This window comes from Meleagris gallopavo, chromosome 9 (assembly GCF_905368555.1).
Source record: "Meleagris gallopavo chromosome 9, MGAL_WU_HG_1.1, whole genome shotgun sequence".
NCBI classification, from domain to species: Eukaryota; Metazoa; Chordata; class Aves; order Galliformes; family Phasianidae; genus Meleagris; species Meleagris gallopavo.
Genome location: NC_139412.1, coordinates 4358265 through 4430353, shown reverse-complemented (window position 1 = coordinate 4430353; position 72089 = coordinate 4358265). Strand labels below are relative to the sequence as shown.

General features: G+C 41.2%; 2 protein-coding genes and 1 non-coding gene across 4 annotated transcripts; 2 read left to right on the top strand and 1 right to left on the bottom strand.

The window, feature by feature from the left end:
- Window positions 1–23673: 23673 nt before the first annotated feature.
- Window positions 23674–51595, bottom strand: LOC100547331 (transmembrane 9 superfamily member 2-like). The gene is made up of 17 exons (XM_003208327.5): window positions 51356–51595; window positions 50845–50912; window positions 49562–49655; window positions 47752–47879; window positions 47409–47538; window positions 45056–45183; window positions 43804–43915; window positions 41656–41735; window positions 40649–40757; window positions 37905–38037; window positions 36268–36387; window positions 36033–36090; window positions 33542–33701; window positions 32828–32979; window positions 32257–32368; window positions 31427–31598; window positions 23674–24294 (listed from the first exon to the last, which is right to left on the bottom strand). Exons 1-17 carry the CDS (start codon window positions 51470–51472, stop codon window positions 24227–24229), a joined length of 1941 nt encoding a protein of 646 aa, XP_003208375.1. The 5' UTR covers window positions 51473–51595; the 3' UTR covers window positions 23674–24226.
- A 3732-nt stretch (window positions 51596–55327) lies between these two features.
- Window positions 55328–70357, top strand: RBMX (RNA binding motif protein X-linked). 2 transcript variants are annotated; one of them, XM_031554650.2, is made up of 11 exons: window positions 55328–55445; window positions 56741–56867; window positions 57055–57161; window positions 62391–62562; window positions 63654–63770; window positions 64109–64223; window positions 64324–64449; window positions 64541–64629; window positions 65126–66395; window positions 67287–67375; window positions 69324–70357. In XM_031554650.2, the coding sequence occupies exons 2-9, from the start codon at window positions 56759–56761 to the stop codon at window positions 65431–65433; spliced, it is 1143 nt and encodes a 380-aa protein (XP_031410510.1). In that variant the 5' UTR covers window positions 55328–55445; window positions 56741–56758; the 3' UTR covers window positions 65434–66395; window positions 67287–67375; window positions 69324–70357. The 2 variants fall into 2 exon arrangements, with proteins under 2 accessions (XP_031410510.1, XP_031410509.1); XM_031554649.2 differs by having other exon boundaries at window positions 64526–64629.
- Window positions 56918–56982, top strand: LOC116216954 (small nucleolar RNA SNORD61). The gene has a single exon (XR_004160700.1). It is a non-coding gene; the product is annotated as a small nucleolar RNA SNORD61 (small nucleolar RNA).
- Window positions 70358–72089: the final 1732 nt, after the last annotated feature.

Below are 72089 nucleotides of genomic sequence, written 5' to 3'. Positions count from 1 at the left end.
AAGGAGATGAAGAAAGAACCAGATCTTTGGAAATTGCACTCTGTGGAAGCGGTACAGCTGAGAGAGGCTGATGGGGCTGCAACACGCTGGGAAGGGACGTGGGGCAGCTGCTGCGGGAGGAGCTGAAGGAAAAACACGAATGCAGCCTTGCTTGGGAGGCACGTTTTATCCTCTTGGTTCATTTGGAGTCACAGCACTCGCACACGCACCCGTCGGGTGCTTTGGCTGCTACAAGGGTCGCTGGTGCCAGAATGACCCGGCCCTTTCCAACTCAAAAGAATAGACTTTGCAAGACCATAGCCAGCTCAGAAATACAGAACCATCAAGTAAAGCAGTAAGAAGGGATTTTTTCCTCCAAATTTGCTTCTGCCCACACAGAGGCTGTGGGAGGGAAGGTCTCTCGCCCGCTGTCTCCTCCCAGCCAGGCAGTGGCTCATTCCCATGCTGTGCTCCCACCACCCACTCCCACCAGTGTCACCTCTGCACTTCACAGGGCTGCTGCCAGCCAGCACTGCCTGTGCACAGCCAGCACTGGGCCCTGGGGTGAAACACCCACCTGGGGATGGCCAGGGCACATGCAAGGCAGCACAGCTCCCCGCCTGCCCAGTACAAATGGTGGGAGCCACTGCAGCCAGGGCGCAGCACTGCTTGGGCTCAGGAGGGCGGGGGGAATTCATGGGAAGGCTGGGGGAAAACCAGGAGCAAAGGCAGTTTTCTTCCCCTTTGCTTCCCTGAGTTAAAGCCAAATAAGTGAAAAGCACTGGTAAAAATGAAGATTAAAGACTGATAAGCAGAGGCTGATGAACAGCAGCAAAGGATGAGGCTGAAAGAGGGATTTGTTGTCGCCGCCGGGAGGAGGGAAGAGGGGAAGAAGGGAGCAGGGCTTGCACTGCACACCGACAACTTTCAGTTTTAGACATCATTTTCTATTTTTCAGCAGTTTATTCCTCTCACCTGCGTGCTCCATGGGGAAACACTGATTGCTTTAATTCTAACATTTGGAGTGGAACCCATTCACGAAACTTTCTGGCTGTGTGATTCAAACGAGCCTTCTCTTTCCTCTTTTTGTTCTCACAAGAAAATCAATTCACTTGAAGAGCCTCTTAATCCCATTTTTGCAATCAACAATTGCCACTTGTATATCGCTCTAATAGATTAAGAAGTGGGATGATGCGGTTGTCTGGTCTAATTCAACCCTATTCAGGTAACTGCAGCCCGAGGCACTTTGTAGTGCCAAGTGTAGAGCTCTACAGGAAGACTTTTGCTATCATAATTTCCTGTGGAGCTATGCACTGCCCCCACTGAGTAGCCTGAATTACTTTGAATTAGGCCCGACAACCACAGAGAGCAGAAATCCAACAAGCAACAATAACCAAGTCTTTGAGCATGACTTGCATGGGTTATTTTTTTCTTTGCATTAGAACAGAAAGGAGGAATTTCAAAACGCGCATCTATTTAAATGACAGCGACCTGCCATAAATCAAGTGTGAAACAAAAGGGAAAACAGTTTAAGTGAGGGAGAAGTTGAAGCGGAGGAAAAATTAATCAAAACAGTTTTCAAAAACTTCATCGTAAGAGCCTGTGAAAAAATTTCAGGCCTACTGCATCTCCATGGCAACAGAGAACAAGCACATGTTGGATACCAAAATCATAAAAGGTTTGTTTTGAGGGGATGAAACAGAAACAGATGGATCAGCGCTTACTTTTAGTTTAATTTGTTATAACGTTTCGGGCCATTTATTATCTGGAATGCCAAATCAGTAAAGAAATACTGAAAAAAATAAGAATGTCTGCACCAACGGTGGTGTGACGTGCACCCCAAGGAGATAGAAGGGGAAAGAGTGGATTTAAGGGCACAAACACACGGCTGAGAGCACAGATCTGAGCTGAAAACCAGGCTGGCTTATAGCAGGTGAAACAACCCAACGCTGCTCCTTGGGTGTGCATTTGGATCTCAGTACATCTACAAAAGGATGATTCCCTGTGCTGGAAAAGATAAAAACGTGGCACACGTTAAACTGTTTGTAGTTCAGAGAGGGAATAAACTGAGAAATGTGTGTAAAGATGCAGCATCTCAAGGAGTATGAGTTTAAAATGTTCTGAGCAGCCAAACTCTAACCTTGGAAGGAGGGGTGAGAAGAGGTTTATTTCCTTTTCCCTTTTCTTTTTTTTTTTCCTCTCTTTTTTTTTTTCTTTAATTTGTCACCATCCCTTAATTATTACCAACATGGCAAAAAAAAGTGAATTAAATCTAAATAAATATCGAAGGTTTCTCTTCTTAAGAGTTTCAATCACTATTCCTACTCTTTTACCTTTCTGTGTTCAGAAAATAAAGAGAACAAAGCGGGAGCCCTACTGGTTCAAAACTAGCAGAACAGACAAACAACAGAGCACAACTGTTCCCTCATGCATGCCTGGGATTAGGATAAAAGCAGAAAAGACTTCTGAGAAAAAGAAAACAACAAAAGAAACAGGAGTGCTGACAAAACTTTTTTTCTTTCTATTGAGGCAAAAGAGAGAGAAAAAAGGAGCTCTGCTAATAAAAAAGAAAGAAAGAAAGAAAGAGAAAGAAAAAAAAAGAAAAAGAAAGAAAGAAAAAAGAAAGAAAGATAGAAGAAGAAAGATTAACAAACAGAAGTAAGAGTTTTCACCTCCTGTTTTACTTTTTACTTTTAGCCCAGTCTGGGCAGAGGAACAAGGCCAGCACTGCGTGGTGCTGCCTGCAGCCCCTGTCCTGGCCCAGCAGCGGGATGGGATGCTGAGCAAAGCCAAGGGTGCAGCTCAGCACTTGGATGCCCTGGCGCCTTTATAATCAACTCACCCCAAAGTGTTTGCATTGGGCCAAGGAAGAACAGTGGATTTTTTTCCCCACGTGCAGCTTCAGAGCCTTACATTTCAGCAGAATTTGCTCACGGAGGCCCACAGCTGCTTCAGGCGTTTCAGAAGCATCATTGATGCCTATGGAGCACAAGAAGGGTTGATCCACTTGGGCTGTGCCAGCTTGCAAGGGGCTCATCTCGGTCCCAGATTCTCAACATTGGTTCAAATCTTTTGTACATCGAGCTTTTCATACCCTTGCTTAGGAAGACACATGCTCCTGTGCACAACTTGTACCACCAATCTGTTATAGACTGTATAGACTGTATAGATCCATGTGCAGCAAGATCAGCCTTTGTCAAATATAGAGGGGAGAAGCCCAGGCTGCTTGTCCCACGTGCTCCAGGAAAGCACCGAAGCCTGCCCCAAACAGTCTGCAAACACAGAACACAAGGACATGTAACCTCCTGCACAGCCCTAAATCTCTCTTGGAAGAGACAGGCGGTGTGAGCTCACATGCTGAACACTGCACTGAGCCCTCCAGGATCCTGCAAGCAGAGCACAGCAGAGCCTAGGTGGAGGCAGGCGCTGGGATTTCTGCTTTTGTTGGGATAAAAGCATCTGTGCCATGACACAGCCCACCACAAAGAGCCAGGCGAGTACCTGGGAGTCTGAAAGACATCTGTGAGGTGGGGAGGAGGGAAAACAAAACATGCAAACACAGAGTGAGCCAAGTCTGTGAGTTAAAACACCTAGAAATGGCAATTCTGCTCTGGGGTGTCCCAGTCCAAAAGCTCTCATGGCCAGGTCACTCAAGACAACCCATACACCTGTGGGATGCAGATCTCCTGGGGGCCCGGCTGAGCTGCTGAAAGACAGACCTCTGGGGGATGGGCACTGATTGCTTCCAGTCCTGCTTACATGAAATGCCTTACGAGAGGCATTCAAGCACGTGCCATTCGTGCTGTGTTCGAGGTCGCACGCAATAAGAAAATAAAGGCTTTGGAGACCAGCAGTTCCATGCAGTAGGTGCAAAAAGGCTCTGGATTAAGCCTCTGAAGGTGCCATTCTCCTGCCATTTACACCAAACGCTGTCCTCAAACCACTGTCACAGCCATGTGGCTGCAGACACCCGGCCCAAAGCCACTGTGCTGGCATCTCCCTGACCTCGCAGCGCAAGATACTGGAGGCTGCCACCCACGGGAGGCTCTGGCTGGGCATCCCCTGCTGCTGGGGCAGATCTCTGCCAGTATGACCCCAAGGTGCTCAGCCTTGGCCTGCAGAGATGGCACTCATCTCAGATTAGCCCAGCTGGCCACTGGTTGTCACTGTTGCACCATTAAAATCAAGCTATGTCCAGTTTATCCTGGCTGTATGTAACGTAATCCTTAATGGCAGGAGCTCAAAAGTATTTCTAGGAACACTTATGCTCTTTGGTTGTGATGCAGCATTAGATGACTGTGTCTTGATCTAACCTTGCTGGGCAATGCCATTGCCACCAACAGGCATGTCCTCCACAGCAGTGCCCATCTCACTGTGGATCTCAAGTTTCCTTGCACCAGAAGGAAGTAATAAGGGTGTTACTGGAATGAAAATCAGCCTGCAAAGTAAGGTTTCCATGATTTGTTTTTTTAAATTTGTCTATTAGCAGAAGTTACTTTTCCATATAGCATTCTTTGCCTTCAAAACACAACAGCATGCATTTCAAGGAGAACTGCATGCAACATAGCAAAACTACAGCAATTTTGTTGAAAAATATGTAAGAGCCAAACACAGACCTCCCCTCCACTTAAACTAGTCCATATTAAAAAAAATCATCAGGAAATTAAGAGGAGGAGTAAAAAAGAAAGGTATCAGATGTCAAACGCACCACTGAAATGCAACCTAATGGCTCTTCAAGACGTCTGGGACCCAGCATTGCAGATACTCAACCCGTTGGGTTCATCAGATGCTCCCTCTGCCCCAAGTAACACAAAATAGAGAGAAGTGTTCAAGTCATGCAAAGCTCTAATGATAGAGAAAAAGACAACCAGACACAAGTTAAACCACAAAAAAAAAGAGAAAACAAGATGGCAGAGCAATGGCTGCTCACAGGAGGATAAGTCCCGTTACTTGGTGACACAAGTGAAGAAAACGTGTTGATGCTGTAGTGCTGGCAGCCATTAGTGTGTCATTAAAACCATTCCTGCTTGTCTAAAGCACAAGCACACGCTTCACAGTAACAAGGGACTCCATTCCCACTTGGGGACCAGGATGCTTGAGCACACGCCGAATTGCTTTGCTGCTTGTGGAATCTGATGGGCAGCTCTGTTTGGGGTTTCTGCAGGAACAGCCCCTTCACTGCCTGCGCAGGACAAAATCCTGCACTTACCCTGGAAAGTGCAAAATCCTGCCTGGATTTCCCAAGGAACCCACTCATCTCACCGACTCATCTCCTGGCTTTTAATCCCACATTCAAATCACACGCACAAAAAATTGTGTATAACTATCGAGATTAATAATGTAATCAAACCTCATTTGGGCAAGATATCATCTTGCTTGTGCTAATATTTGATTTATATTACAAAATCCTCATGCTGTTAAAACCTTCCCCCTCCAGACTAGTTTGTAACTTGCTGCTGAGGTTGGAAAACCCCCACAAAGAGGTAAACCTCAGATAATTATTTTGTGCGTTTACATGGAGATATCTCCAGTTCTTACAGTATACCGAAACACTCGACTGCAAGCAAAATTAATCTGGCATAATTAAGACAGTTTCCTAGGCTTCTATATCTCACATCTCTCTTACAGGCAGATGCCAAGGACCAGAAAGGTTTTCAGATGGCAGCGTTGCTGCTTGGCAGGCAGCTCATTAGCAACAGAGCACTCGTTTACTACAATGCTGATGCAGTTACAAGTGTTGCATAAACTCCTATTAGATGATCTGGGCTCGATGCCACACACTTCTTTAGCAGCAGGATGTTTTTTTTGGGGCAAACAGATTTTACTCCTTTCATGTTCAAATATGAAACACTTTCACACCATGTAAAATTATGTTAAAATGCCCAAACTTAAACACTGAAGTTTATTTTCACCAGAGAGGCATCAGACACATATAGATAAAATGGAAGGATATTTCAGAGTTGTGTGTTATAAACATCCATTGAAGTCAAGCAGAGTGGCTTTCACTGACTTCAGCAGACATTGGATGAGATCTTTGAAGATCAAAGGGTGCAATTATATCTTACTTGCTGCTGTGAATCTGAATCTTAAGCAAATTATTATGTTGGTCTCTTTTTGGAGAAAAACTTGTTCTGAAAAGAGAGAAGGGACAGCTTTGGGACTGAAGCCTGCAAGAAAGCTACAAAGGAATCGCTACGCCCCCAAAAAACATCTGAGCTATCTGTCAGCCTCCTTCAGGGTGGGAAAACTTACATTTAGAGCCACGTTCTGTTTGAATTCCAGGGGTAATCAGCAGGAGGGGCACTCACCAAGGGAGAGGGCAGGTGACAACTGAGAGCTGCTGGGTGTCCTGGGGGTGACACTGATGGTCTGAGTCAGGCAGGGGTCACACCAAGTCCCAGGGGCTCCTCTGCAGCAGGTACACTGGGCCCATGGTTTCTGCTCATTACCTGAATCGTGCACTCATTACGTTTACATGAAGGGAGAATGGCAGCACGCAATTATATAGTTCACCAACTAATCACTTCCCATCAAAGTTTCCACTTGGCCTCTTTTATTGTGAGACTTCCCGACGCAGCTCACACATGGCTGAGCATCTCTCCTGGTGAGGACGCGGCTCACAGCTGGGCTGGGGCACAGCTCAGCACCTGCAGAGCCTCTGCAGAGAGCAGTCACACAGCTGAGGTGTGAGGGTATGGGAAAGATGTGGACTTGTGCACATATCTTGCGTTGTCACAGCAGCGTTGGCCTGAACTTTGGCTAGATTCGGCCAGCTAGTGCCTGGATGTGAAGCTGACGCAGAGTGGAACCTCATGCATGTCTTCCTTTCTTCCCATCTGTTTCCTCTCATCCCTGCCCGACCTCCCCTCCCACCCCACAGCCCGTGCCCCTGCCCTTGTGTCCGTCTGTCGGACACAGCTGCAGCCTCGTGAGCTGCTGTGGCTTTTTGCTCAGACAACACTGTCACCAGCAGAGCTGAACAAGAACTGCAGCTTCAGCTATGCGCTCAGACAAAGCCTGAGACTTTAAGGAGCTTTTGGTGCTCAAACAAGAACGTTCGCCCAGCACAGAGTCCTGAGATGGATGCTGCTGGGGGGAATCGGTGCCACACTCAGCAAGCCAGTGACAGTGTGTGACAGAAACCTCATCCTGGTGAAGATGGGTGGCAGAAACCCTATATTGCAATCAAACAATATTTCCCCCCCCCCCAGAAAAAAACCCAAGGAGTGCTATCAGACACCCCCCAGGACCATCACTCAAATGCAACAACAGCTCAGTGCGGCTGAGGTTGAGCAAATGCAAGTCATCGATAAACAGATCAAACCAGGCAGGATTAATTAATTAACATCTGTAAAGGACTTTGGAAAGGACAAGGACCTAAAGCTGCTCTACGTTGGAGGGCAGTGGGTCCTGGAGCTGATGGCTATTTGGAAAGCCAGCATGCCAGCCCTGTCCTTCTTCATGGGTAAGTGTGCTGCTGCTGGGAGAGCACTGGGGCACAGCGCTGTCCCTGAGAACAGCCTTTGCACAGCCACTGCCAGGGCTATTGCAGAGCCCTAAAGGTGCAGTTTTACTCATCCCTAAGAAATTCTGCAATTCACCTGCACCAGTAGACAGAACTGAATGAAATTTGCATTTCTATAGCATACTCCAGCCAGCCAGAAGCTCAAAAAAAGCTGAAAACCCACTCGTGAAAGGCATTATCAGCCTTCCCAGCCCCTCACAGAGCCCTTCCCTGTCCCTCTGCCCTGCAGCCAGGCACACTTACACTGGAAGTGCAGCCCAGAGAGAGAGCCCCAAGTCTCTCTGCACAGCCTCCAAGCCCTTTGACTACCAAACCTTCTGGGAGGACAAAATCTCTCCCAGTAATCAAGGCAATAGTAAATTAACAGTAAATTATTGCAACGGCGCACACCAATCAGAATGCAACCCCACTGACTGCAGGGGCAGCCACGGGCAGAGCAGGGCCAAATGACAGCCAGAGTTCAAGCAGATAACGCAGCAAAGATCAGTGTAATTAGCCCCAAAGTAAGGAGTTCCTGTTTCAGTGTGTGTTATTGCCATGTGCCTGAACACTTTTCTAGATCAAGCTTGCAAACCTCCCCCGCAATGGGAAACCCCCCTACCCCATTCATGTGTATTCATTAAAATCCTGTCCTAATTGCTCCCTCATCAGCTATGAATCTTAAGAAGCTTAGCTGTTAAGTGCTTAAACTGTGTTTGCTGACAGAAAATAGAATATTCACCAAAGATTAGATAAATGGTGAGGACTGAGGCTCATGTGAACAAGGCAGCGTTTGTGCTGAAGGCCCAGAGATGGGATGCAGTGGCCAACACAGCCCTACAGTGCTGATGGGAACAGCCCATTCCCTGCATATCTGGAGGATGCACCCACAGTGTTTTAAGGCTTAACCCAAAAGAAACTCACTCTGGTAGGAACACAAATATTAGCTTCATGTTTTAAAGCCAATATCCCCTGGCTTCCGCTCAGCTGCTGCCGTGGGGCAGCCCTGCATTGAGTAGTTGATGTATTTATGAAGTCCTAACTTTCAGAAATACTGCCAGCAGCAGGCCGTAATTCTCTGACGTGTGACCTATGGTTTTTAAATACTGACCTGAACAAACCGGCTACTGGAAATAGATGTGTTTTTTTTCCTTCCCAAGTTCTCCTCTGAGACATATTTACTGAAATACTTTATTACCTCATCACCGAGCATAATTTAAAACTGCAGTTAAGCACTCAGCATTTAAGTAAAAGCATGCATCATTCTGACAGCATTTGGTTGGGAGGGGAGAACGTTTTCCACAAACTATTAGCTCCAAAATTTCTGAAGATTCTCAGCTATCAGCTTTGCAGAAACGTTCCGACTTCGGCACGTTCGCTGAAATGCATCTCGGAGCTTTAGCTTCAGTCTGTGCTCTAAGGTAACTGTTGTGGGTTGGCAAAATGTGTGAATTTAATTAGTGTAATCTAAACAAAAGAATCATTTCAGGCCTGCTTTAATCCATATGAGACCAATATGTTGATTTGTCAATGTGAATTTAATTAGTGTCTTCGAGTCTAAACTCCAACTCCCCTTTCTTTTATCTAATTATCACATTTATAAAAAACATTATCACATATTTGTTGGCCTAACTGTTTTGCCATGCAGTCAGACTGAAGTCCCAGAGTCAACATACACTTCTAATAAGCTCAGTGTGCTTCGAGAGCACCGTGCAGAGCTAAATAGCATCCCGCCCAATGCCTGCATGCCTCCTCTCAAGAGGCCAAGGGCAACTCAGCAGCCATTGTATCCTTCTCCTCTCCCTTGCCATGCAAAGAGAGCGAGATCCTTCTGGTGGAGCTGTCGATGAAGTGCATTAATCGTGCACCACTCGAGGGATGGCCACCATGAGGCATTCACTTACAGATGACTAATTGAGCAGAGAACAATTGCTATTCATTTCACAAGTGGTTCCCAAGGGCTGGAAGGGAATGGGGAGACTGCATCAGTTTGCTGTTCATCAAGTAAACATCCAAGTCATGTAAGCATGACCTACATCCCTTCAGAGTGGTTAAAGATGTTCTCATTTCTCCGCACAGCCCACATTTGTTAAAGGCAGCAGGAGGTTCCTAAGGCTGGAGCACAGCTGCTGGCAGGGTGCTGGCCCTGGGGATGCCATCAGTGGCCAGGGACCTGAAGGAAGACCTGATGCAAGCTGCTGAATGTCCACACATCCACGCCAGGGAAACAACTCCCATGCAGAGGGACAAGCAAGGGAGATTGCCATCTGGCCACTAAAGAGCACTGCACCCGCCCTTGGAGCCTCTGCTGTGCCAATGCTCCCAATCTCCCCAGAACCTCACCTGCCACAAGTCCCCAGCCTGAGTGAAATCACCTGCTGGAGGCATGTAAGTAGGCTGTTGAATCATAGAATGGCTTAGAATCAGAGAATCATTAAAGTTGGAAAAGATCTCTAAGGTCATCTAATCCAGCCATGCACATACCACTAATTGTTGCCCACTGAACCATGTCCCTAAGTATCATATCTACACATTCCTTGAACACCTGCAGGCACAGTGAACCCACCATCTCCCTGGGCAGCTTGTTCCACTATCCGATCACTCTTTTGGAGAAGTTTTTCCTAATATCCAACCTGAAACTTCCCTGGAGCATCTCGAGGCCATTCCCTACACTTCAGTGCAGGTATTGCTACACACCTGCACAAGAAACAAGAAACTCACTCGCTCCTGGCTACAATTGCACTGCCACCTACCTTTCCCTACAGGGAGAAGCCCTTTTGTACATTATTTGTCAAGGAGCACAGCAACACAGCTCAAGGGGGTTGAAAGTTAAGATGCAGATTTATCTTATAACTTAGGTAAATTACTCCCAAGTTCAACCCACTGTAGATACTTCAAGATAGATCTGATAGGAGTGATCACAGGTCATTTTTTTGTTTGTAGCCCCTACTCACATTCAAAACCACCCACTGCCTTCATCCTTTTCCTACCACAAGCTGAAATCCAGTGCCAAAGACAAAGGCTGGATGGGTTTTAAGAGGCAGAACGGAGCATTTCTCTATCACAGCCACACCCCATCCTCAGCTCATTCTGCAACCCACTCTCCTTCAGCATGGCAGCAAAACATGGTACAGCAACATTGCAATACCTTCTGCCATCATACAGCATTTCCCTCCGTGTATAATCACTGCATTTCAGTGATTATTTCACCTACCTTCTCACTCTATTGTGATTATCAGGCAGAGAGAGAGATACTCTCAAGGAACTTCACCACTGTAGCAAATAGCACAGGGCTCTACAAGGGTGCTCAGATCAGGTTTCTACTCAGAAAGGCAGACAAGCTGTGCTTGAAGAGCTCAATCCTTCCAATTGCACTTTAAAAACCAAACTACTGTCGTAGTCGGTGTCTGTGCGAGCAGTTCGGCTACGTTAACCACACTGACAGCTCAGCTCCTGCAGCCTGTGCCAGGCAAGGAGAGGAGCTGAGCTAACACGGGGGAATTGCACACCCACTTTAGAAATCAGGTGCCTGAAACTGTGGAAAGAAAAAATAAAAACCTTTAGAAAATTGATCTAGAGAAGTTATTTAGGTAAAAATTCCCTGGAAGTCTTGGCCCGTGGAGGAGTGAGGAGCTGTTGCCCTATAGAGATCTTGCCTTGTGTGTGTGGTCCTTGCAAATCTGGTCTCCTTGAAGCCAGCAGGGCAGCAGATAGGATGGAGATGGAGCAGGAGATTTGGGGGAGTTCACTCACACAGCTGGTACAGAGAGCAAAAGCCTAGTCTCACACTGGCTGGAGAGAAAGGGTTGCAGAAGGGTCAAAACCAAGCCAGATCCAACCGCTAAGCAGCCAAACCACTACAAAGCTTTTCAGAAACAAAGGAACTCCAGGGTGAGGCCAGTGCTGGGAGTTGCACAGCCAGCCATCTCCTCCAGCAGCTGAGTACAAGCAGCAGCCCGAGGTCTACACAAGCGACAGGAATGGAGCTGGACCAGATGCCCTGCTCCATTCCCCTCCCCCAATATCATGCTAGTCTGCATCTCTACAAACACACTTATCATGCTGTTCTAAAACCTGCCAGTGCTGGAGATGCTGTGGGCCATCCAACCTCAGGGACTCCTTGCATCTCAGAAGGGCTTTCCAGCATGAAGCCCACCCATTCCTGCTGCAGCTCAAACTCCTGACTCCTTGCCTTAGCCCTAACAGATATAGGGCACAGATCACTAATTTTTCCCACAGCATTTCGGGTATTTCAATGCCCTGGGTTTTCTCCTCTGTGTGTGCGAGGCAGGGTGGCAGGAGAGAGGGAATCTCCATCAGTGAGAGCCACTCTTTGTCATGCAAAAAGATGAAATTCTTCTTTTTGGCAAGAATGAATTTTCATCAATTCCCCCAGCTGGAGGTTCACCATTTTCCAGAGGAATTTGGCCATTTTCCCAGTGTGCAAAGCCTCTGTGGGTTAGCACCAGCAGGGTTTCATTTTCACAAGATCAGCCTCCAAATACGCAATACAGCCTATTGTCTAAATACAGTACGAGCGCAGCCAATGCCACCTGATCAGGGCCTGGTTTCCTGGCATTTTACTTCCCCCATCTGTTGGCTTTTAGCGTAAATTGGAGCGAGAGTGCCTGCTAATACTAGTCTCTCATTTGAACGTGCTCATGAAGCCATATTCAAACACGCAGCGCATGTTGGACCGCGTTCAGTTTATGCAAAGCACAAGGCACATCCCCAAGACAGAACTGAAATTGCTTTGAGGGCGTATTCTTTGCCCAGACCACTTTCTGCTTCATATGCACATGCTGGAGCCCTTTTTTTTTTTTTAAGAAAGAGAGAAATGCATGTAAATGGGAGCTTCCCCCAGGCTAGCTCTGATCACGTTCCATTTCTCATCTGACATCCCCAGACATCCCAAACGAGCTGGGAGGAATCAAGATATTACATGAAAGACACAGAGCTTCGAGTGCTGATCTCCCAGATTTCCTTGCATGTTAACAGCAAGATGGAGTGACACATGGCTCTGTACCTGCACTCAGCCATTGCCTTCGTTCTGCCCCGTGTCACATCCTGGTGGAGTGGGGCCACTCACGTGTCACCAGGGATTGCCAGGCTCACCCCAGACCCAGGTTTCTGAAGGTCAGTTTCCCCACAGCCCGGGCAAGGAGGGATCACGCTGATTAGGTGCCGATTTTGGTAAGCTTCTTAGACCCAACCCATGAGGCTTTTCTGGATTTGTGTGCCCGTAATTTCAATAAATGAGCTTCTTCCATATGGGCACCTTCTCAGCATCTCCATTTGCCTTTATCTTTGATTCATCCTTAAAAACAACCACAAAAGGTGCACTTCACATTTCATCCCCAGTTTCTCAGAAGCACCTTCCAAGGACAGAGGAGCACCCAACTCCTTTCCCAGGGACCTGCATGTGCCTGCACTGATGGCATTCACACACCCACATGCATTGACTTGACGATACATCCAATATTCCACCTAGGGCACCTCCTGGGCCCTGCCCTTTGAACATCCTTCAGCACATCCCTCTTATGTGGGCATGTTATCTTCTATTTTATATTCCTCACTAAGTTGCCAAGACCCTATCTGCATCCCTACAAGTGTCGGACAGACAGAACTCCTTCTGAGCCCAAATCCCCTCTCCTTCCCCACAGTGCCACACCTGGGTTGGTCTCTATCCTTACCACCAGGCTGCATCACTGCCTTCATGAGCCCTGAGTCCTTCCAGAGAAAGGAGAAAAGGATGCAGACTTTAACTGTGGCACAGACATCTCCGTATATAGCCCTGTGCTATTCTTATCCCCATGCAGTTCTGCCCAGGGAAGCCACTGAGTGAGAGGCATAGTCAGAGCATGTCCCATCACTCCACGGCTCAATTGGAGAGACTGAAAGAACAATTTTTGAGGCAAGTGCTACTTCCTATGCCTATAGGAGATGCCTGGTGATGCCAGCCCTGCTTGCTTCAGGAGCAGCGCAAGCATTCAAACCATGCAGCATCCCAAGTGAACCTCCAATCTGACACTGCTTCTCCTTAAGGTGGGGTCTGACTTGCCCAAAAACATCACCCACCATTTTTATTAATTAGCTTTACTCTTCAGTCACAGAGCAAGACACTCTTTTACCTCTCTATGCCCAGGGGCGTGGTTTCGGCCCAAAGGGCCTCTCTCCATTTGATGCAGTTTTTGACAGCAAACCAGAAAATACATTTACAGCTGCTCAACAGCATTCTAGTTCTGAAGCTATAAACTCGCCCCACAGCCTGTAACCAAGTCTCCTGTGCATCCCTCTGTGCTGCAGGGCTGCCCCAAAGCAGAGCTCTACCAGGAGATGCTGTGCTCTGGGCTCCCCATACCCCACACCAGTGGGGTCAACCAGCCATGGCAGGGACACATCTGCTGATGTAAGAAGGAAAAGTGTTCCATAATGCATCACTCCAGACCTCCTCAAAAATCGCTCCCAATGAGGCTTTGGCTATCCAGAGCTGTTGGATTGGATTACAGTCACCTCCAAGCATCATCCGCTGCTTTTATCAATTATTTTTACTAGCCATTATTTCATCTAGACAGACCCATGAATGTTACAGCCTGCTACCTTCAGCTCAGTTAGGAAAATAACAGCTCCACAGCAGTGGATCCGAGTATTTACACGGCAGCACCCAGCATAAATCACATAAACCTTCCATTTCTCAGTAAGCACCCTCTGCCAAAAAGAAAATGTTTGCGCTCAGCTGTTTCTCCCTACCCCAGCAGGCAGCTCTGGGTTTTTCTGGCTATCAGGTTATAAGAAGCCTTGCACGAAGATGGAGTGGGAACACAGCCAGAGCTGGCCAGCAGCTCAGCACCACAGCAGCATCAGGCCTCAGGGAGCCAGCAGTCTCATATTTGGAAGCAACTCCAGCACCCACTGGATGCAGTCTCCATCCTGGTTGAGCTTTGCATGGGGAGAAACGGAGCAAGACAAACCTTACATCAGCATCAGTCCATGCAAGACACTCTGCCTCTGAGGTTCCCAAGCACTGGTCCAGCCCCAAGGAAAGCTGCTTTGAGTTTAGGACAAGGACACAACTCCTACAGACAACATTTCCAGCAAGGCACCTGTCTTCCTTCTAGCACAGCTAAGAACACATGCTTTTTAAACACAAAGCGTGGCACGTTGGGTTAAAGTTTTAGAAATGCTACAGTGCCAATATGCATTTTGAATGTGTTATTAAATAATCAGAGCTAAGCAATAAAGTCTCCTTGAGTCAAAAACACTTCCACACATCAGTTTTGTCATGGCAGCATCTTTCTGTAACGGTGCAGCAAGAGGCATCCGGCAGGCATGGGGCTGAATACCTCACACACTTGAGAAAGTGCATTTACACACATAGCGTGCGGAGAGCCCAGGCTCCTGGAAAAGCCTGCTCCCGTCAGATCAGATCAGGCTTATAAACGGGCTGCTTTGGGGGAGGGGAGGGCAGGGAGGAGGCTAATGGCTGCTTTATTGCATTAGACAGTATCTTCATTAAGGCAGAGGAGTAACCGAGGGGAATGTGCACGTAGCGTGACTTCTTTGCTAGAACCCCACAAACCGCCAACTGGCAGCTCCTTGGCTCCTGGCCACCCAAATCCAAGGGACCATCTGGCAGCTGGTTCGGTTATCCCTCCCTGGTTAACAGATGAGCGCGAGATGGTGCGGGAACAGCATTTTGCAGAAGCAATTAGTTTAATCCTCAGCTAAACAGTTTAAATTCCAAGCTATTTGGAAAAGAAAAGAAAAAAAAAAAACCAAACAAACGCAACAACAACATAAAACACACCAGCTCGCTTCCAATGTCAGCAAGAATAACCAACGAGCAGCCAGTTCTGGTGGTGTCACCACAGACCACGTGTCCATGGGGCTGGTGGCAGCTGCACCTGCACTTTGCTGCTCTTTGCTCCACGCGCCGGACAGCAGAAAGCCACCAGATTGATTCCAAGGCTGCAGCCAACATCCCACCACCACGTGGTGCCACAGCGCACCCAAAATCCGGCTGGGTGGAGGTGGTCTGCAAAACACCAGAGCTGAAGGTCAGCTCCCAACCCTGGGAGAATCGTTTGCTCCATGCCCAGCTCGCCGCCTCCAGGAAAGGGGGCTGCTGGTGGGATCCTGCACCAGGGAAGGCGGAATCAATGGGGGTCCTCAAAGCACTTGGGGAGTCTTGAATGGGAGGAATCATAGAAAATGTTATTATTAATTACACTAACTGATTAATTGTTATTGAATTAGAATAATTTTGTTGTCTCAAGAGAAGAAAGATTTGTTTTCCAGACTCTTCTGCTCGCTTCCTTAAAAGAGTGACTTTCTAACTGGAGAAGACTAAATGAGGAGCTTAACCCAAATAAAATAAATTGCCAGTAATTTCTGGTGTCCCCTATGCCATTATTGAACAATTTGCATTTGAATCAGGGCTTTTTCCATCACAATCCAGCTTCACCTGATCCTGCTCTATAATCACCATCCCCATTTATGAAATCTCAGCATGTTGCCACAGAAATTATGTCACAAATTCATCATTATGACTTCCCCAGCAGGAGCAATTGGAGCTGAAGATTGGCCGTAAAAGTTGCCTTTTTACCAGTCCTGCTTTAAAGATATTTTAATATTTTTAAGGTACAGAAGTGAGATTAGCTACCATGGGGAATTAGGCGAACATGCCATAAATATCCTAAGGATATGAGATTACACTCGTGTGTCACAGGAACCATAAAATATGATCAAGAGACTTTATGGAGGATGATCTTTGAAATCAACTCCTAATCTCTGAGAGATTTACATAAAATAGGTTTAAAAAAAAAAGTAATACAAAATTCAAAAGAGAACCAAGTTGATAATGGTGAAGTTACACTTATTTCTATCAGAAAGGATGGAAGCCCATCCATCTTCTTCCATCTATTAGACCCCTCCAAATGCCGAGGCTCACAGGTTTGGTAACACGATAATTAGCCAGCTACCATGGCAAGAAACAGAGACTGAACTTTTGAGGAACATCATTCATATTTAAATAATATTTCACACCCTTCCCACTAGCTCCTCTTAATGCCATTTTTCAAAGACTGTCACATGCTGTATTTCCCAACGAGAACCATCGAGGAACTTGGACGCTTGGGAAAACCTCAAAACAAAGAATATTTACACTGTTAACAATGTACTTTGCCAGTAATTGTCTTATTATCCCCCTTAATTATTGAAAATAAGCCACATTGGAATAAAAAGCTCTTCGTATTGCAGCTAGAGCTGAGAAAATCATCCAAGAGAGAATTAAGTTTGCCTTATGGAGAGCAGAGCACCCAGTTTGGGGAGCACATGCAGCCCTCAGGCTGCCCTGGCTTTGAGGATGCTCTGCCCATGCACTTCATTAGTGCTCTGTTAATCACCCTTCCATTGCTGCTGTACGACCCCACACCCACAGGGTGGGCACTGCCATCACCCCAGCTCCCATCCTGCTCCAGCTTTGCTAGGATAACATTCCTGCTCTACCTTCTGCATTCTCGTAGAGAGAACGTGGAAGGACCCAAATATCCCTTAGCAGTTAGCAAGACAGAAAAGTAGAGACGTTTCCTTTTTTTTTTTTTTTTTTTTTAAATCCTGTTCCAACCCTCTGAGTCCAGCAGGCCCAACATCACCATGATGCTTGGCAACTCATCCCACCAGCTCTTGGAAAACATGTCCCATCCTTCACTGTTCCACCAGTGCTTCGAGGAGCAGCTAACAGCACAGACAGCGTGTGGGATGCCCTGCACAGCAGAGGAGCAAGGCTTTGGAGTAAGAAAGAAGGAGCAAAGGAAGAAATCCAAGTTTCCTCCCAGCCATCTCAGGCTCTTTTCAAGGGCTTGTCTCACCTTGTCCAGGTGGCCACAGAGCCAGAGCCCACCAACTCCTTCTGGGTGGCTGGAGAGGTGACTGCTCTCATAGCAGAGATGAAAGCCACCTCTCCAGCCCCACTCCACGCAGTCTGTTAATTCAAACCACTGCCAGTTCTCATTTGAGCTAACACAAACTGTGGTAGCTGGAAAATTACCCTGCTGTAAATCATGGCCATTTGGTTGTCAGCCATCCGTCTGCCAGTTGGATGCACAGGTTCCTCCCCTTATCCCCAGCAGCTTTCCACCTTTTCTAAATTAAGAAGCAAGGAAGCCAGTTGGCAGGTAAGTCCTGTATTTAATAATAAGAAGTCTTTTTGTGATGTTAAGTAGTCTGGCAGGTTAATTAGTTCTTTGATAGTTCCTGGTGTGCACTGTTTGATGGGTGAGGGAGACACCAGCCATTTTTAACCAGCTAGAAAGTGCAAAACACTGCCAAAAAGGTGCAAAACAGGGCAGAGTGGGGGGTTTATTTCAAGAGATCTGCATGACACACCACCAGTAACCATCAGCATGTAGGTCCTCCAGCTATAAACAGGAGTTATTTAGCACTGTTAAGTTTGTAACATGGCAACCCTTCCACTTCTGAGCAGCCACAAACAATAATTAATTAGCAGCAAGCACTAAAGGCAATTTCATTCCTATTCCAGCAATTACACTCTTTCAGCCAAGAGGTCCGTGCCCGTGTGTTCCCTGCTCAGCCCCACAGAGCACAGCTCATTAAGGGAGAGCAGGAGGAAACTTGGAGCCTGAAGAAGGGAGAAATACAGGGGCTGGGCCTTGTGGCTCGATCCCAAGGAGCAGCTAATGAGATCCCCACCATCAAGCTACTTCAGAGACAGTGAGGACATTGCTGAAACCCAGACACCAGATTACCTGCAAAGAACACCCACACACACAGAGGAGGTCTGGCCAGAAGGCCACGGACCCACTACGTGCCTTCACAGAACCCTCTGCCAGGACATTCTGGAGTAGAGCCCAAAGTGCAGGAGGTCAGGGCACCATGCCTGCACCCCCAGCACTGCAGAGCTCCATACACAGCTACCTCAGCCTGCTTATCCACAGAGTGGGAGCCCTGAATGTATTATAGATGCAACTGAGCGTACCACAGGCTGCAGGATGAGAGCTAGATGTGACCCTATAGCCTCTCCTGGACAGAGAGAAGCTAGCGTCAGATGCAACAGGAACACAACCCCACTGCCACCTCTGAGGGCAGGATCCTCTCACTGCCACCACAGGGCAGTCAGGCCCAGGACGCTCCTTCCCCCACCCAGGGCCCTGCACTTGCTGCAGCAGTGACTCTGCAGCCTGGGCACACTCTGCCAGGACCATGGTGGCACAGCCAGCCTGCTTGCTCAGAGACAGCCTCAGCTCCCACCTCACCACACAGCCCACTCCTGCTCCAGCATCTCCCATACCACATCACAGCCCCCGGAATCACTGATGCAATCACCCCCCCCCCTTCCCAAGCACCCCTTTCAGAAAGAAAAGATGAACTCACATCTTCTCCTGCTGCTTGGGACCACAGGACTAGCAGAAGTGCCCAACGCATACCAGCTCCTCTCCTCCTACAGCTGGAAGCATTCACATTGAGGCCCTATGGGCTTTGCTGCTTAACCACCCACAGCTGCACTACTAGCACCAATTTGCTGCTTTTCCCTTTTTTGGTGCTGTTCACAGCCCATGCAGACCCATGATGGGCCATATCACCTGCTTCCGTACTCCCTCAGCTTCCCTCATTCTTCCTTCCATAGCGCTCGTTCTTTCTGCAGTGCACAAAGGGTAACAGGCAGTTGGTTCAGCACAATTTCACTACTACAGCAGGCAGGAGGAACGTCAGGACAGCAGAAAGCCCACAGAGAAGAGGCAGGGCTGTTGGGCTCAGGACAACAGGGAGCAAAGCTTCTCAGGCAGAGGGAGAATTCAGCCAGCTGATTTCCTACACAGCCCTTTGCTTGGAAAAGTTGTAGTTTGCTTACGTGTGTCCCTCCTCTGTTAATGGTAGTTCAAGAGGGAGATGCAAATCCTCTGGATTTACAAATATAATCTTCGTCCTGTAGAGTCCAAATATTTTTTGGTGCCTCCTCACATTTTGCAGTGCCTGTCAAGGAGCAGCACAGGAGCAAAACTGCAGCAGAAAATATGGGAGGCACATGTGCACATCTGATTAACCTGACTTTTTATGATAAACAAAGCAGCTCAAGGGCCCTGTTATCACTGGCCCTGTAATAAATTTCCCTGTTTTACTGTTTTATAATGTCAAACATCTAAGAGGTTTTCCTTTAGTTGCAGATAGAACATAAATTACCTTGGGTAAACTCCTCAGAGGCTAATGTTATCTATAAAATCCTGGCCCTAATAACTTCATGGAATGTCTAATGGCTCCCCACTATTGTATGGGCAATGCTAATTAGCGTGTGCAGCCTGTAACTAAGAGGCATCAAGATTGGGAAGATAAAGTGCTGTGCTGCGAATACCATAACTGTAGCTATCAAAATAGACCGTGACCCCGACCTGAGGTTTTGGATATAGGCTTGCAGCATCTCAATAGAACATGAAAGACATCCGTCCTCCTTTTATCCCATCAAAGTCAAAGACGCCCCACCTGGGTGCAAAGGAGACGTACTAAGAGCGATCCTCCATATCTCTGGGAAAGTTGTAGGGCTGGTTGTAATCCCACTGAAAGCTCTATGTGATTGTTAAGCCCTTTCCTACCTGCTCTCTGCCACTTTTCCCACTTCTCGGATAGGAGGAGCTCTGCTGAAGGCAAAAGGGCAGCCCCAGATGCAACAAAGTAAAGGAAAACTAAGTTGCAGCTGCTAGGGGAGAACGCAGCTACAGAGGCACAGGATCTAGTTTTCCAAGAGATTTTAACAGACAACACATGAATGCCACGTACAAATTGGAATCTGACTTGCACCCTCATTGTAAATCAGCACAGCCTGGTTCTGACGTTTACATTCTGAATCAGGAGTGAAGGTGAAGCTGCGTATCCGTTCAGAACTATTCAAGCAAGTGGAATTAATGTAAAACATCTGCAGTGAACATCCTTCTTCCTGTGAGGCTGTTATAACTTGTCAAAGTTTACTTAAAATGTGACAAATACGACATTCTACAGAGATTGCTGGATTTGGATAGTTATTACAAGAAGAGCCTTACAAGGGAGCTGCTTTCCTTCATCTTCTGAGTCCATTACTGGGAGCACTGCAAAAAAAGATAAGTAGGTGTCTATACTTCTACATCAGAAAAGCTAAACCTTAGCTTGATTTTTTATTTATTTTTTTAAATATAGGGCAGAAATGCTGGAGTACCTGCAACAGGAGAGAGAATGCTTTATTAAGTCCATTGTTTGAATTACAGTAGATGAGTTAACTGTTAGTTCCACGTCACGGCTGTTATTCACAAGTTAATACAAAGTGGGTTAAGGATCACACTCCAGTTACTGGTAACTTAAATACTTACAGCATCCAAATCCCCATGCTGACCACTTCATCTTCAGGGCACGTGGCTGATTCAATACACAGTGAATGAGATCTTCATCCACACCACTTAAACTCCCAAAGAGCACTGAGACTTACTGGAAAATCACAGTTACTGGAGCCCATTCTGTGTCCAATAACGTTTAAACCAAGTAGTTTGTCTACAGCTTTCTGGCTAGGGCTTATACCGCCTTTAAATTGATATATGCTTTTAACAATTTGTATTTAACTTGCAGCCTAGTGGCTTCCTCTAGGGAAAGCAGGAAGCCAAAAGGCAGCTTCCAGCTTTTCCTCAGCCAAAATTGATGCCAGAAAATTCTTACCAAAGGCTAACATCCAGATTCTCTCCAAACTGCCAATCTCAAACCTGGAGCCAGCAAAAACATTTAGATGTAGAGAACTCTGGTGATGAGAAGGGCAGCTGTCTCTTAGGCAAGCAGAGTGCAACCAGTGAATCTGGGAGATGCAGATGGGAAAACAACCATGGACAAATCGTCTTAGAAACACACATTGGTGACTGTGGTTCCAGGTGCCACCTCACCTCTGGATTTTTCTAACAGCCACTGTTTGGGTATTAGTCAGTCATGTTAGTGCCTGCCCCAGATCATCCCTGTAAAAACTCACTTTAAATAGATGCATGCATACAGCTCATGATAGACTATTACAAAGGAATAATTGCCTTGGCAGTGAAAACATATTAAAAAAAAAAAAAAAAAGTGACCAAAACTAAAGCATTTTTCTGATTATTTTAGATAGACATTAAAATTCTGCAACACATTGTCTCCACCACAAAAGCTGCTGAATTATGCAATTTCAGATTTGCAAGAGCGGAGCCAAAAACGTTCTCTGATGATTGCATGAGAATGACTGGCTTTACTTTTACAGCTGTGGCTCCAGCCTACTTGCAGGCTTCAGAGACCTCCTTAACCCAGCCTTACTGTTAGCTCGCTAGTATTCACATTAAAGCACAGAAAGCTCTGTGAATGTAATTTTACAACTCAGTTTATTTTGCCTCTTGTGAAATACATATTTATTAATCTGGCAAAATTTCCTGCTGGGATTTTATGCCAATTGTAGCTCCAAGTTTTCTCATGAATTCATTTCCCTTTGAACTTGTAAAATTGCAAAGGAGCTTCAGCCAACAATTCTCATAAAAAAAAAAAATTAAGTACCCAATAAAATAAAAAACTTTAATAGAAAGGACCTTTCCAAACAAAGCAGTACCAATTTCAATACGAACACGAAGCCTTTAGCAGAGGGAACAGCGCTTTTGGACCAGCAGATAACTGCAAGTTGATCTCTCTAATGGCAGCTCCATAGTTTTCTGCCTTTGGGAGAAGCAGAAGGGAAGCAGAGATCTTAGTGGTACAAGGGAAAATATTTGGGAGGCCAAGCTGTGATCAAAGCCACACCTGAGTCTCACTTGAAACCATCTCCATAGCTACCAGCTCCTCTCTGATACCCTAACTTTGAAGTGCTTAGACCTTCTTATCAATTTGCCTTCCACAGAAGAAAATTTATTACTGGGACAGTTTTATGAGGACCAAATCCTGAAAGTACACAGAATGACATGTATTTGAATTGTATGCACTCCACAAGCTTTCATTTGGAACTTCTTCCCATTTCACTTTGGAATAAAATAAAAACAATGCGTTCTACCAATAGTCTTCCCAGTAACTTGAAAGCAGCAGTTATTAGTACAACCCTGTGCAGAACAGTGTAACAGCCACACCTGCTAACATTCTAGCTGCTACAGCAGTAAGGTTTCCATTGCGGCTACATGCTTCACCCAAGCTTCCTCTCAACTATATATTCCTATCTTGTTCTCCAAATCAGGGCTTTCTTCGTTCCTATTCCAAGGCACTGTCCTGAAGATGGAGCGTGCACTCGTCCCAGCTTAGTCAGGTGATCCATGCCACACGTAAGTAAACTGGAAGGAATAACTACAAAAAGAGGTGAGAATTGAAATCCCCATACCAAAGTTACATTTTTGAAAGGATATTAAATACTAACTACAATTATCTGGTATTTATATGACTATGAGAAGATATGGAGTCATTTTGGGTCTTGTTAAATTGCTGGCTTAGACTCTGAAAAGCAGCTTCCAGCAATGAATGTTTCCATATGCCAGTTAATAAGCTTTGAGTATTTCACCCATTAATCTGAGCGAACATCCCCTTATTCATCTCTAGCAGGGCCAGTAACACAGCCATTTGAATTATGTCTGCAGTGACTCTGTTCAGCCTCAAGTGCAATTCAAGACACTGGAGAGTCTCTTTAAAGCCTTGACATTCTTAAGAGAAGAATGTCTGCAGTCTTATAACTCAAGAAGCTATTAAAATACTCAATATTGTGCAATCCAGCATTTAAACACAAGCTCTGCAGAAAGGAAAGACGAGGTTTCACCTTTAAGAGTCATCTATTCCCAACCCCATTGATTCAAGGCTAAAATTTCTGATAAGCTGCACTGTTTTCCTAGGATGAAGAACAATAAGGTATGTGTTTCAGAGGGCTAAAAGAAGGAAAAGGGTTTGCTCTGAACAATGCTTTGCAAAGCAAAAGTGTTCAGGAGGAAGAGTAAGCACACAGCTAAAGCACAGCTGCTTCAGAAGCCTCTTGCCCATCCTAGAACTATGGATTCAAGTGACCTACCAGTCCTTCTGATTGCACAATTTCTACCCACACAAGAAAAATAGCACATGAAAATCATAGTAAAAGTGTTTACAAGCAACACAAAGTGGAGAGCAATCAGTGGGTCAAGCTAACGTGATCCATGTTCAAACAGTGAAGGCCCAATTAACATGAAAAGAAACAAGCCAGGTGGAGTTGTACAGTTTTATTTGAACAAAAACCAGTGTCGGTATTTTTAATAAAGTCTACATTACACTAAATGCATGTACATTTGTAAGAAGATATCTAGTCGTAAAGAAGGTGCAGGATAATATGTACAATCATAGTTAAGTTAAAAATTCACATTTTACATTGAATTACTTGATAGTCCTGTGCTTTGATGGTATATAACTGGAAATCAAGAGAGGTAACAAAAAGAAAAAAAAAAACCACCAAGAAATTTCTGCTGAAGGACTGTATAATGCACTCATTTCTGAAATAAACTGGTTCATAGGATTTTTACTTGTTCTAAATCAAATTTTGGATACAATTTTTAGAATGATTAGAATTAACACGTTCCATGAGTATTGTGATGTAAACATTTTTCCAATGGTGCCATTTCCTTCCATGAAAGCCTGTATTTTATGCTGTAGTCTGCTCTTCGCTTTTACAAATTAGAACTACACAGCATGTTTCTCAATACATGGTAAAAAAAAATTATCAAACAGCAAGGGAGATGTGTTCAAAAGACACTTTGAAGCTTTTCAGTCCACTTTCACAACACTGTAAATCTTACTTACAAACCAGAAGCAGGCGAAAAATCCAATAGTCCCTAAAATGAGAAAGTGAAAGAGGTTAGTTTATCCTCCAGTCTGTGCGGAGACAAAAAGGTCTAACAAGTATTTCCCAGCAGGACAGAACATAACATTGTAATCTAGCTAACCATCCCAAATAACACAGCTGTTAAACTTAACAACACACATTCATCCCTAGTTTAAATTCTTGATTTAGATCAAAGATGACTTGATAATACGTTGAAGGTGGTGATGCTGTCACCACTAGCAGGCACGCAAGCACCATTTAAGAAACTGAATTTTATACACAAGTCAAGTCAGCATCTACCTGAAGTCATTCTGGTTTTAAGGTCACAGCCACCTTACAAAACATGACTTGAGAGAAAGTCACCTGGTCTGCTTTTCAGTTCATTGTGCTCTATTGACACTAAAGAGCAGTGACCTCCATGCCCTGTATATCTAACACTAAAGCACTGCAGCTGGGAGGAAGCACCAAACAGAACTAGCAGCAGCAAACAAACCAAAGTGAACAATTTTATGTAAAGTGTATTCAAACTATGGATTTGCTTACCACAGATCACTATGGATATCACAACACACAATGTTTCAGGCAAGTGAACAAATTAATAAACAAAGAAATCTAAAGACTATTACCTACATCATTTTTAGTGCTAAAAAAGCCCTTAAGCCACAGCTGATGAGAGGCTGGGGAAAAGTACCACTAACGTTCTGTTCTCACATCCCTGCCTGGGAGTACTGCTGTTAGGATGCTTGTGGAGCAGACCTGTGGTCTGGCTTGGTATAACCTTCCTCAATTTCTTACCAACCCAGTTCTTTAGTCATCCAACCCAACAGTGAGCACCAAAGACAACACCCAACCCTCCTGCAAGCACTTCAGAGCATATGTCAAGTCCTATGGCTTGAGTTTCCAGAGTACAGAGTAAGAAGCAGCACTGACTTCCATATAATCAAGTCCTAAGCCTCTACTTTAAGTGAGGCACCATTTCTCACGCTTTTGCCTACAGGAAAACATTCACACAAATACTAATCTTTACCAGAAAAAAAAAGTAAGGTCTGTACACCAGTCCCATGACAACCTTACCAGCTACATCTTGCAGTACTTGCAAGATGATGCATTCAGCTCCAGCACTCTCACATTCATATTTGTTTGCTACTATGGCCCATGTTTAATATCAGCTCCAACCTTTCCATTATTTCATCGAGACTTACGTACTACATAGGAGCTTCATTATTAGGCATTTGTCTCTTCTACATTCATTACACTTTCTGTCTTTCAGGTCGCATCTATGCATGTGGTAAATGAGAAATCTGTCTTTGGATGCTTATTATCTGTACTCCAATTCTTGTGTCCTTCATGCTACCATGTATATTGCAGTTAAAGGCTTTCTGACAGCCTATTATTATGTGCCACAGATTACCCTTTCCCTCCGAGCTTGCTGTTATCATCCTCTGAAACAGTAGGTGACAGCAGATTTACTGCTCTTGATAGGAGATCAGACACCAACCTCAGAAGGAATTTAATTCCTTTGTAGGCCTGACATTGCAAAGTCTTTGCAGTTTATGGTCAATTCCCAATCCTTCCTACTGTGTCCAATACTCCAATATCAGCATTGTTACTCTAAGCCTTACTCTCATGTTTTTTTTTCCAATAATGGTTGTCAGCATCTGCTTTCTAGCTGTTTTTATAATATAGTCCACTTTGAGCCTCCTACGGCTTTGAAAACAATGTTTCTTCCAAGTGTTTAACAGATGATGTACCTTAAAATCTATCTGCTGTTCTACAACCAAATTATAATATTGTAAGAAAACTGTATAATTTCAACACAACGAGTTTTCTGAGTGTGCCATAACTTAATATAGGAACACACTCCAAATCCTCAGCACTTTCCTCTGATGATCCTTGTCACTCTGAATCTTTCCAATACACCAGCTTTCTAAGAATCACAGTCTCATTCACAGCAGACTCCATACTGTGAACAAGCACTTCATCTATAAACAGATTTTCGCAGTTTTCAGTAACACTGATCTTCGACTTCCCTCTTAAAAAGGTCTGGTTAGCAAATCAAAGACCAAATACCCCCCACTTCTTCTTTTAAACTTGATCAGAAATTTTGCCAACGTACTGGAAGCAGCCTAAGTCTGTTTCTAACAAGAGATAAGTGGTAATGTTGGTCAGACATCACATCTGAACCATGAACTTACAAACTCAAGGGAGAAAGGTTAGACTCTCAATCCAAGATACAGCCTTACATACTCACTACCTTCTTTGTCAGTTGAATATCCTTCTGTTGTTACTTTCACAATTCTTTAGTCCTACATCTATAGTTAGGGGGTAGCAGGACAGTAATTTCTTCTTCCTTCCCACAAACACAAGCACATGTTAGACAGCTGAAATCCATAGACTCAAAACTTCAAAAGAAAGCACCAAGCTATGTCATCAGTCAAAAGATTCCTTCCCTTAATACCTGGAAAACAGAATGGTTTGAAAGGTGCTGACAGAATCACAGTGAGGTTGAAATCCACCTCAAGAATTCAACTGAAGACTTAGAAGAGAGAATTAACCACAGCAAGTCAACTGGGTGAGCTTTTAGTCATCACAGTTGGGTTTTTTTCCTCATTAACATGGGAGGTCCAAAGAATGAGGTCAGCACATGATTGTGTCGCTACTACAGAATCAATACTAATGGACAGAAGCAGACATAATGTAAAGAAACAGTTATTTATAATGTTTCTACGTACAGTTGTTTTACCTACAGCACTGCTTATGTTGCTGAAATGAAAAGCTTAACCTTTTTTGGAAGAACATGAGCAGCACAGTGCCTGGTTCCACTGAAATCCAGGTCTTTTCCCCCCATCTCAGACCTACAGGTACCTGTGAATCCACGCCACTAAAGAGGTCCACAAATTTTGTCAGAAGGTTTCCAGTTTTCCACAGGAGTGCAAATATCCCAATCAGAAAGGGATGTGCAAATGAGTAACGACTGAAGAATAACAGCTCTGAACTAGATTAGCTTACTTAAAAAATTCAAGCCAGAATGTCTTCTCTATTTTAGTCCACTTCACATATATGCTATTTGTTACCAACTTTAGAACTCTATCCAAAAACAAAAAGATCAACAATCAACATACTGGATCTATAGCACACTGCTGAATCACACAGTAGCTTCTCAGATTCCTCTTTTGCCTGAACTACTTTGACCAAGTCAATCTTAAAACACAGATAACATATAAGCTATTGCCCATAATTGCAGCTTGACCCACTAAAATGGCCACTGCTAGTTGTATTACTTAAAATACAGCCTTGCCATTTAAAGTAGCCACGTTTGAAATGTATTTCTTAAAAAAAAAAAAAAAAAAAAAACATACTCAGTTCTTCAAACTTGAGAATATTTCTAAGCATATCCTGCACCAAAATAATCAGTTCCTCACGTAAATTAGGCTTCTCTCATTAGAATAGCAGGCTTACTTAGATAAGCTGCAATCACTCGAGCATCGTGCGTACATTTTTTCTTTCAAACACACTCAGACTGAAACTGAAGTCTCGAGGCACTATCAACAAAAAGCACACCTCTCCAGCTTGCTGCTTCAGACACACATCAATGAACACAAGGAGACAGAGAAGAGATACATACAGCTTTTTTTCTTTAAAGTTGTTAAATTCTAACATTAAGTACTTTCAAAAAAAAAAAAAAATTAGTTCAAAGAAGTAACCTCTAAAGTTACTTTCTGATTGGTCTGAACTCCTTTCCATTGTAAGGTAGTTACAGCTTTAATATGCACATCTATTAAACATCACAGCACAAAGATACTGAGCGTGACACCTGTTCTCCCACTGAGATATAAAACCTGTTTTAAACCAACACGACCATTTAATGTTGTGGGTAATGATTACTTTAACCAGTCCTAAGTACTCAGCGGCTTCAAGAACACAAAAAAACAGCTGAACAGCATACATTTAAGAACTTAGTTTTGCAGGATAAGCCTTCATTTTTTCCCCAAGTGAGTGACCTTTGTTTTTTAAGATTCTGCCTTTCTAAACAACCCTTCCTAGTCTAGGAAACTGATGCCATCCTAGAGCACTGCAGTCCATGGTACCCGACTCTTCATCCAAGGGAAGCATAGCCAAAATATCTTACTTGTGCAAAGCAGTTTGTTTCTTGGCTAGAGAAACTACTCAAGACATCTTCACAACTAGGTTCCTGAATTTTAACTGTGCCCAATACACCCATTTATACTTATACTAGAGATCCTGACATCTGTTGTTTCTTGAGTTTTTGGTCTCCAGGCTCCATCCTGTTGAATACAGTGGTGTGTATAATCTAAGCAACAGTTTTTATACTCAGAAAGAAATTCACAAGCTAGTACCTAACTGGGTAAGGAAAGGTTATTAGTAAATAGTTTAAATTCCATATTAAAAAACAAGGATTATTCAACAGAATAATTCCTAACTACATTAGGCAGACTACTCTGCTCTATTCATTTCTTCCAGCTTTATTGTTTAATGAAGAAAAAGGAATTCAAAGCACGAACAGATTGTAAGAAAGCAAACAGAAAAGCACCCTGCACTTGGCTGATACTTCTTATGTACCTTAAAAGCTCTCTGTATCATACTGGTTTCAATCACTGCACAGTGGTGGGTGCTTCAGAATCTCGGATTCTAAACACAATCTACCCAGAAGATCAAAACTCAATTTTGAAAATGGCATTAACTCACAAGTGAAAACGATGTTCAAAAATAGAGGTCACTAAAGCAACACGCTCTGACTACAATCAGCATTTTTTGTCTCCTAGCATAAAATGCATGTAATCATGTAGCTATCCCCATTAACCATACTTATTACTTCTTGAAAGATTAGCTGCACTTTGTACATAAAATCAAATTGTCTCCTTTGGGTGTGCACATGAACTGTTAGTTTTCCATCAGTCTACATTACTAGACTAGACTAGATTGCTGTTGCCATGCAAGCATTCAGTTCCTATTTTGTTATTCACTATGATCTTTTACATGATGTTCACAGTAACATAACACACTGCCACGCAGGAGGTATTAGCACTGCCCTTCGTATTTCTGTCACAGCTGTTGAGATCTAATGTGCAAGAACACAGAATACCAAAATACCAACTGCAACTTAAGTGGAACAGCTCAAGGTCCCATTTTGGAAACATACATACATGAAGAGTTATTACTACAGTGTAGGAAATCATATTAGTAATCTGACCTCTATAAACTTGTGAAGCACTAAACCTTTATGCTCCAAAGCAAGTGCTATCAAGGGATATTTTAAAAAGTAAAGCAGAAAACTCCTAACTTTGAGTCATCTACCTGTAACAGCTCACATCAGCCCAAACACCAGCTGTCAAACTAAATACAAGAAACTTAGCACAGCATTTTACATTAGTGAAGATGTATTACATAGAAACCTTCCACCTTTCTACTGAGTGTTCTATAGCTTTAAAAAGTGTAAGTACACCCACACAGCTGCTTTCCTTATGAACTACAAACACAGCACTGCCACTGCTAGCACAGTTTTAAACAAAGAGCACTGCCACAAGGACAGCAGCACAGCAATAAACAGCAGTACCATTTATTATTGCACTTTTGGGGCCTCACTGGCCTCCACATGAAGAACTCTAGGATCAGCACATCTGAAGCTTTTAATACCATTTCAGCAGCTGCCATGACAGTTTCAATTATCATTTTATATATGAAAGGGATATTTTTAATTCTACCAATTTGCATCTTGTAAGTGAAATTGAAATTGGCAGAACAGCAACTAACCTACACTAAAACCCAGACACATTAACATATTGCTTTAGTTTAAAAGTAATTAAAACATTTCAGACTACAGGGGTTGTTTTTTTTTTTTGTTGTTTGTTTTGCTTTTAATATATATATTATAGAGGACATCTGGAGCTTGTCTGTTCAGCCAGGATTTAAGCAGGATTTTAACTGGCAATACGCCAACTTCTATGTTTGCCCTCTAATAATTAAAAATTAGAAGAATTAAGTCCTCTTAAAAAAAAAAAAAAGCTTCTTTTGACTTTCCTTAGAAGAAAGGCACATCTAAATAACAACAATGATAAAAATCTGGGAATAAGTGCCAGTTATTATTAAAAGAAATAAAGAAATCTTCAGTGTTTTGCTGGTTTTGGTTTGTTTGTTTGTTTTGCTTGACACACTAAATCAGTATTAGGCAGAAACAGGGAGGTCCCTCTCACTGCTGACCTGGCAAAGTCTGACGTTAAGACTTACTTTCATTACTTACTTTAGCCATTCTTTTCTAAATTGCATCAAGGGATGCAACAGAAAGCAGGTTTCAAACAGCAGGTAGATGTTAAGTAACAACATGGATGGCATGATGGTCCCCAAAGACTTTTTTTTTTCTTTTCCCCTTCCTCTTTAGTCTTAGGAATGAACATAAGGGCTTTATGAACAACCTATCATACATGAACTAGCATTTTGTTTAGTTTCATCACTGCTGTACTTTAGTACCTGAAGCTGAGTGATACTAATATCTAGCGTATTAAAACTCCATATAACAGCAGCAGTATGAGTAATACCAACATGAAACACTCCTGACTAATAGGAGCTTCAAAGCACTTCTAATTTCACATGGTAGAACTGGCACAGGTCAAATCAGCCTCAAAATTATAGTTTGAGCCACATGTTTATGAATAATGGAGTAATTGTGTGGAAGGCACTTAGTCTGCTCGAATATCATCAGGAAACAGAAGCTGGACTACTGAAATTAAGAGCCTTGGTTCTGCCAGGTAAGGTCCATTCCTGCCATTAAAAAAGGGTACCACAACTCAGCAGGTAATGCCACCTAACTAGAGTCACTTAAATATCCTTGGTATTTAAGAACAAGTGAACAAGAACAAGTCAACAAGAACAGCTCTCTGAAAATGCAATGGTTTGAGCTCACTGCTAATATATAATGAAGGTAAATTGCACTATAAATGAACACAATGTCAAGTTAGACAAAAAACCTAACTGGATATCACATTAGGATGTGCTGTAAACACTGCACACTGAGTGATACAAAAATAACACTAACTGAATTAAGTTTCAGATTGAAATGAGAAATGCTAAGTGAAGTTTACAACAAATAATGAAATTCCTGCATTAGTTTTGAGTACCATACTCACCTGTGAAAAGGAAAAAAATCAAGACCATGATCATTGTGTAACCAAAGTATAAGATGGTGCTAGCAGTTCCTGTTATCTGGAGTTTAGAGAAGAAGTAATGAACTGCATAGATAAAGAGATAAACAGCTGTAAAGCTGCTTGTCAAGAACGACCTCCACCACCAATGATAATCCTGCAAGAAACAATAAACCTTTCAATAAGAGACATCACATAGAAAACAGAAAATAAGGAAATTAGTTGAAAAAGCATCATTGTTTTATTTAACAAATTTGATTATCTGAAAGGTAAATCCAAACATTTCCAGCACAGCACACAGCCACCTTTCCTTTCTCAAAGTCAGCTATACTGCTTCAACCATGAACATTAAGTTGTTCAAGGATCAAGGCTGTTAATCTGTGCTTAACTACTGCAAATGGTAGCATAAAATAAAGACCTTATCTATGCTGTCTCAGGTAAGTGAAATTTTTTCTACCACCAAGTCAAACACTAGCATCAAATGAAGGCTGAAGCCTTGCCTGACAAGTTTCTGTAGCAGTCTCTGATTTAGGAACAGAAACAGAGAGCTAGTGCTGACATCCATGTACTTGCAGAAACACCTGCACCATTAAAGGCAGCACAGTTTATAATGACAGCTGTAGAACTACTGCAAAAACTACTCCAACATTTTGAAGCAAAAGATACATTTTAGAGAAGTGGCTAGGATAAGCAAGTTGAGGGCTGACAGTACAATTCATTTGCAGAGTCCAGCATACCACAGCATACGAGAATATCTCAACCCTCTTTCTAATATATTCCAGCTGAAAAGCGTTAGCTACATTGAAACTCCTTACCTCTGCACAAAGATGGAAGTAGCACAGCAGAACTGTAGCCTCAGAACACGTAATTAGAAGAATTATAAAAACTAGGAACAGGAAACCGAACATGTAGTACATTTGATGCGACCTAAAAGAAATAAATAAAAGAGTATCATTTTTGGTTCTGAAGTCACATGGCCAGATAAACCCATAAATATAACCAAACAAAAAACTACCACAGAGAAAACTTGGTCTACTGGCCAGTTCCTATGACCTTTATTCTCTTTGCTTGAATGTGCTCTGTTAATTATCTAGTCCTTCATGCTTGCATTTAGCAGGGTCTGTTGTCATAGGACAAGGAACTCTAATTTCACACATTACACTTATCAACACAACACTTATCAACAAGTTTTGTAATTTTTTATTCAATGGAGGAGGAAAAAAAAATACACATTCTGGAGGTTCCAAAAAAGTCTGCAAGAAAATTAAAACAAATAAAATGAAGAATCTGCTATCCCTCATATTCAATGGTTTGGAATGTTCAAACCCACCAGGTGTATGCTATTAAACCAGTACAACTAGGACAACAAAAAAAAGCAATACTCACCAAATGCTATTCAGAATGAAGAAGAGTTGAATGAAAATGCAGCCAAAAGGCAAGATGCCCCCCATGATGATACCAGGCAGTGGTTTTGTGAAAAAGGACTGTTCCGGGATTTGGCGAGGAATCTGGTTTGTACGAACTGGGTGTTCAATAGGCTTTGAATGAAATTAATGTGATTAAAAGATAAATTGTTACATCATAAATAAGATTACTTTCCCCTAGTAGACAATACCTAAAGATGGACTTAAATTTTGGTTGTTTTCGGCCATAAGCCATCACAAGTTACTAAATCTAAAAAAAAAAAAAAATGCAGCCTACACACCTATCATGTACCATTACCAAAAAGTGCACACACATTGTTTAGACACTCCAGCTATTGGTTATTTGGCAAGTCAGAACATGAAGAAAATAACTTGCTCAATTGCTAATAGAAAAAATAATTCTTAGCAGCCTGGCATTGTCTCAAACTACTGAAGAACTACTGAAGTACTTTGAAATACTACTGAAATACAACAGGCAGCTGAGACTTCCACGTGAGCACTAGCAAATTCTGACTCAGAAAAAAAGTTTGGTGTAACTTTATGAGCATATATACAGTTTTAAAATCATCAGAAATAAACATTTCACAATTATAAAGCCTTGCTTCTTGCACTAGGGATTCAATGGTTCAGATGCAAAAGGCAGACCTATTTCTAAAGTATATGCTACAAGCCCTACCTTCTCTTTGAAGCCAAAATATGCACCAATAAAGGTCAGTGGGACTGAAATTCCAAACCACATGGCTAGGATAGCAACCAAAGTACCAAAAGGGATGGCAGCTGAAGATCCTTTCACCCACAGAATAAGGTTCATAATGAAGAAATCAGCAAAGACAATCCTGAAAAAAAAAAAAAAAAGATCAGTAAATACATCAAAATATTCTGGAATAATAATATATCAATAAATACCTAGTACTGAAAACAAAACAGTTAAAACATTTGACAGAACCAACATTTTTTTTTCCTAATACAGTCTTTCATTCTCTAACAGCCTTAGTTACTTTCAGCAATGCTGCAGTTGATTTAAAAACACTTGCAACGTTCAATGCCTCTAACGCAAGCATCTATGGTAAAGCCATCATTTAAAGAAAGATTCCACACATAAAACCACAAAGCAACAAAAAAATTCTACTATAAAAATCTATATGCAGTACGTTACACAATAAAATAAATTAAAAACTTATTTGAATCACTTTTCCTACTATGGCCAGTCTTTTAATTCCTTTATGTTAGTTCTCTCACTAATTTCTCTCTAAAAATACGTACTCAGTGATAGAAAAATCTCATATTTAGAAGGCCATGTCAGTCTCATAACACATCATGCCACAGCACATGTCACAGCAACACTGCATCAGCAGGATGGACTACTAACAAGAATCTTTGTACTGACACCTCATGAAGCTGCACAGTTAAGCAGCCCACAGATCTGAAGTAGTTAAACCAAGAAATCACCAGCTGTGACATATCTCCAGACCTGTTCTTTCCTCCCAGGTTAAATGCATCCGCCTTATCTTGGGAAAACAACTACAAGAAGTATGCTGGAGATTTCCAACATCCCATTGTGAAAATAATCAAAATGTTCTGCAGGAGAAGCCCAATGCCCCAATAGCCTGTGTGAATTTCCACTGCCTATGAATCCAGAGGTTTATCATAGCAGATCCAAAAGAAAGGGCTCTGGTGAAACGCACTGCTCCCTGGATTTCACTGAAGAACACTTTCTTAGGCACAATCTATGCTGCTCTTAAGTGAACATGCATACTCTGTTGTATTTAATTAAAAAAAAGGAAGGAGGAAGGGGGATTTAGATTAATAGTCAGGCTCCTTTCTTCCTAGGTGAAAGCTTATACTTGTTGAAATTGGGGAAATAGACTTGTTAAATAAGCACACCCACGTTACCTGTGATACAAGCATCTTGTTCATTAAGAAATAAAAATCAAATCCATTTTAGGAGTCTTGGTAGCCTTTATAATCTGCCAACACTTGTAATACAGACCCCACTTACCCCCTCCAAAGTTAGAGAAAAATACTGCATATATGAACTCCCATCAGTCTACTGAGACTGTAAATGCCCTAGGCTGTTTATGATATTATGCAAATTCATGAACTAGCATAGCATAATCAAGACATCTGTTCCTATTTTACCGTCCCCAATCATTTTACTTCCTCTGTGAAACTTAATTTATTTGAGAGTTTAAATGATCAGCATGATATTTCTTCCACTGATAAATTCTTCTCTCTCCAGATAATATCGAAATGACAGCAGGGAGACTGAAGCCCATTTTGTTTAGAAACAAGATTTCCTCACAAAAAATACTACACTCAGTTGTTGATAAATGCATCACATTTCATCTGATGAAATTCTACATTACTTTAATTCACATTACATTACCAATTTACATTTTATTCTGTCGGGGGTTTTTTTGTTTGTTTTTTGTTTTTTGTTTCTTCTTTTGCAAAAATACCTTAAGAAATGACTTCTAACCTTCCCCTCAACCTTTACCAAAGACATTTGTACTGCATGCAGCTAAAGATGCATCAATGAAATACAAAAGACTCACAAAATAAATTATATTCCCTTTCTTCACTGACCTAATTCTCAAAAGGTCTTGCAAGCTATGAGAAAACAAAAGGTAGGAGTGCTCTCCCTCTTCCCAAGCACAACAGCATTGGTCATAGTCTGATATACACCACAGCAATCTCATGAATACAGGTAATGCGAGGTAATGATCAATTTCAAAAAGATTATGACCAGTTCAAGAGAATCTCTGCACTCTGATTATTCAAATAATCATAATAAACTTCTCCAAATTATTAGAGAAGTTTTGGTTTAAGTTTTGTTATCTATTAAAGGCAGAGCTCTACTGCCAATGATTACCTCCTCAGCAGCATTTTGCAACAAGTCACTCACAAGAACTTCAAGACCAACTAAAGCAGTACAGTACATTCAGATGTTATTTCTGCATTTGTAACAAGAGACGGGTAGGATACTCCATGCATCTCACCATTTCTATATCCTGAACTTGCTCTTGGAGTGGGCCTCAAAAACTAAAACAAAAACCAAAACAACTTCTAACTCCGTGAGCTAAAGCATTTACGCTACAGGAGTACAGGAATAAGTGTTCATTTAGAGTTAAGGATAAAGGAAAAAAACAAGGGGTAACAATACTAACCCAGGGCAAAGCAGAGCTGTAAGCAAAACATTTGTCTTCCACTTCTCGCCTCTAAATGCTGAGGGAAAAAAGTAAAAACAATTTCAAGATGCAGACTTTTTTCCAACTGTTCTGCAACATGGCACAAAGAAGCAGGTTTACTGTCTGAGACGTCAGCTCCAGTGTGAAATTTATATAAGCCCAGCAATTCTGAGTTTAACCTGCTGTGCCACATTAAACAAATGCTTGTACTTACTCTTGTACATTCTAGCAGACACATAACCAGCTGGAGTTCCTAGTAAGACCCACAGTACAACTGCACAGGTCATCAAAGCACCACGGTTGGCAGGAGAAAGAAAACCAAGGCAAGCTAGGACTAAAGATACAAAAAAATATTTAGACACATGTTGACACATTAAATTCCCCTGTGAAATACATCAGAACAAAGACTTGCAAATACTCAAATGATGCTTGCTACAAACTCTCATATATTCCATTATATGACTGTACCCCTATTGTCAATGTTTGCCTTTTTTTTTTTTAAATTACAAAGCATTATCTTTTAAAGGGAAACTGTGCCTAGGCAGAAGGCTGAAAAACAGAACTCCACATAGAGATGAATGAACTTGAACTAAACTGCAGCTTGAAGACTGCTTCCAACATCCCTACACTCCTGCTTGCTGCAAACATACGTGGCCACAATTCATGAGTGATAAGTAATAAAATAAGTTTAGTATGTGGCATAAAGAATGTGAGAACATTAAGCCTGGAGAAGCAAAAAACTTTGACAACGCTAAGGGCTGTGGTTTGTTTGCCTTTCCAGTTAGAAGTAAGTATGAAGACATCATCCTTACTTCTAACTGGAAAGGCAAACAAATATATATCTTAAGACCAAGTTAGTTGTTTGAAATTCTAAAAAAGTACTCAGCCACCATGATGGATAATACATTTCAAGGTATTGCCTTGAAAATAAATCTATTAAGGAAAAGTTGTCCAAGTCCAAGCTTATTATTAAGGCCAACAAATTGAGATCCTCGCAAAAGAAGTTTCTCAGTGATCTCTAGCAGAAAGTTTTGGGTTTTGGCAGAAAAAGGATTTTCTCTGCCCTTCATTTCTTTCAACATCACTCCAGTTGCACAAGAAACAACTGAAGTTAAGTTACAAAAACTGTGATAATAATGAGGGACAAATCCCTCAGGAAAAAAATGTTTAACTTGATATTATTTTCTTAGCATCACATAATGAAAAGAAAAAAAAGGAGCAGATCTCTGGTAGCACTGATAGATCATTGAGTCTAGGAAAAAAAAAGAGTGAAGTTTGGAAAATCCTATTTTTGTAATAAATATCCATATACTTTCCAATTCTTTGGTACAGTAAAAAAAGGAATTATAATAAACTTTATAGATAACATAATAAAGCACTGACTTGTGACAGGTACCAGTGTCATGCATCTGTCCAGCTATTTATGGCAGGCTGTCATTATCTCAATGTTGTGTCAGAATTATTTCATTGGCATGCATTCTAGCTCTTGTTTCTACATGGCTGCAGGCTGTTGTGTCTAACATATTAGATAAAAAACATTCTGAGAATATTAAAGCTTTGATTATGTGTCTTTGAACTTGCAACACTGGATCCTTGGATAATTTACACCATGATGAACTGCTTTTGGTTGGTTTTTGTTTGTTTGTTTTAAAAAGCAATATATAACAGTGAAGATTCAATTCTACAGTCACAAAGACTATGAGGTAGCCCAGGTACCAGGACATTTTGAACAGTATCACCTACAGCAGGATAAACTTCCAAGAGAAAGCTTCTAACATTTGTCTGAAAACATTGTATCCTTCTTACACTATTGTGCTGCAAACACATTTCCTTAATAAACTAGTTACTTACAAAGAGTAATAAAAGTCATAATGAAAATTTGTGTTCCTTGTCCCAGGAAGACAGACAGCAACATTCCTTTCCTTGGAGGTCTAAACACATCTCCATGAACCAGCTTCCAGCCAAATTCCTCTTGGGCATCTTCCTGTACAAAATCAGCAATGTCTTTAGCAAAGATACATAACACAGTGGGGAATTAACACAAGCAAGATGTGAAATACATCTTTAAAGTTTGATTAACTTCCAGTTCAGTTCTAAAGACAGACTAATTACATCTGATTCATCACTCATCGATTTTTTTTTTAGCCCCCTAATGGTTCATTGAAAGAAAAAAGCAGGATTTATCACGAAAATCCTCAGAGTGAGAAAAAAACAAAACGTAATTAGCCAAATCATGTAACATCATTCTAAATTTAAACCAAACCAAAGCATTCAATTTAACTTTGATTATACCATTCCAATCTAGTTCAAGCTTTTTTTTTTTCCCCTCCCTCTCACTTTTCATTGTAAAGCATATCAGTCTCAGTGACAATACTGAAAAGGATTAAGGGTCTGTACCCTGTACTCCAGCAGAAAGTCTGCTCCCTACACTCGCTAGGGGCAAGCACAAATATTCTTTGTTCCACTGACAGAGGTGGACGGACGGATGGCATCACAGAGATCCTCAGTCAGTTCTGCTTTTCACTGAAGTTGCTAAAAACAAATACCTCCCCCTCAGAGAAACAAAAATAAAACCACATAACCACAAACAATGACTGAAGTAGATCAGTCTCTTCTCACAGGGCTTTCATTCAACCCAAAAGTACTGCACACAATTCGCTAAACTAAATATTTCATTAATGTTATATCTCACTAAATCTACATCACACAAAGTTAGTGCCAGTTGCTTTTAACTGAACATTAAACACACATATTAGGACTATAATCACAGGGTCATGCATTTGTCTCTTCAAGTGGAACCACTAGTGTTCACAATGTGGGAGATGCTAATTTCCTTCACTGCAGCTTCATCAGCCTTGGTCTTCTCCTGTACTATTATTTCACACCTTTCTAAAATTAGTTCCTTGAACTACAGCAGATTGTTAAGTCTCTTACAAATAGTTGGGAAAAAAAAAAAAGGATTTTTTTTTTGAAAGTCATACCTATTCCTGCTGTTATCCATAAAAAACTAACCACACTTCCACAACTCCATCACATTAAGAATGACCAGCTAACAAAGACAACACGATATAAGATACTGAACATGACTTAATTGAGAGATCAAACAAGAGCTTCAGAAAATGAGCAGTTGAAGAAATGCTGGAAAATCTTCCACTTTAATTGCTGCCTGTATTTGCATTAACATAAGATATTAAATATCAAAAACACACAGAAGAAAAGAAGTACTCTAAGATGTTTTAGTTTCAATATGAAACATTTTTGTGTCTTTTAAAGTATTTCTTTATCAAGATAGACAGTAACTACAATCTTTGTAGTATATGACATTATTCCTCATCTTTGACTTGCAGATACCAATTTATGTTAGGCTATGTTAATCAGAATCTCTCCTGTAATATTTAGGAAGATAACCACCAGTCCTCACATTGATTTCACTCAATTATTTTTGCTTTTTGTTATAATCATCTGATAAAGTTATTTTCAAAGGATTTCCCTTGCCTACAATATTTATAATACTATTTATTTATAGTATTTATTTTCCCTTGCATACAATAGTATTTCTCATGAAATTTAGACCACAAACTTCCTAAACTTCACAAGTCACATGCTATCACACTCACTTTCTGAACAAACTAAACTACAAACCACTCTGGAACTAGAAAAGCTACAATAACTGAGCTTTTTAATGCAGCTTCAGATGGGGACAACACCTGGCAGCTACAGTTTTCAAGCTTGATTTCTTACAAAAGGGGGAGAAGACACCTATCAGTAAAAATATCTGTGCTCTTCTCAAATTTGGCTTTTCAGACTTCAAAATGAATGCTTAGAGGGAAAACACACCAAGAACATAGCAAAATCTTTGTTTCTGTGCTATGCATGTACCTGCAACAACTACAGTGCAGCACTTACACTAAAGCCATCTAATACTACTGAAAATTGGCTGCACTGAGAAGGAATATTTGGTGTAACCACAGGTTGCCAGTCAGGATCACTGTGACTGGTTGAAGTTGGAAGGAAAATCCAGAAGTGATCTTGATCACCCCCATCTACTGAAAATGGGCTACTGAGAGCAGGCTGCCCAGAACCATGTCCAAATGGCTTCTGAGTATTTCTAGTGATGAGGATTGCGTAAGTAACATATGGCTGCTCACATTAGCATCATACTGCTAGCTGTGTGTTCAGCTGACTCCAAAATGCAGCCACTCAAAAGCAACTGACACCTCTTGATGATGAGTCACTGCCAGAACACCTTCCTTCAGCTTTTCAATGTCTGCACTGTATACTGTGGCTATTGGTTTAGTGAAAAGAAATAACTTAGGGGAAAAAAAAAAGCAAACAGACAACAGCTTTACTTTGTTGAGTTTGCCCTTGAACATCACAAGTTTACCAAATGACACCCAAGGAATAAGGCTGTCACATCGGCTCATTTATTCCTGCTGTGAGAAAAAATAGCAATAAAGCTATTTTTCACCCCAACATATATTAGCATGTATAAATTCTCGATAGTTATGCATCACTTCAGATTGTATTCAAAATTAACTGATAGATAGCCTATCGCCAGAAAATGTGCTGCTATAAAAAGTGTAAACCTTACTCACAGAAGAGTCAATTTGGTTATATCTTGCAATATCCTTATGAAGAGTCCTCAAAATGATCATAGCCACCATGCCGGATAAGAAGAGAACAATTACAAGGGAATTCATTATACTGTAGAGGAAGAAAAAGTCAAACTTTCAGTTTACTTATTCAGACTTCAGGACATGCACCCCCAATTCAAAACCCCAAACACAGCTCAAGTCCGAGGAATAGTCTTACATACTCAGATATAAGCTAAATAATTCCATTAGAATTTCAGTTCTTTCCCACCCAGATAGTATAAACTGTTTTAAGTTCTGTATCTTTATGACTTCATAGGAGACAGAAGCAAGGATAGCATTTTCTGATGTTAATTCTCGAGACAGACATACTGCATTTCACTATCTGCCTTCTTCTATATTGCCAAAGTTATTTTCCCAGTGAAACAGCTACAGCTCTCAAAGCTGATTTGGAAGTTACCAATCAATCAAGGCCATTATGAACAAATTAAATCTCCATCATAGCAGTTAGTATTTTCTGGATACATATTTAATCCAATCAGCCTTTTCAAACACTTAATGTTGCAAAACATTAACATTTCAATGTAAGTTATTTACTTACTCGATGCCTCTCTTCCTCATAAATGAAACCCTTCTTTCTACTTTATGTAGCTGTTGAGTACAAAACATGCAGTACACACACATACCTCTCACTTCACAGATGGAGAAAGCCAGACAGTAACAATAAGAATGCTGCAGAGCAGCAGCTTCTCAAAAGTTTTACAGAATGAACTAAGCCCATAGAGGCCGCTTTCCTTTTGGACGCTAACGGTGCATTCCTTTGGTGAAATGCAATACTACAGTTGGTCCCAGGAGATGCAACACTGATAAGTTACTATGCATATGAAAACAAGAAACTTTACTTGCCTGAAGGCTAACAGATTTTGTTTTACTACAGCAGAAGTTGTATATCTCCAGAAGCCTTTTGTGTTCCCCTGCAGTGCTGTTCAATGAATAAATGCAAACCTTACCTAAACCACTGGATGTTTGTGTGTGGCATAGACTCCAAGATGTAGTCCCATCTGGAAGCCCATTTAATATTATTCTTTTCCTATGAAGACATTAAATAGCAATTAATAGAAACAAGTTTGTTGCAGGCTCTGAGAAGGAAGACACATACAAAATCACTTCCACTCAACAATAATATCTAAGCTCAGTATAAACCCTGGATGTTAGGCCTATCTATTGAATTAGTTCTTTTTATCTCTTGAGCCTCTCAAATTATCTTACTGGACTCTCTCATCCACGCATTCTACCTTAAACTGAAGCTTCACTAAACCACTTCATCTTTCCATGATTTGGTACATAGCTGCCTGCAGTTCCCAAGCTGAAAAACACCCCTGTCATCACCTCAAGGTATTCCCAACATAGCATACAGCTGAAACATCAACTTTGTTCAACACATTTCATGTCCTGGATCAAGAATGGTGCAAAACAAACTACACCAATACAACTAAGTAGCTGTAATTGCTACAAATTATTCCTCACCAGCACAACCTATCAGCAGCTATAGTAGCTCAGAACTAGTTGTTACAGATTTACCAGACCTAAAGTTTCTTACTTGAGTGTCAAATTGCTCACATGCTTAAAGTTCAGCACAGGAGTGTACAAAAGAAGTGAGACAACCACGTATACCTTTCACACGTCTAGAGCTGAATATCTGGCCTGCTGCAATGAATTAAACACCACAGCTTTCTCATAATCAGCTGTCATATCAAAAAAGGATCATTAATTATTCATGCACTTTATCTATTTAGGTAGTAAGCTTACTGAAACTAATGCTCTCTTTCTAAATACTCTTCACCAACAAATATTCTCCTTCTAAATATATTTTAATTGTTATAGTTTCAAACTAAACAGTTATTATTTCATTCCAAATCAAGACTAATGGATAATACAGAAAAGTTAATTTTGAAGTGCCTTGAATGCCATCTGCTGGAGGCGTCTGAATCAGCAGCAGTTAAGCCTTACCTGCTCTAAGCTGCAGAAAAAAAGATAGCCCAAATGCTTAACACACTGTGTGAATAAATGGGTAAAGTTCATATTGCAATTCTACCTTGCAATTCACCGTCAAGATTTAAACAAAAATGTTAATATATAGGAGACTCATTCATGTCGTAAAATCAGAGAGTTTAAGGAGGATTTAGAGACTCAAGGGAAAAGTAAGAGGATATAAAGCCTTGCACCTCAGGGTCATTGGTTCAAATCAAACTCAATTTGGTACAACGAAAGCTGTTACCATACGATGGCCATTTGACTAGCTTTGCAAAATAAACTGGTGGTCTCAAACCAAATCCTTTAAGATCAGAGCCCAGAACAGAAGAAAAAGCATGCTTTTAGGACAGACTGGAACCGAGGCACCAAGGTTTGAAATAGCTCCCCCACGAGACTCACTTTCCATGCTGGGGTAAAGAACTCAGTCTCAAGAAAGTGTGATCTCCTCCTGCCTAAGTTGCAGCAGGCTGAATAAAGCATAATGCAGTAAGAGATGAATGGCAACCCACTCCAAACAAATAGGAAGTAAATAAAAGCACAACAAAACTACACAACAACTGCAACCTCGCTAGAAAAACAGCCTTGTGATATGCTCAATAAAAACTTAAAACATAAGTCCCCAAACACTATAAAGACATTCCTTCAACTCACACAAATACAGCTCCTCCAGTTCATCAATCTAAGCACCTGTTACTAATAGAACAAAAACAAAGTCTACATATTTTCATTTGTTTTCTAAAACCAAAAGAGCTGGTTCTCAATAAGAGTAAAGATTACAGTTAAAGTTTGAGGATATCATCTGACCATCAGAATCCTGAATGACTATAATTATTTGGGAATCATGCTGTTCAATTTTCTAAAATACAGATATAATTTACAAAAAAAAAGATAGATTTCCTACCTGAAACTGGATGACAGTGGGGGGGAAAAAGGCTTTACACGTTCCAAACATCCCTTAAATTACAGTAATGGAAACTTTAATAGGTTCTGGGAAAACTGCTTCACAAAATGATCTTCAGGGAATTTACACTACCCAGTTATGGCTGCTGCTAACACATTACCTACTTGTTTCAATTTTGTTCTTCTCAGGAATTATGTATTTGTACAACAGATTCAATACTTACTTCAAATGTCACTGAGTAAGTATAGATCAAATTCAGTTTGTTGTTGAATTCTCCAGGAATCTCCATGGGTGGACCTTCACAGCTCAGGTTGTTTTCATCTGTGTGTTTGTAGCTAAGGAAAAAAAATAGTTAAATAAAATACAATCACATCTGCTCTACTATTAAGAGTGAATTTTTAGGTAATTAGGACAGGTTTTTATCAGGTCAGAATGACAACATTAAGGTTACATGCAACCTAATTGTGCCCCCTTGTGGTCTGCATCACTAGTGAACAAACAAGTATTCTCAACCATTTAGGATACAACAGATAAAGCATTAATTAAAAATGGAGATGGTTGGTAATGTTCTCACTGCCAACCAGGAACAGAGGAAAATGGAAGAACAAACTGGCACAGGAAGTCTAGTCCACTGAATATACACCATATCTTTGCAACAGGACAAAATGAACTCTACCTAAATCACGCTACACTACACGTCTTCATGATTTGAGAAGTTGTAGTCTCATAATTTAAGTATCCAAAATTTAATAAGTATGCATAATTTAATCTCTGCAAAAAGAGAGGATGAGCAGTCTGCAGTTCTCAAATATTAGTAAGTACAAACAGACTGACAAGAGGCCAAAGTAATCGCTTCAGTCCATTCTCTGAATTCTTGCATCTCAACTCTGGTCAACAGAATCTAAAAAGCTGCTGTTTAGGAAGGTAAGTTAGTCTTCTTAGATATTTTTGCCACTTTGGACGACAGTATTAACTTGACATTTCACCTGTACCTCACTATCCAAACTAACACAGGAAAAAACATACCTGTACAAATACTAATTTGTATTAAGTATGTTTAGGAGGCAATGCAGCAAAAATAAGAGAGGTGACATGGGAAACCATCACTTAATTAACAGACATTTCTCACATATTTGAAAGCATGCATTTTGAATGAAACCAACAATCAGATGCAAATCAATATAAACATGAGAATTCTTCTGTTGCTTATCTCAGGTTATAAGACTGCACATATGCAGTTATTCCATTCAGGAGGGACTTTGCTGAACATCTGAAAAGTCAAGTTCTATGATATTTGCAGTCACAGAACTGCTCTCTGCAAACAGTTCCAGCTGTGAACTAGTATAATGAAAACTTCACCACAGTTCAGAACAATCAGTTCCTCAGAACTTACTGACATCAAGAACCATTTCTAAGTTTAAAACTACTGTTAGGCCTCCCTAGCACTAAATTTTGCAGCTTTAATGCAGAATTACCTTTGTGGTCTCAGTCGTGCCATCACCAGTCTTGCACCAGGCCAATTTTCATCCTTCCCACTATGGTACATGATTGTTATATCAACGTGGTTGAAGAGGTAGAAGGTGTTCTTCTTGTTAAACTCTGACTACAAAAGACCATAAAGAGATTTAAAACCTGCCAACAGCAGAGGGCGCAATGCAGTCATGAACTTCAGAATAAGATTGTGTCCAACAGAGGAGTAGGAAAGACTGTAAACACATTGATCTACATGCTTGTAGAAAACATTTATGCATTTTCTTATATGCTATTTAGTAACGTGTTATATAAATAAGAACTAATTTAATAGTGAAAGCATAACATACTGCTAATAGGATTTTAAAAGCGTATCCCACCTTTTTGTAGTTACCATAAAAAGCTGCCAAAACAAGTTCAAAAATCTTAATCAAGTTGTACATAATTCAGATTCACCACTGCACTTCCTACAATATATAACCTTCTTCTTCTACTGTAGCTGATCAACCATGTTCTTCTAAAAGCTACCTTTCATTTTCAGTAGCTATTCTGCTACTCATACCCTTCCAGAATTTGGAATTATGAAGAATTGCATACAGCTCATATTAAAAAAAAATAAAATCACAGATGATACATACCAGAGTCAATTCAAGTTGACTTGAGTTTTCTTCTAAAAAGCATACTGTTTAGAAATCTTCAATTAGAACTTGAACTAAGGGACTAAGATGATAGATTTCTGGTTGAATTTTGAAGTTTAAAAGTTCCTTTCTTCTTTTGTAAATCAGACATTCTCCAATTGCCATACAACATACCTCTCCTGCCCCTCCCAACAACAATACAAAAGTGTATTGAGCTAAAGTTATCCCAATTCCTCATCTTTCACTGAAAGAAGACCAGAATCACACCTGCATCATACCATAACCCTATATTTTTTTATCTGTTTCCTTCAAAGTAACACTTGAGGCAGTAACGTTAGCTACATAAACCTGAGGATTAATCGTAGTTCTGCCATTGCATTATAACAGCTTCTTTTCTGCCCCATTTAAAAGAAATAATTACATCTCTTGGAGTAGTTATTTGGGTATATTTCTAGAAGATGATACTCCCCAACACAGCCCAGATTACAATTATATCCATTGTGCCATGTTCTTACTTGCCCATGTAACAATTCTTTTATCTAGTGCTGTGCAGTGCAACTGCATCTCATCTCGTTTCATTGCAATGTGAACCTGCAGTCTATAATTGAGGCTGAGTATGGCAGCTATATTAGCTACAGAGCATCCACAGTGCAGCTAGCACAAAGTACATGTGCAGCATTTCACAGTCCACCCTACGAAGTCCCCAAGCACTCATTAAGAAATTCAACCATTGCCAATTATGTATGAAGATCCTTCTTCCAAGAAAAGATTTTCATTTAAATTGCTGACTTTGTCATGTATCACATACCTTCCAAGAGAGCATACACCAATATTAAATCAATATAGAAACTACTCTCCCCATAAACTACAGTATTATATCATGAAGTAGAGTTGAACACCTAACTACAACAAATTACTCAAGTCACTGACCATTTTCAATGGAGCTAGAGGAGTAACCCAGTTGGAATCCAGCTGCAGACAGAATTAATTGAACACTCATCATAAATGCACCACTTTCAAAAATGCATGAATTCTGCTAAATACAAGTACACAGATGCACTATCTGCAAACAGCAAGTATGTGGCAGAGCACAGCCACAGCAGATTCTCACTGAGAACAGTGTGATCCTCCACATTAGAAGTAAAACTGTATCATTATTATACCTACGGGTATTAGTTCACCATACAACTCCCAGGATGAGTGACACATTTCAAATTGTTGTGAATATAGTTCTTCTATCACAGCTGTGTCATCTTCCAGCCATGTGGGAAAAAAATCCTGACATATTTAGCTTGTAATCTGTGCTAGGCATAACTTTTACAACCACAACACTGCTCATTTCTAGATCTTCACTAGAAAGCTTCTGCGTGAAATTGATAAAAAGAAGGTCTTGCACACAGACACAACTGGCACAATTAATAGGTACGAGGATGGATACATATGAAATTTCACCAACAAAATCTCCAAGTTTCCTAAGGCTTTTAGTCAATAAGACAGCTTCACGTATAATGATAAAAAGCCCCACTCAAATAAATATTTTTGGACAGTTACATGACTGAGATGCTGCACACAGAGAAGAAGCATTCAGGCTGGTGAGTATCCACATTCTACACAACTATGTTTACAAGGACACCTGTTTTTTTCAGGAAAACAATGCTCAGAAATAAAACTTTAAATGAAATTAGATCTACTACGATAAAGACAAAGTTCCATTACTTACATTTATAACACAAGCATCTTTAACTCTACCATCTGGAGTAACAAAACATCCTATTGGGAATCCTGGATTACAGAATTTTTGTCCATCCTCCACATCATAGCACCATGTCACAGGCATGTTATCAATAATCCTAGACAGAAATCAAAGAACAAGTCCTTGCACTTTATTCATACTAACATTTACCACACAAATGTACACTACTAAAAACTCTGTATTAAAAGATGCACAGTAGAGGACAACAATTAGGTAGGAAAAGGAAGAAAGCAATCACTTAGGATATAGATAACATTATGCTGAAAACTGAACAGAAAAAAAAAAAGATCAAACACGTAGCTCAGCTTACCAGTGATGTTGATAATTCAGCTGCATTCCTTTCTTCAAAAAAGCCAGCTTGCTTTTATCAGCACTGTTTTCTGGGTCATAAGACCTCGTACAAACCTTCTTACATGTTTCCTGCTTCTTAAAAGTGAACTGGTATGGAAATACACAAAAAGAGTAATTTAGATTTTGCTTCAAAAAAGCCTTTCTTGTCTTTTTTTTTTTTCCCCCTCACATAAAGCCAACTTCTTTAAAATAGTTCACCTCCTTGCTATAAAAGTTTCCAAACCACAATTTCCCATACAGTAGCTTTAACCAATTTTTCAATTTTTTGTACATCCAGAGCCAGCATTCTGGAAGTGCCAGAAATGTCTATAACAAGCCAGATAAATTACCTTCAAATAAACCTTGAGAATCAAAATTTGAACATTAGTAGGAAATCATTGCTTTTTTCTCTACTAGTTTGTTTTATTTTGATAATTTCATCATCTGCTACATCAGACTTAACTATAACTCTTCTGAATATTCCACATTAATTCTAGCTGTGTTTTCCACATTATGATTAAGTTATCAGACAATGTTGTAAAAAACACAACAGGTTGCACGCTATCTGTACTTCAAGAGCAGATAACACCAAACAATAACACTACTAACCTAGTTAGGATTTACCTGTATTACTGAGCAAATAAACTTAATTAAAACCACGACGCAAAATTCTAACATGATCAAGGCTGAAGTGCTAACAAATAGCAGGGCATTTTTAATCCTCATACTGCATAGCCATTTCAAAAAGAGTAACCATTACAATACTTGACCTGCTCTATGAGTATCAAACCCAAATAACACATGCTTCACATTTAAAAGCTTCATGTGGCCAGCAGTTTAGCACTTGAAACTGCACTAGCTGAGAAAACCAAGGAAGAGTTTTCCAGGAACAGCTTACACAAAGGAGCAGGCATCATCTCCTTAAGAGTTCTATGAAAAGAAGTGGCTAGGTCCCTGGTGACTGAGCAGCAGTAGCCTCAAACTCTGCTGCCTCCTTGTTTTGTGGGGATTTGGATCATCTAGAAACGCTCACACAAAATCATAGTTCAGTTTTCAGCTTCATCGGGAATCCTCAATTTGGAAACTGCAGTTGAACAGCATAGAGCTTTGAAGCATTAAGAGCCATGCTTGGACCATATCTCCTTCACTACCAGTAATTTTCCCAAATTGACTGGCCAGTATTTAACAGATGCTACTTTTTAAGTCATTGGTAATGCTGTACACAAGACAGAAAAGCAATGCATACCTAATTTACAGAACACTTGCATATCTTTATTTTACCAAAGACTTCATAGACAAATGACATGCATCAAAAATGAAAGTTTTGATTTTAAACAACAGATATTAAATGCACACAAGGAAAAAGTAGGGAACGAGCCCCAACTTGGCTTTCATTCCTACTAGGGAAATTTCCTGACAGCACAAATAAGCTATACCTGAAACAGTTCCTGAACCAGCAGTTTACAGCCTCCAACATTACAGTTTAAAAATGAATGATTTCATATCACCTAACATTACTTATAGTTTCTAGATTCTTCTGTCACAGAGGAATGGTAAAGAAGAGTGAATGGTGGCTCAGCATCCTAACTTCAGTTAGCCACCCTAAGATGTCCTTGGGTGAGAACAGTTTTTGTTTGCTTTTATTACAAAAACAATGTCAAGTTTAAACAGAGAAAAAAACAACAACAATGCCACACAGTTATCAACCCTTCATCTATGCCTATGGATTATAGTCCTCAAAAAGACAGCACTCCAATTAAACCAGGATCACATTTAAGGTATAAAATAACCTTATAAGGAGACGATGCTATTCTCTCCCCAAACAGCACTTGCCCAAGATTTTCTGACGGTCTTTTCTCTTCCTTATCTTGACAGAAATCAAAACTGGAAAAAGGGGAAAAGATTAATTTTTAATTAACGTATAATTGTAGATAACAGCCTAAAACAACTTATTCATTTCTGTTCTTAACATGGCAGCTTCGTGCTTCCTTCAACAGGTCAGCCATTGCCAACAAAAATTTGAGTGCCTTCACAGATACTATTTAGAAACAGTTCTATTTTGATGTCAGTTTGAAACAAAATCTTTCCTAGCTTTTCCAGTACATTTAGAAAATGCAAGGCTTTTACTCCACTCTTTCCAAATGGCAATTTAAACAAGCAATAGCATGTTTCACATTAAGAAAAAATAAAGCCTATGCCACAAATTACCCACTCTTCTGCAAAAAATACCAGAAAAATTACTACTCCTCCCCCTCTCCATTCCCAAAAGAATCTTCACAATGAACATTTAAGTGAATCATGTTCCAAGGAAGGGAAGCGTTGTCAATATTAACACAACACACTGCCAAATGCCACTAACCAATTCTTTTCGACTCAATACAGTCCCATACAACTGAACATAAGGGAGAAAATACAACTATTCTGAGTGTCTGTTATTTAAATATGGGTAGCAGCAGGTGATGAAAAAAAGAAATTCATATATCTTTGCTGAATAAGTACTTTTTCCTCAATACATGGGCCTGACTTCATTGCCTTTGATAAAGTTTAATGCAAGTAAAGACATTTGGCTTTTTGAGTTAGCTTGTGGCTTTGCTGCTACAGTCACACTCCACAGTGTAAGACTTCAACAGTGTAGTGTGTGACATACAACAGTGACAAATTTCTCTTTTCTATATGCTTGAGAACAAGACTCTTTGATTGCATATCAGTTGTAGAAGACCTATTACCTGCCTTCATAAAAAAAATTACAGTATTCACCAACAACAATCAAAATCAAGGTAAAACAAACAAGAATTAGATACAAAGCTTTGGTGGCTGCAGGTAACATAATAACAGCTCATCTTCTAATTTACTTCGTTTTCCAGAGAGAAGGAACACAAAGATCCTATTTTTCTAGGCTTCACAGGTAGGAAGGACTTTCAAATGTGGCAGAAAGCTAATACTAAATCTAAAACTCAGCTCCAACATAAAGTACCTTAGAAAAACTCACCAGTACATCCAATGCTTACTGTGACATGAGCTGTACCATGGCACTAAGAACAGAAAGCACAAGTGCACACTGGGATGTACTTACGCGTCGTACTCATAGGGCAGAACTGATTCAACTGAGTCCAGTCTGTTCACAAAGAGCTCAATCAGCGACTGCAATGGAGAAACGAAGCGTGAAAAACCGAAACCTGCGAAAGCAGACGCACAGCCAGCACGAAACACACAGCCGGCCGGCAGGAGCTGCCAGAAGTTATCGCAGGGCAGTTACACACTTCTGACAGAGCCCGACCGCGGCACTGGGCCACGCCGGAGCCTCCGCAGGGCCTGCAATAAGGAAGAGAGGACTGGCGAAGGATCCCCGGCACCGACCGCAAAACGAAGCGGGAGCAGGGAACGCTGCCCCACGGCCACCGCCGGCTGCGCCCGGGAAAGAAGCCGGCACGGCGTTCCATCCCGGAGGAAGGGTTGTCTCCTAAAAGGGACCGGCCGGGCAGGCACACAGTAAGGACAGGGACCTTCGGGGCGGCCCGCAATCCCGCTCGGTGCCCGCGGGCAGCGGGGAGCACCGTGCCGGGCCCTCCCGTCGGGGCTCTCACCTTGCAGCCCTCGCTCTCCTTGTCGTCGTCACAGAAGCTGACGGGCGCCAAGCCGGGCAGGTAGAAAGCGGCACAAAGAGGGGCCAGCAGCAGGAGGCCGGCTGCCGGCAGCCTCATCTTCCAGCCTGGAGGAGCGAAGGCAGCATGAGCCGAAGCGACAGCTCCCGCTTCCCCGGGCAGCGCCTTTCGGAGGCGGCCCCAAGCGAGGCCGCAGCCTTAGCGTCACAACGGCGGCGCGACGCGGCGTGTGCGCCATGACGCGTGAGGCGCTGGGTGCCATCTTGAGTGAGGGCAGCCCGAGGCGCGAGGGCTCCTCGCCGAGAATGCTGTGCATGGGTGGGATGGGCTGGTGAAACAATAAAGGGAAAACAATAATTACTTGTCTCTTGTGCCTTCTCAGCTGAACCTGAGTTGTTATTTCAGGCAGCTCCGGTTATAGCTGAGGGAGTTGTGATCCGCTTTGTACTGTTAGACTTTCGAAAAGATCCACAATTAGACTCCCAAGCAGGTGATCTGGGAGAAATGCATCATGGAGCAGTACTTTAGAAATAATTGACAAAGACAGTGCCAGAAAGAATGGCTGCTCTGATCCCCTGTAGCCTGAATTTATAAAGTAAAAATTCTGAATTTCTATAAATACCCATGAAGGGACAGCTGCCCAGAACATTGCTCTTTGTCATGGAAGTATTAAACTGATCTTTTTGGTTATTAATTTTTTTTACTATATTTCTGGAGGGAATTATGTTCCTTTTTTATCCATTCTGATTGCATTTCCTGACGTACTTCTAATTCCTTCTCTGCTCTGACATTTGGGAGACATGTAGTTTGTGCTTTATGTTTTGTTTTAGGCTTATTTGATTCAGGATTGTATGTGCAGATCTATTTCTGTGATTTTTTTCTATGTCCTGGTTTTCTAAAAAATGAAAACAAAACCCCACACAAATGAGTCTTACATGACCAGATTATTTATGTATTCACTAGTGCTCATCCTCCAGGCTCTCCTGATCCCCTTATCCAGTTTAAACCCCAAGTATGATGAACTTGGTAAAAAGCCAATATGTTTGATGAAAATGTGCAAGCATGTACCAAAGTACTGCCCTCTGTATAAATGTGTTTGTACTGTAAGCTTAAATATATTGTTAAACTTCATATGGTCAACGTAAGTGTGACATTATAGGTAAAAGCTATCAAAAAACTTCATAAAATATCCCCTTTACAGAATGTTATTCCATCTATGTTGGTTTCCTACTCTCTATGGGCCAGCATTAGGTGCTTTTTACTGCTGTTTTAATTTCCAATCAGAAAATTAGAAGTTGAGAGACCACTTGCAATATAAGTGGTCATAGCTCATCAGCCTTGAACTTTTTACTTGAGTATAAGAAGGATCAGTTTCCATACAGGCTGCAGTTTGTTCCCTGAAGATTTCTGTAACTTTTCTTAAAAAATATGAAGAAGGAAAGAAAGAAGCATTAGAATTGTAATATATTATTCAATCTTGGAAAAAGATCTGTCTTACTGAACTTGCAACAAGACTGTGTGTGACATAAGCTGTGTAATGGACAATAAAATACTGCTCCAGTTTGCAGTGTCTATGAAACTAAGGTTTTGACTAAGGCCTGACGAAGGTATATTTTAGGACAAAGGACAGAAAAAAATGGCCTTAATATAATTAGAGCAGTTATGTTCTAATGCTGTTTCAAATGTAATTATGTTAGCGCCAATCACATCTAGCCACATGTACAGCATAGACTAGAGAATGTTAATAAAATGAAGCCTTGAGTTACTAATTGCCCTGGTTTCAGCTGGGGTGGAATTTATTTTTTGCTGGTATGATGCTATGTTTTTGGTTTAGGAGAAAAACAGTGTTGATAACACACCGATGTTTTCAGTTGTTGCTGAGCAGTGCTGCATGGAGCCAAGGACATTTCAGTTTCTCAGCTTCTCCTGCCAGTGAGGGGGCTGAGGGGGCACAAGAAGCTGGAAGAGGACAGAACCAGGACAGCTGACCTAAGTTGGTCAAAAAGGATATTCCGTACCGTATGACATCATGCAAAAAAAATTTGAAAAATAGTCAGGAGTTGGCCAGGCAGGCAGCTACTGCTTAGAGACTGGCTGGGCAACAGTCAGTGGGTGGTGAACAATAATCATTACTATAATCCTTCCCACTTCCTTTTCTATCTTAGTAAATAGTTTTTATCTCAACCCACAAGTTCTACTTTGTTTGTTTTTTTTTTTAACTTCTCTCCCTCATCAGACTGCATGTGATTTGCTGCCTGCTGTGTTAAACTATAGCGCTAATTAAATATCTTACTATTTTAATCAGAGAAGGAAAAAGAGAGTTTAGTTTCCAATTTTTATTTCCAATTACCTGGGAGGTGGTTAGCAAATACACAGGTGTAAGGCATGGAAGCAGACAAAGAAATTTCACACACCATCATATGATGGGTTGGAAAGGACCTCAAAGATCACAAAGTTCCAACCCCCTGCCATGGGCAGGGCTGCCACCAACTAAATCATGCACTAGATCATGTTGGCCAGGGCCCCATCCAACCTAGCCTTGAATGCCTCCAGGACTGGAATTTAGCTGTGGTGTTTTTTGGCCGCTGCATTATCATCACGTGCTGTGCCCTCCCACTTTGTGATAGCTCATCTTCCCCTTTTCCCACACCCAGTATTATTCCCCAGAAATGTTTAGCATCTATGCTGGAAGGGTAACAATCTTCAAGTACTCACTACTGAAGTGTTTGAGAGCTGCCTTGTACTTTCAACAGATCTGGAGGGAGTCTGATGCAGTGTTGCGTTCTACTCTTCCTAACACACAGAACAGTTGAACATCAGTAACTGACTGAAGAGAGGAGACTGAAAAATTAAAGAATAGTCTGATGTTCTCAGGATGTGACAATTTTACAGTATTTATTCAAGGATTTATTATGGAAGTCTTGTGGTCAGGAAGGATATTTATCATAGATAAGCTGTACATCTGGAAGTTATAAACAGAACTATAACTTTGAGCGAGCACCTTAATTAGGCAAAATGGCAAACATTCAAGGATGTTGCTCTTATTATGTCACAGGTAAACAGTACATCTGGAAGTTATAAACAGAACTATAACTGAGCAAAAATAGCAAATAGTTAGTTCAGAGACATCTGGGGTTTTAATCAACAGCTGCCTGAACAAGAGGGAGCAGGTAGCCAAGAGGGCCAGTAATGGTAGTCAGCAGGAGCAGGAGGTGATTGTCTCTGTATTGAGCACCTTGAGTGCTGTGTTCAGACACGGAGGCCCTGGAGCATGTCCAGAGAAGGGCAGCAACAAAGCTGTGAGGGGCTGGAGCACAAATCTTATCGGTAACGGATGAGGGAACTTGGATTGTACAGTCTGGAGAAAAGAAAGCTTAGGGGAGACCTCATCACTCTCTAGTATTTCCCGAAAGGAAGTTTTAGGGAGGTGGGGGTTGGCCTCTTCTCCCAGGTAATGGCAATAGGATGAGAGGTAATGGCCTTCAGTCGTGCCAGGGAAGGTTCATGTTGGGTATTACTGTCAGCTCCTTCTCACAGAGCTCAGGCAGCAGTACAGGCTGCCAAGGGTGGTAGGTGGTGGTCACCATCCCTGCAAACAGTCAAGAAAAGGATGGATGTGGATTAGCAGTGATTGGTTGATGGTTAGACTAAATTGTCTCGATGGTCTTTTCCAACCTTAACTGTTCAAAGCTGTAAAGTGAGTCTTCAGAGAAATCCCATCCGCACCTCCCAGGCAGAGCTGCAAACAAAGGGAAAAGCACCACCCACCGCAGAACAACCGCTCCAGCGAGGACCAGAGAGTCCCGCTCATTTATAAGGGCCTGGCCACTCTACCCGCAGCGGCGCACGCCGAACCCCGGGCTGCTCCCGGCCGCACCTCAGCTCCCCGCTCGCCCGCCGCCGCGCGCACCCGAAGCGGCCGCGCTGAAAGCCCGGCAGGCTGCGGCCTCCCCCTGCTGGGCTCGGCGCCGCGTGCATCCGGGGCCCCGGCCGGCGGTGACGTCAGCGCTATAAAGGGCCTCAGCTCCTTTGTTCGCTCCCATTGCGCAGTTGCGGCAGGGTGGGAGCGGAGGTGAGTGCTGCGAGGCGAGCCGAGCAGGCCCGGGATCTGCGGGGAGGGGGAAATGGGGACCCGCGAAGTGAGGGTTGGATGTGGGAAGCAGCAGTGCGATGAAAGGCTCTGCCTGCGGAGAGGAGCTGCGCTCTGCCCGTCGCTGCAGACGTGGGGCGAGGTGCGGTGGAGCCCGGCCTGCCGCCTTCCCTCCCTGCCCGCCGGCCCACGTGCGGGGCGCAGCACGGCTTGACGGGGCGCAGGGTCCCTGGCGCGAGAATCGCTTGGCCGCCATTTTAGGTGCGGGGGTTTCTCGGCGCGGTCCCATCGCGTGGGCTCCACTTCCTCGAGGAGGACAAAGGGAGGCCGGCTGCGGGCGCGCCTTGGGGCCCGAGCAGAGTGCCCGGAGCGAGGCTTGAGGCGCGCGGTCCGCTCAGCGCTGAGACGTTTGTCTGGCGCCGGGAGGGAAAGAGGGCCCTGCTAGAGGTGGCCGCCATTTTGTGGAGATGTGTGGAAAACGCGGAGGGTCCGGCGCCCCCTCCTTGTTCTTCTCTCTCTTCCCGGCCCAGGCGCGCCGCTGGCGAGGCTCGGAGCGGGGCGGCCACCGCTCGTCTGCCCGCGCGATTGGGGCGGCCCGGCCGCTGGCGGCGCCTTGTGGGGCCCTTTGTGCCTGTGTGCGAGCGAGCCGTGCGCCGGGCTTTCCCGCCACTGGCCTGAGGGCGTGCGGTAACGGCGGTCCGTGGGGCTGGGCGGAACGCCAGACACTCCGAGAGCCCTTTTGTCTCCGGCTCTTCTTGTGCCGCTCCTCTTAGCCGTGTTGGGCTGGTATCCGTTCAGGCTGTCGTGTTGTGTAGGCCTCGGCTTTGACTTAGTGTGGATGTACTTAAAATACCGTAAAAGATTAGGGTTAATTTTAAATGTTGGCACACCTGACTTTAAACTTAACGTTTTGGTTTTATCTTAAAGTTAGTTGTATTCATAGAAAAAAAAAAATCTGTGACAGGAGTATGAGAGATTGAATGCTAAGATGACCGAGGGCAAAAAAGGCAGTAAGCTTAGCTTTTCAGTGTCCATCATTGTCTATTATAGAACTGTTCTCATCAGAGCCCTGCTTTGTTTTCTGGAGTTGACTCTTTCTGCTGGAAATAACTGCTTCAACCTTGTAGTTATTCTCTTTCCCTTTGTGCTTAACATCTCTTTGGCATCTTGTTCAAAGAGAACTGGCTTGAATTTGAGGAAGAGAGAATATTCCATGCTATTGTGTGGCAATCTGCTGTAGTCTATGTTTTGTTAATGACGACTGTATGCTTTCTTAGGTCTCTTGTATCATCAAAATGGTTGAAGCAGATCGTCCTGGGAAACTGTTCATCGGAGGCCTGAACACAGAGACAAACGAGAAAGCCCTTGAGGCTGTATTTGGCAAATATGGACGCATTGTGGAAGGTAAAAAATAAAGAATACTTTTGCCATCTTGGTTAAAACAGCAGAAGACAGCTATGATGACTCTTATAATGTTGATCTTATGAAATGATCATGTTCTCTAAGAAGTTCTGAGCTTAAAGGGTAAATAAAGGTTAAGCTTTGTTGCTTAATTGCAGAAGAGGGTAACGTGGTTTTATTTCCACTGCAGTCCTCCTGATGAAAGATCGTGAAACCAACAAGTCAAGAGGGTTTGCTTTTGTAACGTTTGAGAGTCCAGCAGATGCCAAAGATGCTGCCAGAGACATGAATGGAAAGGTAGGAATTGAGATCATCTTTGCTGTTAGTGCTAAGCAAAAATACCATTCCATGGAGTTAATTTAACTCATAATAAGACTTGGAATGATAATGGACTAGAAGATTCTGGAGACAAGTCACACAGTTAAATTTGTCAGGGTGTCTTTATTGCTATTGTCTCCATGAGGCTGGAATCACTTTCCTGTGACTCTGGATTTGACAGTAGAAAGTGAAGCCTGGCTCATTGGTTATCTGTTTTTTAATTGGTGATGGAGAGCTTTCTAGTAGACAGCTTTTCATTCTTGCATGCCTCCTCTAATCATTTTGTATTTACTGTATTTGAACATAGTACTGCATAAGTCATGTTTTACAGAAGTGACTTGCCTGAAAACTGTGAATGTTTCCCCTAATATGGGTTTGATGTGATTTGCCTACACTGTGGTGTGTTGATACATTGTTGATTTGTAGGTATCCTTATATATGTGGCGTTTCTTGCCAATTACAGTGAAACTGTTTTGCAGTTAACCAGCAATTGAATTTGTTCATACCCTGCAACAGAACTACACAGCTTAAAGAAAATATGTACTAATAAATACTATGCCTTCAAAAAAGGAAAACAAATCTGAATTTGGAGCAAAATTTGAGGTTCACATCAGGAGAGCTTGTTGGAGGAATGTAGGTTATTGTGATCTGATTTTGCTTTGGCGTATTTGAAAAGCTGAATGTCAGTTTGCGAGTTAGTGATCAACAACAGTTCAAAGAAATGCTCTCTTTAGATGGTGTAACCTGTCATGTTGACTTGAATTTCAGACTCTTGTCTGTCATGTGCAGTCAGAAGAGTTCAGTTGTAAAGATCATGCTGAATTGGGCTTTCTGCTAACAGCATCTCTTCTAAGGTTAAGAAAGCCTCTGTTAAGAATGGTTGAATAGCACTTGAGCTTTTGATAGTTGTTAGTGTGAAATAATGACTGTTTTCTTTCAATTCAGTATAGTCCATAAGTAAAGCAAAGTGAATATTTGCACTTAAGGAGTAAGAAAATGAGTTTGTAGTGTTCACAGATGATGCTTATAACTAAACTTAGTTATTCCTTGTTTTGTGTTAAAGCAGACTTTCTGCTGTGTGTGCTGCTTAGTTTCTGAGTTCTTGAGGACAATCTGATGATGACTAGTGTAACTTTGCACAGAGACTTGCTTCTTCTTTAAGCTAGTCATTTTTCTTAGTGTGGAGAGTGACAAATCAGATGTTCTTTCTATACCAGTCCAAACATCCTTAAAGGTGCACCTGTTAATGAATCTATCTCCGTTGTGTAGCTTGCTACAGTTCTGAAGACCTGTTTACTGCAGTTTCAAAATCCTGATTTCCTCTGAGTTAATTAAATTGAATCTTCACATACAGTAACTTTGAACACCAACAACGAATTGTAGGACTGAAAGGAGTTCAGTCCCTAATCCTAAGAATTGTTCGTGGAGTGCAGCATTTAAATGAAAATAAATGAAAACTCAGAAAATAAATCAGCTGTTCTAGATCTTTAAATGTTGTGTATATATATTCACGATGGAAACATTCATGAAAGTAATGTTCAGTAAAGAAGCATTAAATGGCATTTAGCTAATGAGTTTGCCTGTATTTTGGAATGCACCATCTGGATCACTTGAGAACTAGGAAGTGTACTGACTTGTGGGTGATCATTGTCATGGCTTCTGTCTTCAGAACTGCAAATCTAAATGTACTTTTGTCGTCTTTGAAATTTGAACAGCAGTGTTTGAAAACAACATCCTCACTCAAGATTTGGGCAAGAATAGCCTTCAGTGTAAACCTGCAAGCATAGCTGTGTATAGTTCCAATACTATACCTATCTAGCTTGGCTTAGTTGTGGATGTGAAAGATGGTTGTGAGACAGTACTTCATGGGAAAGCCTTCTGGACAACAAGTGATGCCAGTACTTCAAAAAGACTGCATTCTGTGCCTGAAGAGAAGTGATGCTTGAGGCATCCTGTGGGAGGAATTCATTCTAGTCTGTCCAAAATGGGAGTTCTTCTGACTGTTTGGAAGTGATGGAGTGCTCATGAAAAATCCAGGCATTTCAAAGGAGGCAACAGCAGAAGCACCGCACAGACGAGCTCAAGCAGTCTGTAATGAGAAACTTGACCTGCCTAGCCAAGGCAAAACAGGTGATGTATGGGCAGTGTGTATCTCATTCTGTCATTCCAAAGAAATTCAAAGCTGCAGCCAGCAGAAGAGCTCGAATTGGTTGAATTCTGCAAGAACATAAGAACATATCTTCAGTTGCTGGAGTTGGGGGAAGAAATGGGGTTAAATATTTCATTCTGAAATGGAACAGGCATAAATGAGTCTCAGCTTGCTCGTTGAAAATTTTAGTCCTGAGGAAGGAGGTCAGGAGATAATGGTTTTGGGGGAAGGGAAATTTCTCAAGTTCAATTACTTTCTCTGCGAAACTGGATCAGTTACAGCCTGAATGGCACAATGGAAATGTTAAAGCATTTTACAGCAAATTCTTAAAAAAAAAAAAATAATAATAATAATAATAATCTTAATTGCAAGGTAGCAAAGTCATCGTCCTTGTGTCATAATATTCACATTCTTGTCTGAGTACAAGGGAATACTCCCAAGTCTGTAGCGAACTTTCTAACTGTTAAGCTGTTCTGTTCTTCATATTTGAAGTACTACGTACAAAAACCTGTAATTAAAGAGAATGTGACTTTAGAGGAAACATCTGGGTCAAGCCAAAGATAAAATTCCATTCTTCCAGTTGAAGACTTGTCAAGCCAGTTGGAGCATGTTAAGAGGTTGGAAGTGAATACTGCTGTCCACTACGGAAGATTGTCGTCCTCTAATGAACAAATTTATTTACAAATCTTTTTGTGAAGAAGTGTTACACAGAAAAGCTTGGCTTGATAGGAAATGATCTTCAGTTCTTTCTGTATTTGATGAAGAAAAGTGCTCATGGTGTGTTCTCAAGAAGCACACAGAAATGGTGATGGAATTGCAGCAGCATCAACAGTAAAATGGTCCATCAGAGGGGAAACACCAGCGTGGTGTTAGGCTGCTGGTTCATGCAAGTTTCTTTGGAATATTTGAATTACAGCTACTCAAACTTTCCAAGTGCATCTAGTTTAACTTCTGTTTTGCAACGTGGAACAGTTTACAGTTCTCTAATTGCTTGACATTCTTTGGGCACATTTCAAAACTGTATAGATTGTTCATTGCACGTGCAGGAGTTTTTTAAATTGTGGTTGCAAATCTGCTACTATCCTTAAGTGAGTGTGTATGTATATATATATATAGATAGATAGACTTTATTTTTACCAGCAAGGTAATGCCACAAAATAATGTCCCTTTCATATTAAAAATGCTATTGTAACACTTGGAGTCAAAATTATAAACACCAGTTGATGAGTGCCTGTTTTGACAGCTGGTGTTTTGGACCCATTGAAAATTTCTTGCTCTGAGATGACTTGTCTGAGTTCTGTCTCATCAGTAAGATGAGTTCTTTTCATTTGACTGAAAAACCTATAAAAGAAGATGGTTTTCCTATTCTAATTTTATTGTATTTTAAAACAAGTACCTTCTGGTTAACAGCAGCAAAAACAAAGATTTTCTTTGACATGAGATGCAAATTAGACTGCTTGAAAGCAGTTTTAAAAGAAACTATGTTTTGCCTCAGTAATGTGCGTAGGTGCAAGGCAGAAGAAAATAAGGAATAGAAATCATTAGGAAAACCTACCTTCAGTGTTTAAACAAACAAGGAGATAAAAAAAAAACCATCAAGTTGGACTTGACATCCAGGTGTTCAGAACCCCTGCTAGTGAGAACGGATGATAATTGGGTTCAAAAATCCAAACAAATTGTTAGTAATCTGCCATAAAACGGCACCTGCAGTCATGGTAGCAAAACTTCGGGCTTTAAGCCTACCTTTCCCATTGGGAGAAAGATGTCTGGGATATGAGAGATAGCAGAACTAGTTATGAACTAGGTATGAACTGCTAGGTTCCAGTGATTAGCAGTGTTAATGCGTGCTCCTGAAATGTTCTGAGCTTGTCATACCAAATGTCTGAGAAACTACATAAACTAAGTCAAAACCAGGACCGATGTTATGTTGCTAATCTTTTTTTTCTCAAGATGGATTAAGTCAAACCTTTGGATGTACACTTTCAGTTTTTCAAACTACAGATGTGTATAGTGGTGGAATATGTCCGCTGCTAGAGTGGATGATGTCAGAAAGGGGCAGATTTCATTGGAGAAGGAAGAAGATTCAGTTTTACCTCCATAAACAATCACTAGCGGTGCAGAGACACTTACCAGGAATTCTTCTTCTATTGCAATAATGTGCAATTAACAACACTGCCTTATTCATTAGTTGTTACAAATATTTAGCTTACAAAAAGTCAAGCTGCATTTGCTGATAAAGATGTGCAGTAAACTAATTTCAGTAGAGCTCTATCTTGGCTCTATTCTCCTGAACAAATGTGTGTTGTCTGAAAGAGGATGTGATGGATACACTTGCTGAGTTACTCAGTATGTCTTAACGCATGTTCATATTTGAGGCATAATAGCTGGCTGCAGAATTCCTGTTACTGCAGGTCTATGCTCCAGAAAAAGCATCCACTTACGAAAAAAAAAGTTCACTCTGGAAAAGCAAGTAATTGAGTAAATTGTCAGTCACCTCTTTTTTTGAAAACTCACGTTGAAACGGTAGGAAAGGGCTGAATTGCCATACTCAGTCTGCTTTGTAGATGCAGAAATTACTTCTAAATACTTCAGTGATCACCGTTTAATCAGGACATCAAGAAAATGTACTTAAAACGGCCTCCCCATTGCCAGAAACCCCAACTGAAGCTAAGATATCTTCAGCTTAATCCTGTAACTACTGGTGCAGTCAGTTTGGTGCAAAAGTCCGTGGCAATTGGAAGTAAATTGGAGCTCATAAATCATATTTCATTTACGCAATAAATGACATGGGGCTGCCGTAGTCATTGGACACTTTTATTTTGACTGAAAGTGCTTTCTGATGCTGCTCTGGGTTTTTCATCAATACCACGAGAATGAAGTACTCTAGAAATTAGGCCCAACATGCTGCTGAGTACGTGGGGACTAATACTGAAGACTGAATCTGTTCTAGAGTTGCTCTAACATTATAAAATGGAAGCCCTATAATAGTGAAGCAAGAAGGGCTTAATTTAAGAAATACAAACATGACTGAGCAATAAGTAAAGCAGCTTCTTCTTTAGTCATTAGATGGGAAGGCAATTAAAGTGGAACAAGCAACCAAGCCATCCTTTGAAAGTGGTGGTAGGCGTGGGCCACCACCCCCTCCACGAAGCAGAGGTCCTCCCAGGGGCCTTAGAGGTGGAAGAGGCGGAAGTGGCGCGAGAGGACCACCTTCAAGAGGGAGTCACTTGGGTATGTATTTACCTATCTCATTATATACTTGGACAACATACAAGACAATCCCATTGGAAGATGACAGTAATCCTACTGGAAAAAGTCAAACAGCTGAATAGTGCACTCCTTGTTCATTATTAATATCATGAAATATAATCTCGGCAGTTGAGTCAAATTTTTGATTAGGCAAGTACACCTTAAGAAAAAGGCTTTCAAATGTGAAGATTCCCTTCTACATCTAACACTCTACTTGACTTTTGGCTATGAAAGAATCAAAACTCCTGCCCTGCACGTGAGAAAGGAAGCTTTCTTGTATTCAAGGTGAAAAAGTGATTCTCTTCCACCAGGGTAAGGGAAGTGCTTTCTGTTCTTACTAGCAAGAGGTCTAAACTCACTAAACTGTAGCTGTTTAAACGATTGATCCTTTGGGGTCACAATGACAGTTAGGAAAGCTAAACATTGCTCATGACGCTGTTTTAAGTTGAAGCTCTCTGAAATGGAAGGATAGTACACTGCTCAATACTGGATGTATTTTAACTTAGAGATACCTACTTATTCAGCAACTTTTGAGTACTAAAACAGTCACTTAAAGCAGCACGTGTTTTATAACAGTAAAAGCTGTAGTGCAGGGGAAAAAAAAAAAAACTGAAAATAGTGAAAACTCTATTCTTGGAAAGTCTATGTAGTAGGTCCTACGGTATCTCTGTTCCCTCTTTATGTAGGATCTTCTTTAGTGAATCTTCCCAGGTGGCTTTTGTCTTCTGAGGACAGTAACTCAAGCATTTAACCTGAGACTGATGACAGGAAAGAGTTTTCTTTGTCCTTTGCAGCACACACTGTGGCTTTTAGATCACTTCTATAAGACAGTTCTTAACAGGAATTTAAGCTGTGGAAAAGTTTATCTGGCATGCTCTCAATTCTGTCAGTAGCATCTAGTAGTGACTGAAAAAAAAAAACAAGAGAGAGGTATTTTTAGGGTCTTGTGTTAGAGGTTTACTGTTGATCTACACAGTAGTGGTAACATCAGTTAGATTACTGAAGTTGAGACTTTAGGGGCATACAGGTAAGTGTTACAGAAGTAACAAGTTGGTACGTGGCTTATCTTCTAGGGTCTTCTCGAGGGCCGCTTCCCATGAAGAGAGGTCCACCTCCACGAAGTGGAGGCCCTCCCCCTAAAAGATCTGCACCTTCGGGACCAGTGCGTAGCAGCAGCATGGGAGGAAGAGGTAAGAACTTGATAAATTTGTTTTGTCTAGTCAGCTGTCTTGTAGTACTTTACTCATCAGAAACTTAGGAAAAGCATTGATTTCTTTTTGAAGTTAAATGTACTGCAGGCTAGTTGATCATCTATATTTATCAGTTCTCATCATTCTCAGCTGTTTGGTACAACTGGTGTGATTTGTTGTGTTCCTTTTAATGCTGCTTTAAGACTTCGTAAGCGGAAAAGTATTGTGGATGCAGGCTGCGGGTGATGCTTCTAAGTCTGTGTGAACTGTTCAGTTGTAATTGCTTTGCGTCTTCTGTGTGGTTAAGTGCTAACAATATTATACAACTTCTATTTAAGCTCCTGTGTCACGTGGAAGAGACAGTTATGGTGGTCCTCCACGCAGAGAACCAATGCCATCACGAAGAGATGTCTACATGTCTCCAAGAGATGATGGCTATAGCACTAAAGATGGGTAAATTTTCTTAATGATTTAAATTGGCTCAATATTTTCATTTTTCAGAGGATTTTGTTCTCTGATTACTGTGACATAACCCAAATCTTGTTTGTTGTAGTTACTCGAGCAGAGATTACCCCAGTTCCAGGGACACACGGGACTACGCGCCACCTCCACGTGACTATGCGTATCGCGATTATGGTCATTCCAGTTCACGTGATGAATACCCTTCCAGGGGCTATAGGTATCTACTACTGGATTTTTGTCCATGTCTTCTTGCTTCTGCTGTGGTCTGACTGATTTATACTAAGTCTCAGTAGTCTTTCCTCTTACAGCGATCGTGATGGATACGGTGGTGGACGTGACAGAGACTACTCAGATCATCCAAGTGGAGGTTCCTACAGAGATTCATATGAGAGTTATGGTAAGAATCCATTTTGAAGATCATGCAGTAATTTGTACGGGTCTCATGAAGTCTGACTTCTACTAGGTTGATCATGTTTTAGGGGGAAGTGGTGCATTTTTTTTTTCCCCTACAGTGAAAGTGCAGTTGTTGGTTATCATTTGATCCTATTGTTAAGCTATAAGTTAAAGAAGCAAAGTCTACGGTTCAGAATTACAGCTATCTCTGGAAAATGAGTTTCTTCTCTAAAATAACAAGCTGTTCTGGAATGCCCAGTAGAGAGCCTGCCTGAATAAACACCACCGTCTTCATTCCTTCAAAGTCTATTAAATCCACTCACTGCCTGATATGCAATTCCCACTTAAAATACCATTAACGTGGCAGATTATATAAAGAACATCTCAATGCATACAAAAGAGTAAAAGTAAACATTTAATACAGCAATTCTGTAAATTCAGATTGAAATTGTTTATATAACTTATGGTGTTGCCATATTACCTGACCATTGACCCTGCAGGTAACTCACGTAGTGCTCCACCTGCACGAGGGCCCCCGCCATCTTATGGTGGAAGCAGTCGATATGATGATTACGGCAGCACACGTGATGGATATGGAAGCCGAGAAAGTTACTCAAGCAGCAGAAGTGATGTCTACTCAAGTGGCCGTGATCGTGTTGGAAGACAAGACAGGGGTCTTCCCCCATCCATGGAAAGGGGCTATCCACCTCCTCGTGATTCATACAGTAGTTCAAGCCGCGGAGCACCCAGAGGTGGTGGCCGTGGCGGAAGCAGATCTGACAGAGGTGGAGGCAGAAGCAGATACTAAAAACACTCTTAACTTTTTTTGGACCAAGACATTACTTCTCAAACAGATTAAAAAAAGTGGAAGTTCTATCTTTACTACCAGAGGACTACTAAAAGGAAAAGTTGTTTTTACCTTTTTTTATTGTTGCCTGTTAAGTTTTCCCCTCCATGACTTTTATGCTTTTGTGAAGAAAAGTAAAACCAGTGTTTAATTTCATTTCAAAATTGTTAACATTTCTTTCGAAAGGCAGATGTTAAATGTATAAAATTTGAGCTGTGTACTAGTGTTGTAATTTCCAAAAGTAAAGTTTCCCTGAAATGCCACACTTCCCATCTGACTTTCCTCGTGAACGGAATGAGCAGTTCTTAAGATCTTCCACACGACATCCAACTATCTAATGTGGAGCTGGATTATTCTACGTATTCAGCATCTCACTCTTAAAGTATTGTTTGTGATGTGGAGGGTGGTGGGGATGTTCCACAGGAAAGTTCATTTTTGTCTAGAATTCCAAGTCAGTGTTCCCTGAAGTCAGTGTTCCTAGTAGAAAATGCCTTCAGATCCTTGTGTTTAAAAAAAAAAAAAAAAAGTCAATCCACCTGAAAAAACATGTGGATAATACTATTTTTTTTGCCTTCCTCCTGTTTTGTGGGGAGTTTAAAAAGTTCTCCCCATCAAATGAACCATGTACATGTAAGTCAGCTACAGTATACTGTTAAAAAAAAATTAAAAAAAAAATAAAAAAGTTTGACCAATTCATCAAAGAAGCTACAAAGCCATGCTTACTCATACTGTTTCAAATTTTTGCAACTCTGTAGTGTTTCACTTTTAAAGGAACATCTTTGATTCCAAAGGAGAAAATAAGATAAGCAAAGAAGTCTTTCTCTCCAACTTCTCAAAGGCTTATGGCTTCCTAAAAACAAGTGAAACTTTCAGCATTCCACAGCTGATTTAAAGCAGCAAATGCCTGTGAAACAGCAAAGATGGTAAGCAAAGCAAACTAGTTTTTCAGTCTAAGTCAAAATTGAACCAAGTTTCTTGCTCTAGTACGGTAAAACAAGCTGCACGTCATGGCAATGGAAGTGCTGTCTAGATTTAAAAAAGTAAGGAAATGAAATACTTCAATACATTAGAAGTTCTCAAAATTCAACATTTCTTCTTGGATGAAAGCGTTTATGGCACCAGTTTTGAAACTAAAGATAAGAATGCAGCTCGCTTTAGACAGAATACTGTGAAGTAGGGTTGGGAGGGGGTATTTTGTGCCCAGTTTCTTTCAGTGAAGACGCTCAAACAGACTGCCTGTACTGTTATTTTAAGAAAATTAAAAGACTTGTGAAGTCAGGAATTGGTTTAGATTGACAGATACCATCTCAGCTATTGGGAGTTTGAAGCAAGCCATTGCAAACTTGACATTTAGTTGGATGCCTGACTGTTCAGTTTTGACGCAGCGTTACAGGGATACCTGGTACATGTGGCAGAACCTGTGACAAGTTATGACTCAGGTAAAGCCATGAAGTTCAAATGATGCTCTTGAACATAGTATGCGTGAAGACCTCCAACTAAAAGCAAAACCAAAGCTTTTTACTTCTGTTTAGTCCTCAGTATGTTTTGTCGTTCAACTTATGGATTTTACATGGCAGTGCACCATTGAAAAGGAATGAGAATCCATAAGCCATGCAACCAATCACTAAGTCATTCCAGTCCATTCCAAACCAGTGAATCCTCCACCACTTAGAAGAGAAGTAGTAAAACTTGAAACAGACTAATCTGCAAACCCAAACTTGTGACTCTTGAAATGGGGGGAAGCACTGGGAAGTGGGGAGATTGACTCGTGCTGTACAATGTATTTTTCTCAGCTTGCTTTATTTTGATTACAGGATGATAACTTCTGGAAGATGCATCTGAAGTAAAGCAGCTTCATCTGGTTTGGTGGCAGAGATGAATGATGCCTGTACTGATAGATGAGGTAACTGCTGTGTTTTTGTAGTAGCTGTATGGAAGATTTTTGATGGATCTGTATTGGGGTGGACATCCTTGGTGGCTAAATAATCCTTTCATCTCTGAAAGCAAATTTTAGAGGAGCAGATCTAAGCAGGGTTTTTAATTGTCAAGTTAGAAATTTCAGTGAGTGACTTCCCCCTAAAAGAAATGGTCCATTTGGGAACCACTGATCATAAAATATGGTTACAGATGCACCATAAAGTGCATTTATGTATGGATGCACCATACTTAGTGTAGGAGTCTTCATAAAATAAGACGAAAACATCTGGATTGGAATAACAGCAAGAGTCCTTGGATTAAATTGCATACTTTCCATTTGTGTTAAAAGAAGCTTAAGACTTTGTAGGTCAGTTGTGTTTTGTGACTTGAAAGTCTACCACATTAGAATTAAACTTCTGCAAGTGGCAGAACAAGTAGATACTGTTCAGATCTCGTGTAATAGCAACTGTTGTGTTTCTCTGATACTTACCAGCAAAAGAGGGAAGTAGTTGCTGTGCTGCTAACAGTGCTCTGGAAAACTTTTTCTCTGAAGAATCGTCATTAAAAAAAAAACCCACACCACCCTTACTGTGTTCATTGCCAGTTTAAAAAAAAAAAAAAAAAAGTATAGACTGATGGGTATGTACAAATTGGGTTGGGTTTTTGTTTGTTTGTTTGTTTGTTTTGAGAAGATTTGCCAGAATTTTTTTACTGTAACTTTTAAATTCATTTTCCAAGTACTTAATACATACTAAAAAATATTTTGCTGCTACTTCAAAGTACTTTTGCGGTCCAGCTTTTAAAAAGGTGAAAAGAAAATGCTGCAGTTGATACTGTGGTTCATCTGACTAATCATGTTTGATTGTAGGTAAGACCTGTCTTGTATAAAGGAGATTACTGTGTGATATTATAATTTTAGTTTGCTTACAGTTTTTTCTCTGCGCAGTACTTCTGTCAAAATAGGCCATTAATACTTTGTACTTATTCCTGACAAATTCCTCCTTAGTCTCGGGGTACTGGATTTTATTTCAGATCAATAAGGGGTGTGATACAGTGACAGGACCCAGTAAATCAGGTTGATGGCTGGACTAAATGATCTTGAAGGTCTTCTCCAGCCTAGATGGTTCTGTGATTGTGTGAAATACAGAAGCACCATCTGTAGTTTTTGCTTTGAGTTGGATAAAGTACATAGTTAAATAAAACCTGCTAACTCACCAGCCTTCTATTTTGCTGTTACTGTTAAAAAATTTTCAACAAACAAGTGTTAATTTCTCATCTTTGTGGTGCTCTTGATGTGGCTGTTCAAGTATTCAAATCACAAATCCTTCTGGAAGTGACACTGAACTATTGGGTGCCTTTTTTCATGGAAAATGCACTGATGTCAGTTATAGGGCACTGAGGTGGAGTCAGGAAATAAGTCTGGAAAGTAAGCTCTTCCCTCCACCTGCAAAAAAATTAGTAGAGTTCAGTTTTTAAAGTTTGAGACTGGTGCATCCAGACCATAAGTCTTGCTAACATGGCTTGGTATCTTTAATATGCATCATCCTGGGTGACTTTAAAAGGTCTTACCAAATCATCATGCAGATGGTGTCAAAATGTCACTTTTTTTTTGTACTTACATGCCATATTATTGTTAATTCTCTGTATCTCTTCTCTGGGAAGTGGGAAATTAGTTACTTCTGGCAAGTGAAAATTTCTCTCTTTGAAAATGAAGACCTTCTTTATCAGTTTACTAGATTTGTTTTGTCACTTAGAGGTGCTTATTAGACTATATTGGAATTAATGAAGATACAGCTGTTGATGTATTTTTTACTCTTAGGACAATTTGGAAATAACCAAAATATATTCACTGTATGCAGCAACAACTCAGTGATGTGACTTTGACTGTCTTTTGCTTTTTGAGAGCATACTAAGTTGAATTTCCTTTCTTTCAGACTACAGGAAGGCAGTGCAGCAGTGGACGTGCACTGGAAAATTGAAGAACAACAAAATGCAACTGGCAAAATTGACTTTTGAGTGTGGTGTCACCCACTATTTGCTTCAGAGAGTTATGTTACAGTTTAAGGAATTTTCTTCGAAAGTAGCCCATCTAACCTCTTATACCTAAGTGTTTCTTAGATGAAAATCAGTTGTCTCCTGTAGCTTACATCTTCCAAGAGCCTGGAGTTTTATTTTTATGCAGTAAACATGCATCAGTAAATTCTGCAGCAGAAAAATACACAGAGTTCCTCTTTATATGCACTGCTTTTCCTCTTTCCTGTAAGAGGAGCCGTTATAGGAAAGTGAGTTAAAGTCCTCTAAAATGTAGAGGACTAAATAGCTCCAAACTACCTCACCAAGAATCCAGCAGGAGTTTTACATTAGTGTAACTTGAAAATTTCCTAATTGTCCAAGCCTTCTGGATGAGAGGGACAAAGTGTTTGATGTACTGAGGCAGTATAAGTGATGTTACCAGCATGATCAGTGTTCTTTCTTATGTGTACTTGGTTCTTAGAAAGCTCCAGCAGATGCCAGCAGTGTGCATCCTAACAAGTGCATAATTCCATAGAAACAAGATGTTTTCTTCAAAATACTGCCTTTGATGGGTTTTTACCCTATCTGTGTGCTGATGTGCCAGTCCACACGAGAGTAATGCTCAGGCATGAGTATTTGTTGCAGAAAACTAACCAGATTGGCAGAGATACTTAGTTAAGGCTTATAAAATTTATACTATTTCTACAATAGACAAAACTTAAACAGCTCTTGGTTTTTCAGTGAGTAACTAACGAAGAAAAAGCATGTGTACACTTTCAAGGGCATTAAAACTATGTCTTTTTTGGGGGGGGTTAAGAGTCTCACTTTAAACTTCAGCTAAAAATTGCTGGTACTATGAGTAAATTGCCTTTAAATAGGAAATGGATAAAACTGCAATGTTTTCCAGCGTTAATAAATAAGTTGTTAAATAAAATGATTGTTTGTTTTAAATAAATTCTTATTTCTTGGTAGAAATGATTGATGACCAGTATTATGTAGTGGTGGTTTATTGTTGGGTGTGGTCTCAGAGTATATTGTGCTTATTCAAGGAGGAGTCATACTGTAATAATAAGAGCTTGTAGTCGGAGTACTTCTAGGCTGAAACACCTAGCCTAGCATTTTAGCTGAAATGCAATGCCAGTATATGAGCTGCTATATGAAAAAAGATAGAGGTGTGCCCAAAATGACACGTGATTTACATCAGTGGTGCATTTTCATGCATTCTGCCTTAGGCCTCATCATTGAAAGTCAGCAGTTTAAAGCATTAGTACATAATGCAGGAATAAGAATCCAGTCCCCTATTTGCATTGAGTGTTTACTGAAAAAAAAAAAAAAAGATCAGTGCATAAAAGTGGCTTGTGTACAGATGCTCTAGAATGTATCCTGGATGTCTGAACAGTGGTCTTTCTTCCTGTTACTGACTGTATATGACATTTGTTAGCTGGATATGTATCCCTTCCCATTTACTTATTTTTTAAACTAAGACTGTAACATAGTCATTACTGATGAAAATCAGGCTACAAATGAAAGCTTATTGCTCTTTTGGGAGTAGAGATTGGCTCTACAAGAGGTTGCATTTGTTCCGTTTAAGTAATCTTTTTCCAAAGGCCAGACAAAAAATTGATTCTTGCTTGGTGGCAAGAATCCTGGGTTCTGCCACAGAATTAATTCTGCTGTGAGCGTGGGTGAATAAACTGGAAGATTTCTGGTTGGGTCCTGATGCTTTTCTGAAATGTACATAAGTTGGATTTGAAGTGGCTTATCTGAAGTACAAATTTGGAGGTTTTCTGAATATGTAAGAGGTGACTCTTTTGAACTCTTGGTAAATGTTCAAGATGTGGGAAATATTTTCATGTAGTAGTGGATGAAGCCATGAGCCTGATACGTGCTTGGCTGCAATAGCTGCGTGCAAAATAGGCATCAATCTCTAGAACTGCCCGTCTACCAGGGGAAAAAAAAAGTTTGTTTTGGAGGAGGCAGTCTGTGAAGTATTCTGTGCTCAGATCTGTAATGCTGCCTAGTGAAGCAAGTATGTAATCTTTCCTCTATTGAAATACTTCTCTGCAGGTTGGAAGCTGTTCCATTCTAGATGACTGGAGTGTCTTTTATTTACATACGTTGTTCACAGCCATGTACGTTGTTCACAGCCATGTATGTTGACCCCAGTAGAAGAATGAGCATATGGGGGAAGAAAAACTAAGCTATGAACGTGGAACTGCCAGTACTCATTTCTACAAACAGCAGTGCTCACAAGAACTGGGGAAAATAAAAACCTTGAGTCTTGTAATTAGTCATACATTTGAAACATTTTGCACACATACGGATTGCTGTAGATGCATGGTACCAGATGGCAGTGAGGTCTGTGATTTAGCTTCAGGCTGCTACACCATTCACACTGGCTCCTGCTTTGTGTTACCAGTTTTTTCACACAACATCCTGCTATCCTGCTAGAGGTCAGAAATACCACCCATAAGACCTGGAAAGCAAAGACACAAACCCATCCAGATTTATTGCATGTAGTTTCTCCTCTTGCTGTTCTGTTTCTCCTAACCCCTCAGATTTTTTCAAAGATGAGATCTTGTAACTACAATACAAAGGCAGTTTTACTAGCAAGGCTTACCACAGAAAATTGAGAATACTATTTAAGTGTGGCATTCTTCCCTGGTCATCTTCAGCATGAAGTTCAG

Bases quoted from the DNA above. Each gene is read 5' to 3' on its own strand.
- LOC100547331 (XM_003208327.5), bottom strand. From the start codon at position 51,472: ATGAGGCTGCCGGCAGCCGGCCTCCTGCTGCTGGCCCCTCTTTGTGCC. The intron at 47,539-47,751 runs GTAAGCTGAGCT...ATTTCTGTCTAG, and splicing joins CTGAATTATCAACATCACTG to GATTATTGATAACATGCCTG. The intron at 41,736-43,803 runs GTAAGTATTGAA...ATGTCTTCATAG, and splicing joins CTTACTCAGTGACATTTGAA to GAAAAGAATAATATTAAATG.
- RBMX (XM_031554649.2), top strand. From the start codon at position 56,759: ATGGTTGAAGCAGATCGTCCTGGGAAACTGTTCATCGGAGGCCTGAAC. The intron at 57,162-62,390 runs GTAGGAATTGAG...CTTCTTCTTTAG, and splicing joins CCAGAGACATGAATGGAAAG to TCATTAGATGGGAAGGCAAT. The intron at 64,224-64,323 runs GTAAATTTTCTT...TGTTTGTTGTAG, and splicing joins GGCTATAGCACTAAAGATGG to TTACTCGAGCAGAGATTACC.